At 46.4% G+C, this 60,948-nt stretch overlaps 1 protein-coding gene and 1 long non-coding RNA gene across 2 annotated transcripts; one reads left to right on the top strand and one right to left on the bottom strand.

Moving 5' to 3' along the window:
- Positions 1–363: 363 nt before the first annotated feature.
- TMEM33 (transmembrane protein 33) lies at positions 364–15,555 on the bottom strand. Its single transcript, XM_028743717.2, has 7 exons — positions 15,238–15,555; positions 10,631–10,725; positions 9,447–9,634; positions 7,414–7,481; positions 6,722–6,855; positions 4,740–4,823; positions 364–3,497 (listed from the first exon to the last, which is right to left on the bottom strand). The coding sequence occupies exons 1-7, from the start codon at positions 15,292–15,294 to the stop codon at positions 3,368–3,370; spliced, it is 756 nt and encodes a 251-aa protein (XP_028599550.1). The 5' UTR covers positions 15,295–15,555; the 3' UTR covers positions 364–3,367.
- An 8,621-nt stretch (positions 15,556–24,176) lies between these two features.
- LOC144328942 (uncharacterized) lies at positions 24,177–47,328 on the top strand. The gene is made up of 2 exons (XR_013394324.1): positions 24,177–24,743; positions 45,015–47,328. It is a non-coding gene; the product is annotated as an uncharacterized LOC144328942 (long non-coding RNA).
- Positions 47,329–60,948: the final 13,620 nt, after the last annotated feature.

The raw sequence follows: 60,948 nt of genomic DNA, 5'->3' as shown, positions 1-60,948 counted from the left end.
ATAGATAGATAGATAGATAGATAGATAGATAGATGATAGATAGATAGATAGATAGATAGATAGATAGATAGATAGATATGCCATACAAACTCTGACTTTGCAAGCGTGATCACTGAGCATTGTGGGTGAGGACTGGCTGCAGCAGCCCATTGGCAAAGCTATGTTTATTGATATTCATAAGAATGCAGATGTACATTCCTGAGTGACCAGTTATGTGTGTTTTGTTGCCTGCAGTTGCAGCTGGATTGGGGTGAGGACTCTTGTTGTGTTTCTTTTCCTCTAATGGAATTATACTCCAAGACTTGGGATTCAACATACAACTACAAATAACGTTAAAATAGGTTCAGACATTTCATTCCAGGCTACCACCACAACAGTCACTTTATTGCTGTAGAAATTTTTATAAAATCCTCAAAGCAAGAGAGCCTAGATGGAAAAACGCATGAAGCATTCCTGCACACTAGTGTGCGCCTTCCCTATAAGTAGATGTTTATGAGCCAAAAAGCTAAAAGGAGTGCCATCAACCAGCCATTTTTAAAGCTGCATTTGTCCATACCCGGAAGTTTAGCAAGCAATGCACAGGGTGGGCTATCGACAAGCTAATGAATGAGTTCAATCTAAATGACATTCACATTTAATCAAAAAGAAATAAGGTAGTTACAAGGAAACATAGTTTTAAAAACAGCAGCAACGTTCCAAATTATTTCAATGTATCATTCGGTTCATGCAGTTGTTAAGACACTAAATCATGAAGTGGCTTAGAAGAATCAATGAGTAAGTATAGTGCCTGGGCAAATTCCTCAATTCTAAAATGCAGGCACTCAATGGGGAAAAAATAACTTAATCTTCATAAATAGCAACAAGCTGACAGCCCAGTGCCTTCCATTTAAGGAGAAGATGCACACACACAAACACACAAGTTTACATATCTTCCCAGCGCAAGTTCCCCATCAGATATCATAGAAGACTATGGCTGTAACGTACATACTTCCTGGCCCTTTTTAGGATGCCTAGATGTTACTATCCCTGGCTCAAGGAGGGCTGAACACATTTAAGAGTAAGCCTTAGTGGAGATTTATCTCAAGGAAATACCCAGACTGGGTTGCCCGTTTAGGACATGTTTTCGCTAAACCATCAGCTATCATTATGCAAAACCTCTCCCGAGTATTTCTCAGAAACAGGTTGTATTCTGAGTGGTCCAAGTAATATTACGTGATTCGAACCAAGTATACACAAACAGCTCGTCTGGGAAATATCACACAACTGAATACTCCTGCATAGTTAGGAACTGGGAGAGTGGGGGCAGGAGAGCAATGAAAAACAGCAACCTGCCTACACCAACCCCCAACCTCAAGTCCAGGAAGAATTTTAATAAACACCAAGGTGTTTGGTTAGGCACAGATGCCTAAATTGATTGCCCTCCGCCCCCAAACCCCAACTTTTTCTGGCTCCCCAAAACACACCCACACTCATATTTTTTCTGGGGGGTGACATAAAAAATGAAAAGAAAAAAAAAAGTAGTCACAGCACTTAAATTTCTCTGCCCAGACTCTTGGTGGATATGCAAATAACCCTTCCCCAGTTACCATTTCAGAAGCAGAGAGGGGCTAACAGCCTTTTTCTCAGCAGATCTGCAAGGATCAACTGAAAAGGGATGGGCTATGTACCTGTGCATATACGAGTGTGTGCAGCTCCAGGTGGGTTGACTACAGGAATGTAACCCTCAGACCAAAAATTTTAAAAAGTTGGTCAGCTCTGCTTCAAGAAGAAGAAGGCAAGTTATGTACGTGTGAAGCACCTCGGTTTAAAATGCTCTTCAGTCCTCAGGACATTCAATAACCGGCTTATCATGGGAATCAAAACTATTAGGTTGCTGAATCTGTTAAGTGAACCAGTTTGTGCAGTTTTTTCCCTTCTTGGTATGCTGAAATAGCAAATGACCAGACTTCCAATTACCTCTGCTTTGTAAGACAACAGCCCCACTTCTACTGAAATAAGGCTACAATTACTGGAAGAGCGCTTCTTCTCCAGGGAAGAAGTACTGCAATATTATTTTATTCCTGTGGTGGGAAACTTGCGACCCTCCAGGTCTTAGACTAGCAATCCCATCATCCCTGACCCCTGGCCATGCTGGCTGAGGAAGATGTGAGTTGGAGAGCAACATCATCTGGAGGGCCAGAGTTTCCACACCTCTGCTTTATAAAATAATTCCTCTAGTTTGAGCAGAATGGACAGGATGCTTCCCTGTGCAGGCGCAGCACTCACAGAGACAGAAGTCCTATGAGGTCGCAACAGAGCTGTGTTCCCACAATCCTCTCAGTTTCCTGTACATGAGAAAGTGCTGGGGCAGGAGACACATGCCCACGCCACATTATGGTCCAACACATCTGCAGTTGTGCCCATGCATATAAACTGAAGGTGGAGGAAGAGAGAAGATCCATGCTCATAACTTGAAAGGCAGACCTATGTCATAATGTAATTTACAGCTACTGCCATGTTTAGCATTGCACCATGAGTATGCAATGGTGTTTGGAACTAGCCTAACTGCAAGAACTTTAAAAATTACCTCACAAGGGCAACACTTCCAATGTATATTGAAAATTAATGTAACATCCATCTTTATTATTCAGACGTTTCAAAGACTGGCATTTTAAGAAGCCTGCTTTTTGGAAGATAGGGGAAAAAATAGGGCAGTCAGATGATCTAGAGAAATATTTACTTTACAAAGAAATAAAGTGCTTAGGGAAGGGTGGAGAGCTTTCCATTTCAAAAGCATTAAATAAATCAGAACAATGAAATTTGATGCTTCGTTCTACTGTTCACATTCGAAGTAGATGCCAATTGATTTGTATTGACCACAATGATTTACTCAATTGACTAAACTTGTCTCATTTACTGAATGGAAGGAATACTGACTCAAATGTACCGCATGGGTAGAGATTTCAATAGGTACCCCTAAGAGGCTACTAGTTATGTTGCAGCCACAGCTTGCACCTTGTTAGACACAATCCAGCTAGTATTGCCTGGACATTATTATTATTTTTTGAATAAGTATTTTCATTCAGTATCGAAGAGGACATACATGACAACACAAAAGCCATATTGTACAAGGCAGGGTTGTCGCCACTGTTTTGCATTGGAAAGTATTCTGTCTAAGATGGCAAGCGTTCATCTTCCACAAAGCACGGAAACATCTTGAAAAACAAGACTTTTTAAACATATAGGATACAATTCACAGAACAGGCTCTTGGAAGAAAACATGTTTCCATACAACCTTGACTGAGATCCAGAATTTATAAATCACCAGCAGAAATACCAGCTGCTTAGAAAGTTCATCAGACAAACATACGCATGTTTCCAGTGTTGACTATGCAACTGTTGGTGCCAGTCTGCTTATAAAAGAAATGCTGCTGACACAGAGCCTTCGTACAAATGCCGGGCACGACGGTTTCATGATGACATGCTCAACGACAATCCGAAGTTCTGTGAAGAGGGTTCTGAAAATAACATGACACTTTTTACAGAAATATCTTTGCAACAGTAGCTCCTACATCTCACTCAAACCTAAACCTTCATCAAAATCAATAATAACGAGGAGGAGGAAGAGAATAATAATAATTATAATACAGTAGTAGTAGTAATAATAATAATAATAATAATAATAATAATAATAATAATAATAATTATTTATACCCCGCCCATCTGGTTGGGTTTCCCCAGCCACTCTGGGCGGCTTCCAAGAAGAGATTAAAAATACATTAAAGCATCAGTCATTAAAAACTTCCCTAAACAGGGCTGCTTTCATTACCAGAGCCATATTACCACAGCCAGAGAGATTCTGAGGTTTGCAGAAGTACAAAAACATTTAAACACACAACATTACGGGACGAAACCATTCCCGTACCAGAGAGGGCATTGTGTAATTTGATTACCAATGTTTCTAAAATTAAGACAACTAACGGGCAACAGATGGCATCCCTGTTTTGTTCTATGACTAAACATTTGGGGGGGTAAGCAATCTGAATTATTTATTCTAATTGTTGCCTGCAATCTCTCTCTCTCTCTCTCTCTCTCTCTCTCTCTCTCTATATATATATATATATATATATATATATATGCCTTCGAAAGGTTTTACAAATTTTTGGCCAAAATCACATTTCTTAACTACTTCCATTAGATAATTTGGTTCTAGGCAATCAAATAGTTTAAAAATATCAAGTGAGAGGCTTGTTAAAGGTTATGATTTTTTCTAATGAAATAAAAATGTTCAATAATTTTCTTATTGGATCAGTAACTCTTCACCCTGGAACAAACCCAGATTGGTCTGTCTGTATACAGCTGCCAATAAATGTTTTAAATCTATTGACCAGATTGGCCGTAAAGATTTTATAATCTAGATTTAATAAAGAGTTAATGATATTGGTATGATATTGGTGGAGTCCTTGTGAGGTTTGAGAATAACTATGATTTTTGAATGCTTCCAGGTTGCAGGAAGTAGGTTACTGGCTAAAATATCATTGTATAGCCTGGCCATTTGTGGAAGTGTTTGTTCCTTAAATGTTTTGGAGAAGGATGCTGAGAATCCATCAGAGCCAGGTGACTTTCCCATCTTCATGTTTTTAATTACTTCCTTTAACTCCTCTTCTTAGTCCATAATATGGCAACACAAAGGACCCAACTGTTTAAGCACTGTATTTACAGACAACAACAACAACTTTAAATCATAATTGGTTTCTTACCGGCAATATGGATTTCGGCGGGAGGAATAACGGAGTGTAAGAAATCTGTAGTAAATAAATGGCTGCAGCAAGCTTCCCTGCCCACTGAAAAGAACAGAAGAAAAAAGGTGGGGTGGTGGAGGGGTAGATTTATTTAAAAGGAGACAATGTAGGATTTGCAGTGAGACACCACCTTATGTTTGTCTTCACACATAGTAACTGCTTTGACCTGCAAAAGACCCTTACAACTAAATAAATGTTTTCACACAGTATCTGACTTGCACACCCAGTGATGAATGACAGCCGCGACAGCCGCAGATCATTAAATAAAATGCGTCAAGATGGCTGAAACATTAAAACCTTATAAAGGAACTAGTGTTGCCCCTCCTGCCATGAAATTATGTAACTTTAGTGTATGTTTACTCAGAAGCAAGTCCACTGTGTTCAGTAGACTTTTCTCTTGGGCAAGCATGCACTGGAAGGAGCTGCCTTATGGCAGAATTCTGTGCATATTTACCTGTACTTAGAAATAAATTCCACTGAATTCAATGGGACCTGGAAGTTTGCAGTGGCTCCCCGTCTGTGGAATGCTCTCCCCAGGGAAGTTCGCTGCCTCTTTCATTATACACCTTTAGGTGCCTTTGCTTGATTGACATCCTATGCCCTTTTAAAATGTTTTTTTTTTGGAGGGGTATTGTTTTTATTTTCTTGTTTTATATATTTTGTGGTTTTGTATTTTGATTTTGTTCTGTGAACGCCCCTGAGACCTCTGGGTATAGCGAGGTATATAAATTCAATAAATACACCGTATTTTTCGCTCTATAAGACGCACCTAGTTTTAGAGGAGGAAAACAAGAAAAAAAATATTCTGCATCTGCGCAGCGCCTCTCCAGCAAAGCGGGAGGAGAAACGGAAGGGGTTCCGTTTCTCCTCCCACTTCGCTGAAGGGGCTCTGCGCACCTTTCCCTCTCTGCGCAGCAGCTCTCCAGCGAAGCGAAGTCAGAACAGCAAGAGGGATCGCTGCTTTCGCTGCGCAACAGTTCCTCTTGCTGTTCTGGCTTCAGCAAAAGCAACGCAAAGCCTCTTCAGGGCAGGGGGAGCATTCCTCCCATTGCCCTGAAGAGGCTTCGCGTGGCTATCTCAGAAGTCAGAACAGCAAGAAGGATCGCTGCTTTCGCTGCGCAGCAATCCCTCTTGCTGTTCTGGCTTCAGCGATCGCTGCGCAGCCTGCATTCGCTCCATAAGACGCACACACATTTCCCCTTACTTTTTAGGAGGGGAAAAGTGTGTCTTATAGAGCGAAAAATACAGTAAATAAGAAATTATAATAAATTACCAGTATATGCCATTCTTCCACCAGTGGTCTGCAAGGTGGCTTAGATACAAAGGATGGTATTTAAATAAATAACTGTGCAAGGGGAATGAGTTTCGTTTGCACAACAGGACTTCACCCCTCTCCTCCCCCTGTGCACACCCTGTTCCACCCCCAAACCTGCTCTAGAGAGTTGGGGGAACTCCAGAACAGAATTAGGGGATGCACAGTGGGAGGAGAGGGGCAGAACATTCTGTTGAACAAAGAGAAATTATTTCACTGACAGAACATTTTCCTTAATGCTACTTTGAATACAACCCTAAATTAAAACACAATACCACAAAATAACGGGCACTTAAAATGCAATATTGTCTTTTTGGCATCTGAATCAGTTCTTCATGCACATGAAAGTAAAATTTCTCCAAAGAACAAGAACAGACTATGCTGATCTTTGCCTTAAGGATCAAGAAACCATCCTGTGCATCTTAAAAATAGGGTTCTTAGTGCAGCACAGCCACAGGGTCAGGAGATGCGTGAGGAAAATCACAACCCTACCTTAGTTTTCAGCCTGCAAAGACGGTCCCTTATAGGGACATTGCAATGATAAACAAGAAACAGTCTGATTCTGTATTCCCAAGCAGTTATAGAACACCATCCAAATAAAAATAAAGGTTAATGTTTCATCTCATACCTGAAAAGCATAAATACAGTAGCTGGCATCAAGAAGATCTCATTGCAAGCTATAAATTTCAGGATGTTTTGCTGGTTAGCATTTAACTTGTCCAAGAGATTTCTTAGGAAAAGAAGACTGTTTGAACCTCGTGCCTTGAAAAAAGGGAGTAAAAAAGCAATGTCAGGAAACTTGTGTTAAGTATTCTTGGGAATACTTTCAGCTATGCTATAATTATTTTATAAACCTTGGAAGGCAGTGTAAATATAATAAGCAGGAAAACTGAAGAATTTTGCAAACCTTGCTACAATGTTTATTATGCAGGAAACGGTCAACCTAATATTCAGTTTCAGTTCCCCACTGCCACCATTTAACCCAAACAACCCTGCGCGGGAGGTTAGATTGAATAATGATCAAGGTCACCCATCGAGCATCACAGCTGCATAGGGATTTGAACCCAAGTCTCCTCAGTCCTCATCAAACATTCTGGCTCTCCATGTGTATCCTTTTCTTTTCTACTTGCTAACCCTTTGCTAGAAGCAGCAGCACTGGATAAGCTATAGCTGTCCCTTCAAACTGTGGCAGAAAATAGCCAGATCCCCGTTTTCAGTTTACCCCTTAAAAAATCCACGTCTCATCTGAATCCTGCCCTCCTTACAAAGAGCAATGTGGCATGTAAGGGGCACAAGATCATACACTAACAACATACTTACATCAAGAACCTTCTTTGTGTAGGTGGCAGCGTGAAGCAAAGAAAACAACAGAACTGGGAAAATACTCACTGAAGTGAAAGTTAAGGAGAATTACAACCTCACGCATGTTATTTCACACTATAGTCTGCATATTCAAGCGCATCGTCCACTTGTGTTGGCATGCAAGCCTGCAATCTCTTGCTTTAAATTCACATTCTTTTGTATGAGAAAACGTTTGGACCTTAAGATTCAGGTGGTTTAAGTTAGGCAGCTTTATTAAACACTTAGTAACACAGAACACAGTCCTAATCATGGAATGGAATTTGAAAATGATGGTTAGCGGTATGCACTTATAGAAGTATAGGCATCCAGCAGTTTGTGTGTACTTAACTTAGGTAGGGCCAGAGTTTAAATCAGTAGATCAATGTTTTAGAGTGAAATCCTATACAGGTCTTCTCAGAAGCAGGTATAGGATTGCAACCTTATTAAATAAATTGATGGGGCTAAGAAATATGAGCTCACTTGTTTATTTTGATTCAGATACATTACATCAATAGGTAATAAATAAGAGTTAATAAAGGTGGTGCTTCTGTCTAGGGTGAGACTAGAGTTGATGAGGCCTTAATTTGTGTGACTGTCCTATACATATATAAAGCAGGAAGTGAGCTGGTAATTTCACTAACAACAAAAAGCACACATAAGGCGGGATGGGGGGGGGATAGAGTTCAGCTCCCCTCTCCCCTGAGCTTTACCTCCTTGTAGTTGATTACTCCAGTCAGTGGCGGAGGAAGCTGCTCGGGCGCCTGGGTTGGCGCGCCCAGGGGAGAGGCAAGCCACCCATTGGGGTGGGGCGAGGGCAGGGCACACCGTGGGGACTCCGGAGTCTGCCTGCCTCCTCCCACTCAGCCGCCCTACAGCTGGGGGGGAGGTAGCGGGTGGACCGTTTGGGCAGCGCAGAGCCTGTGTGCGCCCAAGCCACCGCATCTCTCCCAGGACAGACACGTGGCTCGGATGCGCTGCAGGCCCCGTGGTGAGTGCTGCCCGGCATTTTGCCACACACCCCCCAGTGGTGACACCCGGGGCAGCCCACACCCACTGTACCCCCTCCCTCCGCCCCGACTCCAGTCCAGTGGTTCTCTAACCTTTTTCTGTGGGCCACACTTTCAGAATAAAATTTTGCTCCCCCCACACCAACATTTTTATTTATAAGAAGTCCATTGGAAAACAATGTGGGGCTACCTTTGAAGGTGACCCGGAAACTACAACTAATCCAGAATGCGGCAGCTAGACTGGTGACTAGGGGCGGCCGCCGAGACCACATAACACCTGTCTTGAAAGACCTACACTTGCTCCCAGTACATTTCCGAGCACAATTCAAAGTGTTGGTGCTTTCCTTTAAAGCCCTAAATGGCCTTGGCCAAGTATACCTGAAGGAGCGTCTCCATCTCCATCGTTCTGCCCGGACACTGAGGTCCAGCACTGAGGGCCTTCTGGCAGTTCCCTTACTGCAAGAAGTGGAGTTACATGGAACCAGGCAGAGGGCCTTCTTGGTAGTGGCACCCACCCTGTGGAATGCCCTCCCACCAGATGTCAAAGAGAAGAACTACCACCAGACTTTTAGAACACATCTGAGTGCAGCCCTGTTTAGGGAAGCTTTTAATGTTTAATAGGTATTTTAGTGTTTTGTTGGAAGCCGCCCAGAGTGGCTGGGGAAACCCAGCCAGATGGGAGGGGTATAAATAATAAATTATTATTGTTCTTCTTCTTCTTATTATTATTATTATTATTATTAAAAGAAAGAACTCCTAGCGGTGCTTGATTTATAGCAAAGAACACAACTACTTAATATTATGATCATGGGACATCCCGAAAGTATAAAACAACGCAGATACACAAGAACGTGAATCTGGCCCGTCATCACCCTGTAGGCTTTGTGGCTGAGCAAAGGTATGAGCTGGAGTAATCCCTGATTTAAGTCTAGCACTCTATGACAGCAAAAGCACAATCAAGCTATTACAGAATTGGAAGTATTACAAGACTTGTAGAAAGGATACTTGTAACAGGGTAGGAATTGACAAAGATGAGGGAATACAAAAGGTAGTGGCAGCTGTCCTCCAGCAAGGCTTGAGCCAGGAACGCCCTGCTTAGCTGAAAATGTGGTAGCCTTTGGTGAAGTCGAAGGGCGCTGGTGAGAGCATTTGCCAGCAAGGCACGTTGATAAAAGCTAGCTGCTTCATGCAACCTTGAGAATTATCAAAGGAGAGGTTACCATACAAACCAAGTTGCGGCTTCAAGTCTTCCTCCCAAGAGAATTGCATCATCATTTCAGTCTCTGAAGCCCGCCCTGCTAAGCTCTGCCAAGATGTAACTGTTACTCAGTCTGAGAAGCATTCCTGGCGCTTCACTGAACTCTACAGGTGTGCCAAGTTTGGGAGAGTGGGGGGAGGGGAGAATGTCATTTAAAAGTATTTTCAATGCAGTTATCTATTTGACATTTCTTTGGAGAGAAAAATGGCAGATAAACAATAACGTAATAACTGGAATCTAGTTAAATGACAATATCAAAACCTAAACAATAAATGACACTCACTTGAGCTGAAGGTGTATAATGTACAGATTACTGAACAGGTGTAAAGTTGGTTCTTAAACAGAACCAAATATCAAGCACTGATATTTGCAAAATATTGGTCAAAGTCCAACCAAAGTCAGTGACATAGGTTTCCTGGATTTTTTCCTATGCAAATTTAGGCTAATTTGCATTGGAAATCTTTCAGTCAGCATTTAAACATTTTCTGATAGCCTAGAGAGTGATCTAATTTAGCATTCGGTAAGCAAAGCTACAAACTTTGAAATTGCTAAGCTTGCCCAATACTGTAGTTGACATGGGCATCCTTTTGTTGTCACTAATGAACTTAACAAAAGTTGAAACTCCCACATAAAAATAAAGCACTGGAAAATCTTCTGCCCCATATCACTGACTGGTATTTCGCATCTACACACTACACTGATTTCCAATGGACAGCTAAGAATATAGATTGATGTCTCATATTAAAATGGAGGGGAAGTAACAAAAGCTTAACCTTAGCTGGATTAGACCAACTGTATATGCTTATAAAATATGATACAGAGCTTTTAAGCATAATGTATGTTTTCTGTTTCATTCTGTCACTAAAAAAAGCAGTGTCCTTTCTAAGGATATCAGGGGTACTACTGCTTTAAAGAACATTATTATACATACCCTAGAAGAGGCAGGACAAATAAAGCCGAACAGTAAACTGTGAATATGCGGGAAAGCCACATTGCTGTATCCAACTTATTAGTAATCAGAAATTGCTGTAATGAAAGGAAAAATAGTTAGTGAATAAACATTTATTTATTGTTTTTATTTATTAAATTTCTATCCCATCCACCCTCCCAAAGCAGCCCACTGTTTTACCAACTGTTAAAGAACAAATACCTACCAAACTGACCAGATCCAGAACCAACATAGATAACAGGCAATACGAAGAATGCAAAACTTTGGCTTTTTCATAAATGCAAGTGTAAATAACAGATAAAAAAGCAATCTCCACACAGCCGCTCTTAAATTTGGAAGACATAATTATGATACCTATGTTTCGTGATTGCATTTTTGTAACTGTAAATTTTAAAAACTGTTTTTAATGTCACAGCTTAAACTGTTGTAACCCACACGGGGATCATAGGGTGAAGGTCAGGCAATAAATTAAAATAATAATAATAAAGAGGGTTTACTTTGAATATCTGCTCTTTGAGAACCACGAGGATAACTCAGCTGCTCTCTGCTAGCACCCATGGCAGATAGTGGCTAGGAAGCAGTTCTGGTGAACTTCACCACCTTCTGGAATGGAACAGGACATCCCAAAACCAATCCCTACTCGGTCTAGGTTCCAAGGAAGCCCAATATAGCCCTCCATTGCTCACAGAATGAAGATATCTACTTTGCCTCATGGCTAGGACAGGTGGTGACTAACTGAACTAGCAATCCCTCCCATCTCTGAGCAGTCAGGGCAACAGCAGTGGCTGCAGTCACCTATAAGAACTCTCAGGGTATTTTTAGTAGTTCAGGCATTTACAGTGGTGCCTCGCAAGACGAAATTAATCCGTTCTGCGAGTCTCTTCGTCTTGTGGTTTTTTCGTCTTGCGAAGCACGGCTGTTAGCGGCTTAGCGGCTATTAGCGGCTTAGCGGCTATTAACGGCTTAGCGGCTATTAACGGCTTAACGGCTTTAAGAAAAAGGAAACAAACTCGCAAGAACTCGCAAGATGTTTCGTCTTGCGAAGCAAGCCCATAGGGAAATTCGTCTTGCGGAACGACTCAAAAAACGGAAAACCCTTTCGTCTAGCAAGTTTTTCGTCTTGCGAGGCATTCATCTTGCAGGGCACCACTGTACCATATAAAATGCCCTGGGAGTAGTTCTATGTAGAAAATGAAGTCACCACCATATTGTGGGACAGTCATTAAAAACAAACAAAAACAAAGAAAGTTTCTTCTGTTAAACTGCTAGCAGATAAAACTTTTAGGCTGTGTGTTTATGGAAGATAAGGAAGCTATCCGAACTCAGTGTTTCGTGTTTTCCCCAGAAGTCCATCTAGCATCAGGTATGATTCCTATCTAAAGGTCCAATTCAAAAATTTCCTACAAGAGGATAGAAGTAGCTGCTAATAGTTTCACCAATGCAATACAGTGGTACCTCGGGTTACATACGCTTCAGGTTACAGACTCCGCTAACCCAGAAATAGTAACTCGGGTTAATAACTTTGCTTCAGGATGAGAACAGAAATCGTGCTCCAGCACGAGGGGGAGAGGGGGAGGCCCCATTAGCTAAAGTGGTGCTTCGGGTTAAGAACAGTTTCAGGTTACCACTGTACTGCAAAGTGTACTACAACCACATTCTATCAAGGCAAAGCACCTGTTGAAGGGCCACATGTTGTGCAAACCTCTCAAGCCAAATGCAGCCCCATCAGCCAGAAACAACAGCTCATAAAAAGCTTTTGTTGTTGGTTCCTGCTCAGGATTGCAAAAACAAATAGGCTGTCAAGTATTTTGTGGGTCCAAATACACAGCTGGTGGTCTGCATCTGGCTTAATGGATCACAAGTTAAGCAGGCCCAGCATGAACTACCACCGGTAGCATGAAACTGCTTGTGCATTTCACCATGACTAATACGGTGTTGCAAGTTGTTATGTGTATGTGGAAATATCAGCTAGCCTGAACATTTTGCCAGTGGCCCTGCCTGCCTATAAACTAAATGGGGAAAGGTAAATCTGGTTTCCAGGGAGGCAGTCACACCCATCCTACATAGATGAGAAATGAATCAAATTGGCCAGAACTTGACTGTTCCCAGTTCCCTGCCCTTTTCCAAAATATGCTTTTGGTTCGTTGGTTTGCAAATTTCCAAATGCATTCACATTCAGCCCATAAAAGAATTTACTACATGGTTTTGGCATCCTATTGCCACTTCATTCCAACCTTTACACTTTTTTTCTTTTAGATCCAATGTGCATATACACCTGACAATTGAGGAAACAGCTGGTGAACTGGCCTCCAACCCACAATAGCATGTGCTGTAGGTAACATTTTTTAGTCTCTTTACCAGTCAGTGTGGAAAGGGAGGGGAATCATTTTGGCCCAGTGAGTCAGATTTTTACCTCCGCATACACTGCAGACCACTTTTGAAGGTGTGCTGGGCCACCCAGTTGTCAAAGTTTGCCCACGGGAGTGGAGGGAGATAGTGACCCAGCAGGATTTAACTCCCCATGTGTCAGCTGATGCACAGGGTGCTCAAGCCTGTTTTCTGCACCAAAAGCAAGCAGGATTAAACTGATGCACAGGGAGTTTATTCATGATTTCTAAAAGGATCCAACCACATTTCTACTTGCCCCACAGGTAAAGGACTCCTGGACGATTAAGTCCAGTCAAAAGCAACTATGGGGTTGCGGTGCTCATCGCACTTCAGACCTAGGGAGCCGGCGTTTGTCCAAAAACAGCTTTTCAGATCATGTGGCCAACATGACTAAACCGCTTCTGGTGCAATGGAACACCGTGACGGAAACCAGAGAGCACGGAAACGCCATTTACCTTCCCGTGGCAGTGGTAACTATTTATCTACTTGCACTTGGATGCTTTCAAACTGCTAGGTTGGCAGAAGCTGGGACAGAGCAACAGGAGCTCACCCCGTCGCACGGATTCGAACTGCTGACCTTCCGATCAACAAGCCCAAGATGCTCAGTGGTTTAGACCGCATCGCCACCTGTTCCCATATACCCAACATCACATATGGTGTTAGGCATGAGACAGGTGTCTGTGGTTTGGGGGAAATGGCCTGGCAAGCCAACTTTGGCTCACAAGCCAGGGGCTCCCCATCCGTGGTACAGTGGCACCTCGGGTTAAGTACTTAATTCGTTCCGGAGGTCCATTCTTAACCTGAAACTGTTCTTAACCTGAAGCACCACTTTAGCTAATGGGGCCTCCTGCTGCCGCCGCACCACAATTTCTGTTCTCATCCTGAAGCAAAGTTCTTAACCCGAGGTACTATTTCTGGGTTAGCGGAGTCTGTAGCCTGAAGTGTATGTAACCCGAGGGACCACTGTATAGGCAATACAGAACTAAAGAAACCAATAGTCTTAGCATCAAGCAACTTCCTAAATACCTACATACTAGTGCAGTAACCTAAACATCTGTTGCATAGCCCATGTTTCAGAAAACATCCAGTACAACTTGGGACGCTTGACACCTAGTCGGCTCCTTCAGCCTGTTCCACAAACCTTTGCCAAAGGCAGCAGTGGAGAGGAAAAGGCCAAGCCTGGAAGCTTTGGATTAAAAAAGTTAAGAGGAACTGAAACTTCTCAAGGGCAATTAAGAGGCAAGAGAGGGCAACTTCTAATGGAGATGTGAAACAGGGGACACTGTCACGGTGACAAAACTGCCACTGCAGACATCCAAATTCCCTCCTCTACACAACTATCAGAGATTCAGAAGAAACCCTCAATGGAGGTGAGGGGGGAGGCGTGTGGTTGTGTCGATCTGCTCCCACATGTGCCCATTGATCCATGAACAGTTAAAGCATTGGGACTATGACCTGGGAGGCCACAGTTTGAATCGCCACTCAGCCATGAAGCTCACTGGGTGACCTTGGGCCAGCCACCATCTCTCAGCCTAACCTGCCTCACAGGGTTGTTGTGAAGGATGAAAATATGGAGGACAACCACGTACGCCACCTTAAGCCACTTGGAAGATAAAGGCGGTGTATAACTTAATCAATTACTGCCTCATTCGCAGCCCTGAAAACTGGGCTTAGGGGTTGAGCTACGACACCCCCAATCTCAGAATTTGAGCAGATTTGCCCTGCTACAAGAAGGGGGTACAATACTGGAGACAACCCACAGATTTGAAACGACCTGAAATCAGAGCTCTCCCTATGAAGAAAACCGCATACGGCTCTCCAAGGGAGCGCATTTATAGGCTCACAGGACAGAATTGTTATTATTAATTGAATTTATATCCTATACCAGGGGGTCTCAGGGCAGTTCACAGAGTTGGAAGGTTTCCCTTTTTTTAAGGGAAATCCCCTTATTCCGAATAGGATTCCTCGCGAGAAAAGGGCAAAGTTGACAGCTCTGCCTTTTGCGTGTGGAACTCGAACCCACGACCCTGAGTCCCCGGCTCTACCGACTGCGCTACCCCGGGGGCTTAAGAGGCGTGAGGCGGGTTTCGAATAAAATAAAATAAAACCCTCTCAGGCGGAGCGTCGGGATGCCGCCCCGCCGCGGGTCGAAGCAGGGCCGCGAAGGCCGCGCTAGGCCGCCCCCGCCGGACGCAACTCACCACGGCTCCGCCGCCCGCGCCTCCCTGCATGGGCCCGTTCTGCGCCGTGTCCGCCATGGCCGCGCCGCCCACCGGCTCCGCTCGGGGCGCGAGGAGGAGGAGGAGGAGGAAGGAGGAAAGGAGAAGCTCGGCGACGAGAGGGTTAAGCGGAGAGCGGGGCCTGCTCGTGCCGCGCGCGAGGGCCGTATCTGGCAGGCCGGAAGCGGGGAAGGAAGAGGCGGCGGTTGGCGGCGGCGGCGGCAGCAGGTGCGCGGAAGGAGGCCAGCGAACGAGGAACACTCCTCAAGGCAGCCCCGCCGCTGAGCAGCCCGCGTCGCGCAGGCGCAGAGGGGCGGCTTCCGGGTCGCCCGGGTAGGGGGGCGGTCATCCGGTGGAGCATGCTGGGTAATGTAGTCTTCGAGGCTCAGCCGCCTGATTTCGGGACAAGGTCGCTTTGGTATTTAGTTTTGGAACCGGGCAGGGTGCTTTTCATGCATTTATTCCCCCCCCCCTCTCTCTATATATGTTTGTGTGTGTGTGTGTGTGTATATGTATATGTATATGTATATATGTATATATCTGTGTGTGTGTAATTAAATTTTGTTTTACAATTTAAATATTCATTTAAACAACCTTAAAATGTCAGTGACTTCCCTTCTCTTTCCGTGGTTCATTTTACATATCATAAATCCCTGCATATTTTACATAAACTATACCACTCAGTATTCCATTTTTACATCTATCAAACTTGTTTTCACTGCTGAATTTATCTTAATACTGCCAGCGTATTCAAGTGTACACAATTTTCCTCCATATATTCAATAAACATTTTCCAACCTTCTTGAAACGTATATTCTTGTTCTCTTATTCTATATGTTAAGTCTGCAAGCTGTGCTATTTATTTATTTATTTGTTTATTTATTTCTTCCTTCCTTCCTTCCTTCCTTCCTTCCTCGCCCATCTGGGTATTCTGATGTTCCACCAGTTTAAGTTTCCATTTTAAGGTAACAGCGGGTATACAATTTAAATAAACAACTCAGCGCCAGCAGCAGAAAAGCCTGTGGCGCTCTGACGGGCTCTACTCTGCTCGACAGCCGGCTGGCCTGGCTCTTCAATCCCTGGACTCCAAATCTCAGCCCCGGATTCTCGGTCTGGCGGCCCTGAGAACTGGTGCCCCGGTGCCCCGCACCCCTAGTGCCTCTGGGTAAGCTGGCCCTGAGGAGATGAGTCTGGCTCTGAGGAGATGAGATGAGTCTGACATGAGAAGTCACTTTGACATACAAGTGGCCAAAGTGCATTAGTTTTAAAACAGATGTGAGTTAAAATCCAAGAATCTGTGGAGCAGTTGATCACAGTCAACCAACATTGATTTTGCATAAACACATACAAAGATGTGGGTGAGGGAGAATGACATTCAACTTAGTTCAATCATAGTGCACAGTGGTGCCGTCAGGCATTTTCAGATCCTCCAAGTGTCCCTATTTTCCAGGGACGTCCCTGATTTAGAGAAGCCGTCCTGGTTTCTGATTTGATCCCGAAATGTCCCACTTTTCCCTAGGACGTCCCTATTTTCATAGCAGAAATGTTGGAAGGTATGGAGTTATTCAACTCCCAAGCTGTCTGAAGGCAACCCTGTATAGGGAAGGTTTTTTAAAATGTTCTGTTATGTTTTTATATATTTTGGAAGTTGCCCAGAGTGCTGGGGCAACCCCATAAAATGTGTGGGGTATAAATAGTAAAGTTATTATTATGGAATGGGATCGTCCCTATTTTCATCGGAGAAATGTTGGAGGCTATGCATTTTTTTTTTTTAAAAAAGGACTTAATGGTCTTAACACAAACATTCAGACACACAGAGAGAGACTTTAGATGCTAATCAGTGGCTTGTGGGCAGTGGGCTAGGGGGACTAGGTTAGTCTCTTAAATGTTCCTGGTAAATTAGAGTACAGTGGTACCTCTGGATGCAAATGGGATCCGTTCCGGAGCCCCATTCGCATCCTGAGTAGAATGCAACCTGTGCATGCGCAGGTCGCGATTTCCCACTTCTGCGCATGCGCGTGACGCCATTTTGAGCGTCTGCGCGTGCGCGAGCGGCGAAACCCGGAAGTAACACATTCCGTTACTTCTGGGTCACCGCGGAGCGCAACCTGAAAATGCTCAGCCTGAAGCATATTTAACCCGAGCAATGACAAACCTAGACAGCATTTTAAAAAGCAGAGACATCACCTTGCCAACAAAGGTCCGTATAGTTAAAGCTATGGTTTTCCCAGTAGTGATGTATGGAAGTGAGAGCTGGACCGTAAAGAAGGCTGATCGCCAAATAATTGATGCTTTTGAATGAGGGTGCTGGAGGAGACTCTTGAGAGTCCCATGGACTGCAAGAAGATCAAACCTATCCATTCTGAAGGAAATCAGCCCTGAGTGCTCACTGGAAGGACAGATCCTGAAGCTGAGGCTCTAATACTTTGGCCACCTCATGAGAAGAGAAGACTCCCTGGAAAAGACCCTGATGTTGGGAAAGATGGAGGGCACAAGGAGAAGGGGACGACAGAGGACGAGATGGTTGGGTAGTGTTCTCGAAGCTACCGGCATGAGTTTGACCAAACTGTGGGAGGCAGTGGAAGACAGGAGTGCCTGGCGTTGCTCTGGTCCATGGGGTCATGAAGAGTCAGACATAACTAAATGACTAAACAACAACAACATCCATCCCAAAGCCTGGGAAGCTTCTGCCCTGCTTAGGGAGGGAGATGAGATGTTCATGCCCTGTGTCAGGACGTCACAATGTTGCCCCCCACCCCATCGCCCTCTCAAGCTAGCACCTAACTGTTCCCCTACCAAAAAAATTAACGCCTCTGATTTTATGTGTGTTATTTTACCTCCCTCAAAACACAGTGTGCCAGTCCAGCTGTGTTTGGGGGCTCTGCTACTTATTCTGCTGAGCTGAGCCCTGGACACCAGTCCCAAAGTTTTGCCTGATGGGACAACTGGACACAACAGAAAAGGGAGCTCCTGGACCGTTTTCATTCATAGTTGTGTTGAAGAATGAATTTTGGCCTGTGCAACTTGTTGTGCAGCAGGGTAAGAAAAGCTGCACCTGGTGAAATTTGCACCTGCACCGCCACTCAAATTAACAGGCCGCTGTTTTCCATGGCATCTGGTCTCCGTATTTATTCCCCTTGTTCCACCACGCCGGGTCAGGAACTTACATTTCTGCACTGCCGGCCTGCTCCGCAAATATTCCGATGTGGCTGTTTGAGGTTGCAAGGGAGACAAAAGGGATGGGGAAGCAACTTTAAGAAAACGTTCAGATGTTAGTGTCAAACCCCTGACAGAAAAAGGCCAAGAAGACAAGCGAGGGGGGAAGTGTGAAGAAACGGACAAAGCTGCCTGTCAATTAGACTAGGTGAAGCTGAAGCTGATGTCTCCTCTGCCAGAAGAGATGAAACGCCGAAAGAAAAGGGCCAGGAACAAGCAGCACAAAGGGGGTGGACGTTGATTTGTGCAGCTAAAGCTCTGGGCGCACGCGGCCCTCCCTTGATCGCAAACAGAGCCCATACGAAAAGCGGCCATTGCTATCCACCCTTGTGACGATGCAGCCATATCACACCTTTTCTCCAAGTATCTCCAGGAGGCGAACATGGCTCTCCTCCCTCTCCATTTTATCCTTTCAAGAACCCTGTGAGGTAGGTTAGCCTGAGAGTGAGGGACTGGCTCCAGCATGCTTCATGGCTGAGTGGGGATTTGAACCCTGGTCTCCTAGGTCCTACGCGGGTGGCACTGTGGGTTAAACCACAGAGCCTAGGACTTGCCGATCAGAAGGTCGGTGGTGCAAATCCCCGCGACGGGGTGAGCTCCCGTGGCTCGGTCCCTGCTCCTGCCAACCTAGCAGTTTGAAAGCACGTCAAAGTGCAAGTAGATAAATAGGTACCACTCCGGCGGGAAGGTAAACAACGTTTCCGTGAGTTGCTCTGGTTCACCAGAAGCAGCTTAGTCATGCTGGCCACATGACCCAGAAGATGTACGCCGGCTCCCTCAGCCAATAAAGCGAGATGAGCGTCACAACCCCAGAGTCAGTCACGACTGGACCTAATGGTCAGGGGTCCCTTTACCTTTACCTCCTAGGTCCTAGTCCAGGGGTCATCAACCTGCGGCCCATGGGACACAAGCAGTCCACAGGGGTCGTTTAAATGGCCCACAAGCTGCCCCAAACTGAGCCACCCGCTCGGCCAGTCTCCGCGCGCTGTGCTAAAATGGCACAGAGCAGAGTGTGGACTTGCTTTCGCAGCGCCGGAAATTGCATCTGTGCAGACGTGCTCCGGCCCAGGGAGCAATCTCCGCAGGAGTGAACTGGCCCAGGCGTGGTAAACCTTGCCAACCCCTGTCCTAGTCCAACACTCAAAACACTGCACTACACGGGCACCTCCCTTGCTTCTCTGCAACCTGGTGTAAGTCAGCTTCCAAGGTCGAGGGAGCAGCTCCCGGTTCCCTAGGCACATGCCGCTTCCCTTGGCAGTTGTAGATTTTCACCCTTCGTTGAAGGAAGGAAATGATTGATTAGATAAAGAATCCAGGATGGCTTTGCAGAGATATGAGCCCTAGAAGATAATTATAGCCTTGGGGTGAAATTACATTAGACGCAACCACCAGCATACCCTGTTCTCTCCCTCCCTCCCATTTAAAGATATGATTAATTAACAACAGGCGCTCCTGAAAATGGGTTCCCAGTTCATGTTGTTTAGCAAAATAATGTCCTCATCTTAAAATACACTTTACAATTGCAGTCAAAAACATAAGCCATTAAGACACTTCCCCCACCCTGACCCCCCACCTTAGTTTTAACTGCATTATTATTATTATTATTATTATTATTATTATTATTATTATTATTATTGAAAGTGATGAAGCTACATTGCTATGTACCCTTCCTCAGAAAGAAGTCCCATGGAGATGATTCAGATTCACTTTCAAGAAATGATGGTTTGGCGCATGGAAGAGAATGCCACAGAAATACAGTGGTACCTTGGGATGTGAACGGGATCCGTTCCGGAGCCCTATTCACATCCTGACTAGAACGTAACATGCGATGGCACGTTTGCGTGTGTGCGGGTCGCGTTTTGCTGCTTCCGCGCATGCACGTGACGTCATTTTGAGTCTCTGCGCATGCGCGAGTGGCGAAACCCAGAAGTAACACACTCCGTTACTTCCGGGTTGCCGTGGAGCACAACCCGAAAGCGCTCAACCTGAAGCACAGTCAACCCGAGGTATAACTATATGACTCTCCAAGGGACAGTGGGAGAGTCAGGACTCAGGAGAAGATATTCCTGGTCAAAATAATTGTTCTGTGTGCAGATTAGACGCGACGGAGGGCAGCTCAGGAGCAGAGCTCTCATGAGGATGTTGTCCCATCACCACTTGAGAGGAGCAGGTAGAAGATGAAGGCACGAGGCCTCTCTGCTTGAGGTCTTGGAGAGACCCTGCCAGGTCGAGAAGACAGGGAAGCTCTTGTGTGCCTGAGGGTCATCCTGCTTATGCTGATGAGGAATAGCCCCAAACTCTGTCCGGATGGTGCCCCTGATGACAATATTGAGCATGATGGACCATTGACATATACACAAGGGTGGTCCTCCAGATGTTATGGACTGCAACCTCAGACCCTCCAGATATTATTGGACTGCCACAGCCACCAACGGGTGTATGGGGTGTTAGGAGGGGGCTGTCCTGCTCCTTCTGGGGTGGCTTCTCCACCTTTGGTCCCCACCCTGCACTCAGCTCTCACCTGTGGCTCCTAGAAGCTGTCAGCATGTGACAGGGGCCACACCCCAGGAAACAGCTTCGACTGGTTGTCTAAATCTGGAGAGGGTAGGGTCTCAAGCCCTCAATGAGTTAGGGACTCTTGCAAGCAAAAAGTCCGAAGGGTTGAGAAGATGAGACCAATAGCGGGTCCAACGGTTTGGAAGGCGGTTTCTGCACGAGCTGTAGAGGGGGCAGAAAATGGGGCTCATCAACCTTGGAAGGTAGCCCATCTAGGAGAAGGGAAACTCTGACCCTAAACCTCTGCTGCCTTGTGGGATACATTTGGGAGAAGAAAAGGCTAAGGAGTGCAGTGGTACCTCGGGTTAAGTACTTAATTCGTTCCGGAGGTCCGTTCTCAACCTGAAACTGTTCTTAACCTGAAGCACCACTTTAGCTAATGGGGCCTTCTGCTGCTGAGGCATCGCCGCCACACGATTTCTGTTCTCATCCTGAAGCAAAGTTCTTAACCTGAGGAACTATTTCTGGGCTAGCGGAGTCTGTAACCTGAAGCGTATGTAACCTGATGCATATGTAACCTGAGGTACCACTGTACATCCTACACAAATCTGGAATGAAGTCCCTAAGATGGTTGGACAATACTTTGTAGGCCTCCTTCCAGCAACTCCTGCACCCAGGTAAGGTAAAGGTACCCCTGCCCATACGGGCCAGTCTTGCCAGACTCTAGGGTTGTGCGCTCATCTGACTCTATAGGCCGGGAGCCAGCGCTGTCCGCAGACACTTCCGGGTCACGTGGCCAGCGTGACAAGCTACATCTGGCGAGCCAGCGCAGCACACGGAACGCCGTTTACTTTCCCGCTGGTAAGTGGTCCCTATTTATCTACTTGCACCCGGGAGTGCTTTCAAACTGCTAGGTTGGCAGGCGCTGGGACCGAGCAGTGGAAGCGCACCCCGCCGCAGGGATTCGAACCGCCGACCTTTCGATCGGCAAGTCCTAGGCGCTGAGGCTTTTACCCACAGCGCCACCTGCGTCCTGCACCCAAGTTGGTGCCAAACGTATGATTCTGCTTTCCTTTGGACCACATCGGCAAGGCTGAGAGGGGACTCTTGTCATCTGGGCATGTCAGGACCTCCATACGCACTGCCCAGGTTTGCACCCCAAGGGAGGTCACCTTAGTGCTGCTAATGTAGCGGTTTGACTTCACCATCAGAAGCGCACTCCATTGTTTCTCGAGACACACGGATCTGGAGAGCCACAGGCTCCCAATTTCTGCTCCAGGGGTGTGGTTTGAATCCCAACTCAGCTCACTGGGTGGGCTTCAACCAGTCATTGTCTCCCAGCCTAATCTACCCCACTGGGAAGATAATATGGAGAGGGAAGAGAACCATGTTTGCCACCTTGAGCTGCCTGGAAGAAATGTGACTTATAAATGTTAGGTAAAGGTAAAGGGACCCCTGACCATTAGGTCCAGTTGTGGCCGACTCTGGGGTTGCGGCGCTCATCTCGCTTTATTGGCCGAGGGAGCCGGCATACAGCTTCCATGTCATGTGGCCAGCATGACTAAGCCGCTTCTGGCGAACCAGAGCAGTGCACGGAAACACCGTTTACCTTCCCACCAGAGTGGTACCTATTTATCTACTTGCACTTTGACATGCTTTCGAACTGCTAGGTTGGCAGGAGCTGGGACCGAACAACAGGAGCTCACCCCGTCGCGGGGATTCGAACCGCCGACCTTCTGATCGGCAAGTCCTAGGCTCCGTGGTTTAACCCACAGCACCACCCGTGTCCCATTCATAAATTTTACAATAATAATAAAAAGCAAACACAAGGCAGCTGGATTCCACCACTGGTATATGCTTTATTTGTGCTTCCATTGCAGTTCTTTAGTTGATCACTTTTTGGCAGAGAAAATAAAAATGTGGACCTAATGCCTATTGAGCGTAGCCAGTGGTCCTCCATTTCTTGAAGAGGCATTTCCCAGTTTGGGAAATAAATGGCTGCTTAGTTACCCTTGCTTCTTGCTACAATCGCCATCGACAGAACAGAATAAATCTGGGGCTCAGCGCTGATTATAAATCGAATTTAAAACGCGCGCCTTTTGAATCTGCATCGCATCAAGGGAGGCTCCCGCGCTGATTAATCGATCCATTCCTTCATCCCACATAAACAGGGAGATGTGTTGTTGGGGATAGCGACTTCTTAAGGAGATCCGGGTCAGATCTCAAAGGAACAGCCAAAGACTTGAAGAGGATCAATGCGCAATTGGGACGAATGTCAGTAGGATTTGGTGTTTATACCAAAGCAGACCTCCGCCTTTTCTGAGAGGTGATATTGATCTACTCGCATGCCCGATGATTAAAGGAAATGATAAAGCCCTATATCCTAATTTTCATCTCTTTCCATTTTCTCTGCAGATCGGAGAAATTATACCGTCACTTTGTGTATAGAGCAAAATCGCGAGCAAATCAAAAGGTCGTATGTGATTGCAATCCTATACGCGCTGATGTGGGAATAAGAAGTCCCTTAGAAATCAACTGGGTTTACTTCGGAGGAAACACACAATAGATTGGGCAGCAACCTTACGAATGTTGTGTTTATTCAGAAGAAAATCCCTCAGCGGTCAATGAGACCTTATTTTCAGCTCAGGTTTACATCATATACAGTATACCTGAACTTAAATTTCCATGATTTCAATAGCTTCAACGGGCTTAAAAGTGGAGAGGGATAGAGAATAATCACCGAAGAGGAAAAAATGGCAATTTTATTAGTGGTTTCAAAGACGTTCGGTTGCTCTGGTTTTCTCCAGTATTTACATTTAGGCTGCATTTTTGCACAAAGTTCCCTGAGAGTAAATCCCGGTGAGCTCAGTGGGACTTACTTCTGAGTAGACCTTCAGAGGGTCGCCTTATTAAATGCCATTTCTCCCAGATTTTCCTATAACTACCCACCCACCCGCTTGTGTGGGGCTTCCTTTCCCTTCCTATGAACCTCAAAGATCCTCTCTCGACAACAATTGCCCATTTATTTAGTGCTCCGTGCGGCGCCCCTGCAACAAATCAAAATGGAGGTGGTATCTAACCACTGGGACCAGAGCCTCGCACTCTTATGGTATATTTCTATATTTATAGCGCATCTCGATTTTGAGTAACAGTCAGGTCGTCCGAGTTTCCGATCGCTTTCCAACTCCTGTCCGCCGATAATCAGACTCACGTCCATTTTACATGTTATTTGCTTATGAACATTTTGCAGAACGGATCCTGCTCCTGCAGGTTGCTGCATGTCTCCGCTCAGCCGCTAGAGGGCGCCGCTCGCCTCTCTTCCGGGCTGTGACTTGATCAAGGCAGAAGCCCCAGATAATTAGTTTTAGGTATAAAATATTCGATCATGGAAATATTCTTTGCCTTATCCTAGGATAGGGAGCCTGTAATATATGTTAAAACGGTTAATTTTTTTATTATCTCTCCGAATTGTTTTACCAGCCCTGGCCCCCCAAATTATTGTAGCATCCACTGAAAATGCAGGCAATGTAAGCAAATGTTAAATCTAATTTTTTCCTGTGCAAAACCTAATTAGCCATTAAAAAAAAAAAAAGAGGAGAAGGTTAACGCCAGCGCCTGAGACGGTTTTTGTTTAATAATCCTATTACTGACGGCTCATCATGTATAAAATGGTGCTGTAGGATGCAAAATTTTCCACTTGTTTGTGGGGAGAAATGTATAAGCGCAAGGAGGCAGGCCGGGGCGCGATGGAAGGCAGGCAGGCACACGCCTCAAATGTAAGTAGTCCTCCTCTGCTCTTATCGCAGTCAAAATAGAAATGTTGTCTCTGCTCCGGGAGAAGTTGTCTCCAAATAGCCTGCCAGGAACCGCTGTTGGGTCTTTGGGTCGTTGTTGCTGTTTCCCTGCAGAGAGAAAAAGGCGATACCTTGGAGAATTAAAGCGGTTTCTCTTCGAGGTTGTTTTTCCCCCTGGAAAGGGGACTAAATGATGCGCAACTCCATCTCTCTGCCCTGCACCCCACCCAGCGCCGAGACTAGAATTCATTGCCCTCTCCTCTGATCGGCGCAAAGCTGCAGCGATCCAGAGTTTTTAAGACTGCGATCCTTTAGTTTCACGGGAGTCGGCGAGGCTTGCTAAAGAGTAAGCTGTCATGCTTTGGGGAATTTAGCTTTTCAGTTCCCAGCGACTGGAAACAGCGAGCTTTCTTTTTTTAAAATAACAATATTTATTAAATATTTTCTTGGGTTACCAAAGTAGGTGCGTGGTCTGTCTTTTCAGATCGTAGAGTCTTCTCTACAGATCAGTTACATTCGATGTGAGACAGGGAGCTTTTTAAAAACAAAAAAACACCCTGTATCTTTTCAAGCCGCTTCAAGTCTATCCAACCTGATGAGTTCAGTACTTTAGGAAGGGGTCTCCCCCCCAAAAAAAAATTAGATCTCTTTTAAAATTCCATAACCAAGATCCCGAGCAACAGAAAAGAGATTGGTTCCCCTAAAAAGCCCAGTAACGGAAAGGCAGCCCACTTGATATTTTGTAAAAAAATAATCTGGGTGTGTGGGGGAGAATAGAAGGGGACCTGGATAGTTAGTTAGTTAGTTAGTTAGTTAGTATCTAAAGAAGTGTGCATGCACACGAAAGCTCATACCAAGAACTAACTTAGTTGGTCTTTAAGGTGCTACTGGAAGGAATTTTTTGTTTTAGTTAGTTAGTTAGTTAGTTTTGAAAGAGGGGTTTGCAAGGATAATTGAAGCAGGAGTTAGATGCAGGTTTCGTTTTCCAGGGAATTGTCCGGAGATCCATTGTACCTCCACCACTTTTTGCCCCGCGGAATGCGAGGTAGCGAAGGATCACAAAAGCGCGTTAGCGGCGGCCAGACTCCCGCCTCCCCCGCAGACAAAAGACAAAGGACATTCCATCCGATTGTTACGTCCGCAAACAAACGCGGCTTGATCATTAGGGAGGGAAATTCCTGACAGATCGCCCTGTGTTCCTCTCCCTCCCCCCCCCCCTGAAGTTGACCCGGCTCCGCGTTTGAGAAAATGGTTTTGGGGTTTTTTTTTAACAATGCAGACCGGCCGAGATTTTATTTTATTTTATTTTATTTTATTTTATTTTCGCCTTTCTGCGGCCCGATCCTAAACGCATTATAGCGAAGCGCGCGCGCGGTTTTATTCGTTTATTTTAAGCTCCCTGAAAAATCCCTTCGGCTGAACTTCTCTTCTTCGCGTTCTCTCCTCACCTCCGACATATGGAAGAATTGGGCTTCGCTCTTTTAAAAACCTCTTTCCCCATGAGAGGAAAGAGATCTGCATTTTCCACTCAAACTAGAGCAACTGCTTAGGGAACGCGGATCCCCGCGGATCCTACTTTCGCTTTCTCGCTTCCGGCCCCTTCGGAAACCGATCCGTCAGCGGGGACCCGGCATCTGAAGGAGAATTTTTATTTTCACCACTTTTCTTTCTCTAAGGGAGTGTGAAAGGGAAACAAAAGGCTGCCATTCACACGAGAAGTGAAAGGCGCTAAAGGAAGAATCCGGGTTCAAAAAGGGGCGGGCGTGTGGGGCGTGCGCATGAAATACATAACAGAACCTGATTTATTTTCGTCTTTAAAAAAAAAAGATGAAAACTCCTAAAACAAACAAGTCGAAGAAAGAACAAGGGTTTTTTGTGTGCGCGTGTGGTGGTGAGAAAGGTGAATATAAAAGAAAAAGGAGAAAGAAGCTGTTTTAAAGGAGACGAACTGCAAGGCAATAGGACCCGCAGCTTCCCGGGTCTTTTATAAAATCATAGAATTAGAGAGTTGGAAGGGACTAGAGAGTAATCTAGTCTAACCTTTCTGGCAACGTGGGTTTCTCTTGAGAAGCTAGAACAGAACCCCTTGACGCAGTGGTTTGCCGATTTTTAATAATAATAATAATAATAATAATAATAATAATAATAATAATAATAATAATAATAATATAATAATAATTAATTTTTTAAATATATTAACTGGCCCGCATTTTAAAGTGGATCTGAGTACGTTTACATCCGTTTCATGGGCGGGGGAGTCCATTGATGATCAGGGATTAAAACGTGCAAGGCTCGGCTTTTATTCAAAATATAATAAATTAAATCCATTGGGGCGCTGGTCTTTTGGTATTCACTATAGCGGGTCTGCGAGAAGCAGACAAATAAACCAAAAATTAACCCCACTTTGGAGAAGCGTGTGCAGGTCACACACACTGTTAAAAAAAAAAAAGCGATTAAAGTTTCCTGTAGATTCGAGGCAGCGTGCAAACGCTTTTTAAAGCGTTGTGACTCCGACGCTGCACTCCTCTTCGGCACCGTTACTTGAACTTGCTTCCGAGTAATTGTAATAATAATTTTATTATTTCTATGCCGTCCGTCTGTCTCATTGAAATATCCTCCGTTGCAAAGGTCCCGTTTTAAAAAATCTCTTTCGGATTGTGCAAATGCATTGTTGGATCGGGGCCGGCGCATTTCCCGGCCGACGGGCAACTCTGGCAACTTTCTTTTGGGGTGAACATAAGTTTTTCCCCTTCCTCCCAAGGAAGGAAGGCTGTTCTGTGACTGGAATGGACTGCAATATATTCCTTCCACCAGGCCTACCGCCGCCTTTGAGTAGCAGAAAGCGTCCCCGCGGATCTTGCGCGCGTCCTGGCTTCACACGTTCATTTCAACACGGGAGAGGGGACCTGACCGAAACAATCGCTCGAAATGCCACGTCGACAGCTTTTAGGAGGCCGGGTTTCCACCAGGCGCTTGGCGATCTTCGTTTCGGCCCGTTGCGCGAGTTCTCTGTTTACGCGGAAATAACTAGGATTCTAAGCAGCTAGTCCCGTGTGAGGTTTAAAGCCAAGCGCAGCGCTGCAGCGGAACCTTCTAGTTGAGGATCGGGCTGATTGTTGGTACTGGCGCCGGAAGAGAGGTTTCTGAATCCAGCCTCTTCGGAAAACTGGATTTATTTTTTCCGTTCAAACAGTGGAAAACCTCCTGGATCGCATTCCCTTGCCAGCCATCGCGGTCACTAAACAGACTGCGGCTTCTCTTCAGTTCCCTAAACTTACATGCAAAAGAAATGTGTCGTGCAAAAACTAATTTCTGGCCAGCGCATTGGTTGGCATTTTATTTTATTTCTGTCGTTTCCTTTTTGGGTATTGTCTGGGTTGATTCCGCTCAAACCGGGCAGGCGGAATCGTTGCATTTTAAGCCCACCCAGCCTAGATCGAGGAACGAATCTGCGCGGATGGACGCGATCCCGGAGTCAAAGGAGCAAAAATGCCCATCAAATAAATCCTGCAGTAAAAATAAAGGTAGCTGGCCTCGAAGAAAAAAGGAAACGGGGCAAAACAAAAACAAAATCGATCTCAGAGCAATACCTTTTATTAAGACGACGAAAAGCTGGGGCATATTTTTAAGGACCATGAAATCGCTATTTTATTATTTTATTTTATTTTATTTTATTTTATTTTATTTTAGTAAGGGGAGAGGTGATGACTGGATTTTGAATGGGGTTAGCGGGATCGGGCGCTTCCTGGATCCGAGAAGGCCTCTGGGCACCTTTTCGGGTTGCGCTGCAGTTTCTGGGAACGAGTCCGCTCCTTCTCTCCCTCCTCCCGGTTTTCCCTCCGCCGCCCCTTGGCCGGATCAAGCCCCCTCGGCAAGGGAGGGGAAGGCCGTTTTCCAGGGCAGAGGCTCCTCTTTGCTCTCAGTGTGTGTTCTGTAAAGTTGTGACAGATTATTAGTCAAGGGAGGGGATTCACAGTTTGATGGAGATCTAACACACTCTGGACCATCCATCCTGCGGCCTCCTTCATTCATCGCGAGGAGGAAAGACAGAAGCAAAAAAACCAAGCCAGCCGCGGGGAAACGCCTTTCCTCCAAAGCGATTCATCACCGCAGGCTGAATTGAGGGAGTTTTTTTTCCTGTGCTTTCAGCCAAATTCCGCTTTCCTAGCCACCTCTCCGCGTGCTTAGCTCAGAAAAGAGCCATCATCACTCTGGGGTCCGATTTGAATGCCACCCTGTTAAAGTGAAATAAAGATCACGTGTGGGTAACTGATTTCACACGTGACGTTTTCCTGACACCCGTGTACACCATCACATGTGAAGGACGCTCGGGAGGCTGCTTTTGTACGAAGCGGTCAGAAAGGTTACATCTTTCATCATTCTAAGGAATGTCACACCCGCGGTAGAATATAGATAACCAGGACGCATCTCTTTCTGTGTGTGGACACGTGTTCCCCGACTAATATCTCCAGTGAAGGGAAAATTGAACTGCATGCCGTAAACACTCAATGCCATCTAAAGCTCGCTGTAGAAAAGTGCTCAGGCTGCGGAGAACCATAGCATCACAGAATACAGAGTTGAAAAGGACACTCAGGGTCATCTAGTCCAACCACTGCAATAAAGGAATCTCCACTAAAGCATCCATGACAGATGGCCATCCAACATCGTGATGTATGGAAGTGAGAGCTGGACCCTAAAGAAGGCTGGTCACCAAAGAATTGATGCTTTTGAATTATGGTGCTGGAGGAGACTCTTGAGAGTCCCATGGACTGCAAGAAGATCAAACCTATCCATTCTTAAGGAAATCAGCCCTGAGTGCTCACTGGAAGGACAGATCGTGAAGCTGAGGCTCCAATACTTTAGCCACCTCATGAGAAGAGAAGACTCCCTGGAAAAGACCCTGATGTTGGGAAAGATGGAGGGCACAAGGAGAAGGGGACGACAGAGGACGAGATGGTTGGACAGTGTTCTCGAAGCTACCAGCATGAGTTTGACCAAACTGCGGGAGGCAGTGGAAGACAGGAGTGCCTGGTGTGCTCTGGTCCATGGGGTCATGAAGAGTCGGACACGACTAAACGACTAAACAACAACAACATATATATATATAATTAAATTTGTATACCGCCCTATACCCAAAGGTCTCAGGGCGGTTACAACATAAAATCGCCATATAAAAAACAAAACAAAATACGTAATAAAAACAAAAACAAGCGCTGTAAATTGCAAGTCTCAGTAGCCCTGACCATCATCTCCCTTGCTTATTCTCGGTCGTTTCCCCCCCCCCCCGTGCTGTTCCTCGATTCTTAGCCTGGAAACCCCATAGAAATCGGCCTGGGGGGTGTTGCTCACTTCCAAGAAGAAACATGGAGGGGAAACCTCGGGGGAGCTTGCGTGAAACACGCAGGCCAGGAACGTTTATGCGGGTGGCTTGTCGAAGCTCCGGTCGCAGGGTAGTTAAAACGGTATTAACTTGTGTATGTACTCTACCTTTCATGCGTATTTGTTCGCTCTGCGGCAGTTTCGCCCTTTGCAATTCTCAGCAACGCTTCGAAAACGGCAGTTCCCCGAATTCTTTGAATGTGTTTTGAATGTGCTGCCGACTTCAAAGTTATAGGATTGCGCGCAGGCCTGCTAAAGAGGATTTTTGCTTTGCGCATGGGAGAGCACGACAAAGGAACGCGTTTCTTCTGGGTTGATTCATTTATCCATAACTTTAGGATGCGCCCCTGCACTCCTTTACCTGGGCGTAAGCCCTGTCGAGCTCCCTACTTCTCGATCCGTGCAGGATTGCGCTGTGAATTCGAATTAATGACTCGAGAATAATAAACACGAGCGAGGTCACTTCGGATTCTCTAGACTAGAGAGAGGTAATCGTTCGCAGGCATTCTTCTTCCAAACATTTCGCATCTCCCCAAGATTCATCTCTTAATTTCTTTGTTTCGCGGAGAGATCTCACTGCGCACCTCGGAGGCATTGACTATTTTTGGATTTTGAAGCAAAAATGGTTTAGACACAAACAGTACAGTGACCCCTAACCGGAAAATAAATAAATCCGAACCCCCCCCCCCAGCTCTTAAGAAACGCTTTGTTTTAGGGAGAGATCACCACCAATTTCAAGACACGGCTCATCTGAAAATTAGGTTGGTCGATTAAGGAAAACTGTGGGGGATCATCAATCTGCGAAGGGATTTTATTGCTGGGAGAAAGAGAGCTATGGGCACATTTCTTCATTTTCTGAAGCTCGTTTCCTTCGGAGATGCTATTGTAAAGGAAGGCAAAATGGTAATGACGGTCTTCTCCAGCAGCGTTTGTTCCTGGTTAAATCGTCGCGTCTCAGACAGCCTCTCCCCGCTGAGCAAACTTCCAAAAATCGCCTATACTATAGTGAAATTTTGGTAACTCTAGAATTGTTACAATGAAATCGTTAATCCAAGTGGGGTTAACGGACGAGGGTTTTTACCAGACATAGAGGGCAGACCCACACCATACATGGAAAAAAGCACACCCTATGTAAATTAAAAGCACAAAAACGTCCCCTCAAAGACGTAGTTTAACCCATGGACCTACAATTCCAAGCACCCTGAGAAAACTGCAGTTCCCAAAATCGGGAGCCATGTGCTTAGAGAAAGGTTTCTCTACAGGGCAGAGCAGCGTCGCCTGATCTTGTTGAGACTGAAATTGCAAACCTGTCACCTGGCTGGAACATACCTCGGCGTCGGTATCCACAGATTTGCGCCTTAGGGTTATAACTTTGCAGCTTGGGATCCTAAGCAAGCGGTCCTTTGAAAGTCAGTACACCGAGAATTGTGTTGCGACACGCCCCCCCCCCCCATTTCTAAAACCGTGTTAGGTGGAGGCAGTGCTTTTTTAAAAAAATATTTAGGGGTACAGTACTCTCATTTTCCTACTCATATTGAAATACTGCCCCCCAATGAGGCCAAACTTAAATTCACAAAATGTTTAAGGGTACGCGTCACCCTGCCTCCCGTCAGAAAAAAAATAAATCACTGGGTGGAGGTAAATATGCAATAGATTTTCTGTTGTTTAGGATGGGGGAGCGATCCTCCAGGTCGTTAATCCGGCTTAGTCCACTTGGCTCGAAGTGGAAACCCTCCGGGAAACATGGTCTGTAGTGACTTCACTGTCGTGCGCGAGAGTCGAATTGGCACCCCGCCTAACACAGCTAAACTGGTTTAAATCGGGTACATTGCGGCTGCGCCTTTAAGGCTTGGCCCTACACTTGCGATGCTGTTGCTAATGGCTGCTGAAGAGCAAGGCATCCCTTAAAAAAGAAAATCGAATGTATACACTTTCTAATCAATGCTGGCTTGAAGTATTCGAAATGATTACAAAGAAGGGGAATGACACCTACACTCGCGGAAAAAACAAACGGTTTGAACATCACTAGTGAAAAAGGAATCCGGACTCCAAAGCAGGGAGGGAGAGACTATTGCTGGACCCCCAAACTGACCTCACCCCCCCAGGTAGTACGTCCAATGGCCAGGAATGACGGGACCCCGTAGTCCAGGGGGGTTCTCCACCAATTTAAATTAATTTTTAATATTCTATAGCCTTTTAAATGTGTCTGTGGGAAGAGAGCATTCTTGTTTTGCTGTTTTGTTTTATTTATTTTCATGTTTCCCCCCTGCATTTTATTCTATGAACCACCCTGAGATCTTAGGATGAAGGGTGGTATAATAATAATAATAATAATAATAATAATAATAATAATAATAATAATAATAATACAGCCAAAACCTGGGGGAGGATCGCTCTGAAGCCTGAAAGCCATAGCCATCCAAACAATCTGGAGACACCATAGATTCAAAGCACACTACTTCTCCCGAGAATCCTGGGAAATGTGGTTTGTTAAGGGTGCTGGGGGAAAGTAAGGGGTAAACTACAGTTTCCAAGATTCTTGGGGGGGTGTCATGTGGTTTAAATGTGCGGTGCGTAGGCAGTCCTATTTAGGAAGGGGAAGAGCGCCAGAGCTTTGGCCATCTTGGCTGCAAGCTTCTCGGGGCAGGGACCTCTCTTTGCAATGATGGCGGTGCTGATGGTAGTTTGGGCATAAGGATATAAAATGTGATATAGTCCTCTTGTCTTCCTCGGGGTCCTGGTGGGTGCTGTTTGCCAGCGAGGGCGAAAGAGGGAAATTAATTGCAAGCAATTAATAATTAATCCCTTTTTAAACAGCTTTATTATCTTCTCCTCCCTCCTCCTCCCCTCCTCCTCCTCTCTCCCCCCACCCTGCACGAACCAGAGGGAATTTCGCCTGATAACCCCCCAAAGACCAAATGTCAAGTTTAACCAAATAGTTATTGCTTTATCAAGCCGAGCCTGCAAATAAATTAATCAAAAGCAAATATGTCCTGGGCGAGCCTCATTTGCCCATAATGGATGGAGAGGATGCTCCGCCGATATTATTGTCTGTCATTCAATCTAACAAAGTGAACATTTATTGCATATATATTAAAAATTATCCCTTAATCGAGCGGGGGAAACGGGGGGGGGGGCAGTTAGGCAGTTATTGGAGTCTTCCCAGAGGTGAGGTCTCCCTTGGATAGAATTTGGGAGGAAGTGGCATTGGGGGGGGTGCTTTCTCCTATCGCCACCCCCCCCCAAAGAAATAAATGTGAAAGACTTGAAAATGCATTGGATCTGCAGTGACACTGAGCTGCTTTGCTAAGCGACCCCAGGAAAATGATCAAGTTGAAAAAGGAGGGTCTGAGAAGCACCGTGGGCTTAAGGAGGTGTACGAAGGGGGGGGATTATTTCCCCCCAGGAAGGGGTGGCTGGGCAGCCTAGCCAGCCAGGGAGAAATACCAGGTTTTCTTTGTCTCCCTTTGTGGGATGCATCATTTTCTAATTAGGCATAAAATTGCCTTCATACACTGGGATCGCCGGCTTCATAAACATAACCATTATGGTTCATAAAGGAGTCCATTGTGGCCGCCTCTTCTCAAAATAGAAAAGAAATTTGGAGAGGTTCAAGAAAGGACCTTCTCTCCTCTCTCTCCCCCTCCTCATGCCCGCTTTGTTTCCCTTTTAGGGAAGATGGATGGCCAGTGTCTCCCCAGATGATGACTTTGGCCCAGTACATTGTCCAAAAGGAAGAATATATCTCATAATCATCACAATAATAATAACATGGAGAATTATAGAGTTTTCTTCCAGAGGAGACAGATCGGTTCCCGGGGCTGGGGCAGGGGGGGGCGGGCAAGGGGACAGTGTGGAGACAAACAGGAGGGCGGAGAGAGGGGCAAGTCGAAGAGGATTAATGAGGATGTCTAAGGGAGGAGACGCGGTATGGGACACGGGTGGCGCTGTGGGTTAAACCACAGAGCCTAGGACTTGCCGATCAGAAGGACGACGGTTCGAATCCCCGCGGCGGGGTGAGCTCCTGTTGCTCAGTCCCTGCTCCTGCCAACCTAGCCGTTCGAAAGCACATCAGAGTGCAAGTAGATAAATAGGGACCGCTTTGGCAGGAAGGTAAACAGCGTTCAAAGTGCAAGTAGATAAATAGGTACCGCTTCAGCGGGAAGGTAAACGGCGTTTCCGTGCGCTGCTCTGGTTCGCCAGAAGCAGCTTAGTCATGCTGGCCACATGACCCAGAAGCTGTACGCCGGCTCCCTCGGCCAATAAAACGAGATGAGCGCCACAACCCCAGAGTCGGTCACGACTGCACCTAATGGTCAGGGGTCCCTTTACCTTTAAGGGAGGAGAAGACTGGGGAAACTGGAATGAGCTAGCCAGAGAGTCTGAACTGGGAGAGGCGGCGACTGGGAATAGCTGTGCAGGCTGGAAGGAGCTTCAGGCCTGGTGGCTGATGAACAGGCGTCAGGATTAGTGGAAAGACGAATGGAAAAAAGTTTGGGAGAAGAAGTAGCTTATGGAAATTGTGAACACTGCTCTGTCGGATGGTTAGAGCCTGGTACTGATAACGCCAAGGTTGCAGGTTCGATCCCAGCTCAGCTGCAGATCCCTGCATTGAAGGAGGTTGGACTAGAATCAGCAGTTCTCAACCTGTGGGTCCCCAGATGTTGTTGGACTACAACTCCTATCATCCCTGAGCTCTGGCCTTGCTAGCTAGGGGTGATGGGAGTTGTAGTTCAACAACATCTGGGGACCCACAGGTTGAGAAAGGCTGATCCTTAGGGTCCCTTCCGAGTGGACAATTGTAAGATCATGGCCACGCAGCTCAGTATTGAGACCCCCTCCAAGTGGGGGTTTATTCAGTGTGTGCTCTGCAACGCAATGTGGCAGATTTATTCTGCTTTGTTAGTGGTTCTGTGCTGTTTCCGCAATGCTGCTACCGTCACATGTTGCCTGTCTGGAAGCACATCTGTGGCACGAGAGAGTTAGCTTAATATCAGCAGGAAACTTCAGAGCATCTCACTGGTTGGAACCGAAAGCAGTGCGGCTGTGGCAAAACGTTTACAGGTGCAAACGGTATTAAAAGTGTGATAATTTAAGAACTGGGACACGGGTGGCGCTGTGGGTTAAACCACAGAGCCTAGGACTTGCCAATCAGAAGGTTGGTGGTTCGAATTCCCGTGACGGGGTGAGTTCCCATTGCTCGGTCCCGGCTCCTGCCAACCTAGCAGTTCGAAAGCATGTCAAAGTGCAAGTAGATAAATAGGTACCACTTCGGCGGGAAGGTAAACGGCGTTTTCGTGCGCTGCTCTGGTTCGCCAGAAGCGGCTTAGTCATGCTGGCCACATGACCTGGAAGCTTTATGCCGGCTCCCTCGGCCAATAAAGCGAGATGAGCGCCGCAACCCCAGAGTCGGTCACGACTGGACCTAATGGTCAGGGGTCTCTTTACCTTTTAATGTAAGAACCACCTTGATACCATCTTAAGCACAAATCGTCAATAAGAAGGATGCCTGGAGAAGCCCCAAATCTATACTTGACTGGCAGGGTTTCAGTAGCTATATACAACTGATGTGTACACACACACACACACACACACACACACACACACACACGACAGTTGAATCCCATTGACTGTCCGTCCTGCTATATACTGACTGTCACCTTTTGAATTCACATTGAATTCAATGGGAAGGAGCTGAATACACATGTCACTCAGAAGTAAGCTCTACTAAATCCAGTGGGGCCGGAGGCTGCAATTCTGAGTAGGTTCGTATAGGCATGCACTACTCAATGTGCTGCACTTCATTTGGTTCATGTCCAGAAATTTAAAAGGCAAGCTTAATCTTTGGGGATTGTAGATGGTCAGGTACTCAACAGAAGCTCAACACATTGACTTAAAAGTGTATCTGTGTGATAGTTTGTGTACTCCGGGATAAAGTCTATACATAAAAACAGAAACCAGAGCTATTAAAAGAACTCACTGCTCTGTCCTTTGCTGCTTACTCTGTTATAATGTCCGACTGCATTTCAAAATACAGTGGTACCTCAAGTTGCATACACTTCAGGTTACATACACTTCAGGTTACAGACTCTGCTAACCCAGAAATATTACCTCGGGTTAAGAACTTTGCTTCAGGATGAGAACAGAAATCGTGCTCCGGCGGCGTGGCGGCAGCAGGAGGCCCCATTAGCTAAAGTGGCACCTCAGGTTAAGAACAGTTTCATTTTAAGAATGGACCTCCAGAACAAATTAAGTTCTTTACCTGAGGTACCACTGCATTTGACATTTTTTTGAAACTCTTCCTCCACCCCGATGATTACAGAGGTTGGGAATGGATAACTGAGGAGATGCTATGAATTCCTAAAGACAGGGAGCTGTCCCCCTCCCCATGTAACTTTGTAAAATACCTTTTTAAAGACCTTAATTTCTCTTTCTACATTTGTCACATCTGTATCCTGTTTTTCCTAGAAGGAGCTCAAGGTGGTTATATGGTTCAGCCTCCCCCCCCCTCTTATTTTTACAACAGTCCTGCAAGGTAGGCTAGGTTGAGAAGTAACAAATGGCCCAAGGTCACTCAGTGAGCTTTGCAGTGAGTGAGGAGCTGAGCTAACATCTCCTCAGTCCCACACAATCCGACAATCAGATCACTAAAAAATATGGGAAAGAGAGAAGTCAGGGCTTCTGTCTATCAGGAAAGACTAAGCTCTGATCTGCAAAGCATCCCAGGAGCCCAAGGATTTGTTGCGCTTACAGATTGTGAAGGATTATTGTTTTGCGATGAATAATTGCCCTTTCATAGAATTGCAGAATTGCAGAGTTGGAAGGGGTCCTGACGGTCATCTAGTCCAACCCCCTGCAATGCAGGAATCTTTTGCCCAATGTGGGGTTCAACCCCATAACCCTGAGATTAAGAGTCTCATGCTCTACCAGGTGTGCCTGTATTTAAAACACATGCAAAGGCTCAGTTCTGGCACAAAGTATTACACTACACTTCTCAAATAGTTCTCTCCCTTTTCTGAGTACAGTGGTACCTCGGGTTACAGACGCTTCAGGTTACAGACGCTTCAGGTTACAGATTCCGCTAACCCAGAAATAATACCTCGGGTTAAGGACTTTGCTTCAGGATAAGAACAGAAATTGTGTGGCAGTGGCGCAGCAACAGCGGGAGGCCCCATTAGCTAAAGTGGTCCCTCAGGTTAAGAACAGTTTCAGGTTAAGAACGGCCCTCCAGAACGAATTAACTTCTTAACCTGAAGTACCCCTGTATTCGGCCCCAAACACAGTCAGAGACTGCACTGTGTTTCACCACTAGACCAAGGAGCCAAATATACTACTATTGCCAGCCCCTCGCTCCTGCACACTTTTCTTCATTTCCTGTGCAAAGGCAACAGATGAATAAACGGTCAAGGGGTTCCCCCCCCCTCCTCTCCTGCCTAGGCCAGGCCAGGCCGAGCCCTGCTGGGAGCACAAGCACTAAGTGGATGGAGATGGATGGAGCCACTCCAGTCCCGCAACGTGGCGTCAGGCCTGGGACAATTACTGTCTCCTGAATACTGCTGGACAGCCTGGACTGCCACTGACCTCGGCACGCTGGCCCACTGGCAGCCCCGAGGAGCTTCTCCCCTGCAAATTGCCGGCTTGCTCTTACAATAAGGCGATTTGACACAAATAACTCTCATGCTGTGTCTACGCTTGTGTGACCTCCTGAACTGGGGCAGAGACCCTTCTGCCTCTCACGTCCACAGGCACAGAGCTGACTGGAGCTTCTGTCTATCATCTATCTATATCATCTATCATCTATCTATCTATCTATCTATCTATCTATCTATCTATCTATCTATCATCTATCTATCAGCATCAGCATCTATATCTATCTATATCATCTATCATCTATCATCCATCTATCTATCTATCTATCTATCATCTATCTATCTATCTATCTATCTATCTATCTATCATCATCTATCTATCATCTATCTCTATCTATCTATCTATCTATCTATCTATCTATCTATCTATCTACTGTATCATCTATCTATCTATCTATCTATCATCTATCTATCATCTATCTATCATCTATCTATCATCTACCCTATCCTATCCTATCCTATCCTATCCTATCCTATCCTATCCTATCCTATCCTATCCATGTAATTACATCATGTGTAGGCAAACTAAGGCCCGGGAGCCGAATCCGGCCCAATCGCCTTCTAAATCCGGCTCACGGATGATATTGGAATCAGCGTGTTTTTACATGAGCAGAATGTGTGCTTTTATTTTAAATGCATCTCTGGGTTATTTGTGGGGCACAGGAATTCATTCATTTCCCCCCAAAAAATATAGTCTGGCCCCCTACAAGGTCTGAGGCACAGTGGACCGGCCCCCTGCTGAAAAAGTTTGCTGATCTACATACATACACACACACACACACACACACACACACACACAGAGAGAGAGAGAGAGAGAGAGAGAGAGAGAGAGAGCTGCTATTATGTCATAGATCCTTACTGCAACCAAATGCATAAGGAATTAAGGCCAATTGTTGCTACCTTTCTTCACTTTGCACAATAGTGGCAGGATCCTGGAGGTTTCTAAGCAGAGGTTGGGTGGCCATCTTTTCATGGATGCTTAGCTGGGATTCCTGCACTGCAGACGGGTGGACTAGAAAGATGACCCTTGTGGTCCCTTTCCAACTCTTAAGATTCTATATGAAGCCATAGGTTAGCCACGATGAGAACCAGACTTCTGTCACCACCAGACGGGAGCTCCTATCACTGAAATGGCCAGAGAAGCCCATCTTAGAAACCCTGCCTTGCTCCAATGACTCTACAGCCAGCCCCAGGCTTCCACAGGTGATGTGGTCCAAAGAAGACCACACAAATGACTTTCTCTGGCACTCAACCCAGTTTTGGTGGCAGCAGTAAAAGGACTTTCAAAATGGACGTGCCCAGCTTACAGCATGCTGAACATGTCTGCTGTTGTCTCTGTGGACCAGCGGTCCTTTTCATCAAATGATGCTGTCGAAGGCACCTCGGACTGCCTGTCCAGTTGCAGAGGCTGGCAGTGGAGCTTGGCTCCTCTGGGCAGATGGTCACCAGCCTCCACCTGCCTACCTTCTTCCTTACAACCAGTCAGGAAGAGGCTCTGCCTGCCATTGGCTCCACCTGCTGGTGGTCTCCCCAACTTCTGCCGTTCCACTGGGTGCTGTGGTACTTTGAGCCTTTGTCACAGGCATCTCCTGAGCCATGATGAACAGACACATGACAGATGCGATCTTTCGGTTCATTATGGACTACATCATGGATGGGGAGCCTGTGGCCCTCCAGATGTTGGAGTCCATTGTCCATCAGCCCCAACGAGAATGGCCCATGCTCAGAAATGATGGGCTACATGCAGTATGGCATGGTTGATCATTTACACCAGTCAATGTTCCTGCCCAATTCATCTTGTGGAGTCAATACAGTATTGCTTAATACAACCTTCACCTCCCTGGTGCCCTTCCGATATGTTAAAATACAACTTAGATCAGCCCCAGCCAGTCCTCTGAAAGCTGTAGTAATGGAAGGGTCTAGTTGTGTACAAAACCAGTGAGTTAGCCAGAAATAGAGGTGCTTTGGGGGAACAATCACATGCAATCTGAGACATGGCACACCAAAATAATGGCCCCAAGACACAGTACTAATAGCCATAGCACTAGGGAGTAAAGGCAGTTGTTATAAGTAGTTTTCAAGCTCCCAACATCAATGCTGATATCTGTCTCACAAATCATTTAACGTTTTCTTCACAGATATCCTCAAAAGTGGCTAAAAACAAATTAAACAGAAACATTGTCATCAATAACAACCAACAACACACTTTAAAAAAAATAATCAATATGATTATAGCCCAATCCGTTTCATTGCCCCGTTAAACTGAAGAAGGAAGCCTAAAAGTGGTGTGCATTTCAGTATCTGAAGCCTATTTACTCAGAAGTAAGTTCAGTGGGACTTACGAGAGTTGGACGCGGGTGGTTAAACCACAGAGCCTAGGCCTTGCCGATCAGAAGGTTGGCGGTTCGAATCCCCGCAATGGGGTGAGCTCCCATTGCTTGGTCCCTGCTCCTGCCCACCTAGCAGTTTGAAAGCACGTCAAACTGCAAGTAGATAAATAGGTACCACTCCAGCGGGAAGGTAAACAGCGTTTCCATGCGCTGCTCTGGTTCGCCAGAAGCAGCTTAGTCATGCTGGCCACATGACCCAGAAGCTGTCTGTGGACAAATGCCGGCTCCCTCGGCCTATAGAGCAAGATGAGCACCGCAACCCCAGAGTCGTCCGCGACTGGACTTAACGGTCAGGGGTCCCTTTACCTTTACCTTTAAGTTCAGTGGGACTTACAAGAAAGTAAGTGTGTTTAGTATTGCAGCCAGTCCTATGTGAGTTGAATGGGTCTGAACTGGTCAGTTGCCAAACCCTCCAGCTTAATGGGAGCATGGATTGAATCATGGATTCTTTAGATAGGGAAGGTGAATTTCAAGCAATTGGGTTTGACATTGGGATGTTGTACCTCATCTTGAAGGGGCAACATGTACACCACCTCGAGATCGCCCCGAGGAGATCACTTTGGTGCTGCTAATGCAGCAGTTTGACAGACAGACAAATGTGGGATGTGAAACACAAGAGCAGTCAAGTACAACATCCCTAGAGTGGACATAAAAAGGGATGTCTGGACCAGCCAGTAGGAACTTCCTCTTTCTGCTGCCTGGGACAGACTTCCTCTACATGTGACCAGAGGTGGGTGTGGCCTCACCTGCACAGGTAACAAAAGCATAGGACTGGCCACCATCTCTCTCTCTATGACTACTTTTGTCGAAGAAGCAACATCTGCTTAGCCAAAGATGCTCCCTTGGCCTCCAGCCAAGAGAGGACAAAGGGACTGTCTCCTTATGGGATAGTTTCCAGGTGTATGTTACTTTTCTAAGCAAAGTCTGCTTTCTGGGATCCAATTGTGAACAGAATGTGAGTGAGTAAACTCTTTTTATACTTTTATAGAAGACTGTGTCGTGTCTTATCTTTTATGAGGGAATAAGGGGAAAATACCAGGACAGTTATTACAGAGGCTTTAGCGAGCCTGAGCAAACGCATCCGCTGTGAGTTTAAAAAGGGGGGTGTTACTCTGCTAAATTGTGAACTTGTTAACACAAGTTGGAAAGGCTCTAATCAAACAATATAGCCTCTCCTGCATCCCTGAACATTCCCACAACAAAGGCCCGTCAACAACATGACCTGGAAGCAGCCCCGCGCATTCACTTTCTCAGCATGCATGCACCTGACCTCCCATCTACCTTGGAGCCAAAGACTTGCATCTCCCCCTCTGCAAAGCCGGGTTCCTGGATGTAGCCCTCATGCTGGTCATCCTATCACAGCAGCCTCCCTTCTACTGATTCGAAAGCCATTCGGAAATGGCCCTGGCTGAGCGCCACCAGGCCCCATCCGTGCCTCGCTCCCTCCGAGGGGGGTCGCCTTTTCTTCTGCCCTTCCAAGCCGTGCGGCCCGGGGGGCTTCTGCGGCTGACCTCCTTGGGTGTCTATTGCTGGGGGAATGTTGACTTGGACGTTGTCTCCTTGTCTGCCCATTGGGAGCCGGCAGATTTATGGATTTTTGATATTAAATCCTTGCCATCATTAAGCCTGCTCTCCTGTTGACTTTCATTGACCCGCTGCCCTCCGCTCCCCCTTCCCGCCTCCTCCTTTTCTCCCGGCATGGAGGCCCGATCTCGTCTTCTCCCCTCCTTCGCCATTGTGGCCTCCGAGTCGACTGCTGTTCCTAATGGCCTTTGCATGTTTGCTCTGTTCTTGAACTTGGTGGGGGTCACGGAGTCTAGGCCCGGGTTACCCTCTGCCTGCCTGCCTCGCCCCGATCCCTAGCTACCAACTTCCTAATGACTTAAACAAACACCTTCCCCTCCACTAATGATCCCCCAGGCTCCCCTGAGCTCTTTGGGCGGTTTTGTTCAGCTGCGGGCCTGCCTTGGCCTTCGGATGCCTTGGCCTCTCTGACCTGAGTCATCAGCCGCTCTCCCCTTGCCTTGTCCAGTTCCCCCGGGCCAAAGGCCAACGCCGTGGGAGCCTTGCATGCCACCAGCTGCCTGGAGGTGACACCCCAGTCACAAAGGGAGAAAACCCTCTGCTCCCAGGCCAATGAATGTGCCCATTGATCTTCCCTCCCACCAGTGATGCTTGTTTATTTTTTTTCTCCCCTTGCCCCCTTTTAAATCGCTGCATGCAGGAGAATAGGAAGCAATAGCCCCCTATCTCCGGAAAAATTGGCTCTCTCATATGTCTTGGGGGTCTGTTTAATATCACGGCAGTCCATTTTGTCCTCTCTCTCTGCCACCAGAGCTGCTTGATGGTCTTTTCGATTCCGCCCTGCGCTCGCCCGCCTGCCTCCCTGTGCATTGGCGGCCTAGAGGTCCCCTTCCAAATGGATACTAATTGCAGGGGCTGCACACTGCTTGGCTGCTGCAATCGCCCCGGGGCTCCCAGGGCCTGCTCTTCAATGGCTTAATTGACAAGGGCTTGTCTCTAGTTAGGAGCAGCTGGTCCAAAGCATTGGCACATCAGGGCCCGCTTAACACAGCAGCCTTGCTTCGCCTGGAGGAGGAGGAGGAGGAGGAGGGGAGAAAGGGAGGGCTAATCGTGGTTAAAATGAAGAAAGATTTATAGTCGGCCCCTTTGGGGAACATGACAGGAGACAGCTCCCAATATGCCTCCCTGCCCCGCTTTTCCTTAAGAGAGAGATTTCATTCATCAAATACGAAGTCTTGGCTACACATCCAGGAGCCTCATTCTGGCCACTATAAAGAAGAGGAGCGGGCATCTCCAGCCATCAGGCAGGCAAGCATCTTCCACAAGGTTGCCGCAGTCTCGAGCGAGCCTCCCTCCCCAAAGATGGATCTGTTGCTGAACAACTCTGCCCTCACTTCCCTAGTCCATGGTGATACCCTGTTTTCCCGAAAATAAGACAGTGTCTTATATTAATTTTGCTCCCAATGATGCTCTAGGTCTTATTTTTCATGAAGAAGAATATGGTACACATTTATTGTCTAATTGTGAGTCAGCCAGACTCCGTCAGGGCAGAGCGAGCAGCAGGCAGCAGCTTGTTATGGCGGTGGCGGCGGCTCTCTGATTTAAAGAGACCTCGCACTGCCTAAACAGCTCCGGCTGTGCTGCGGCCAATCAGTGAGCTGCATGGCGGCGCCCACCACTACAGTCCAGAGGAGTCAGACACCTTACGGTAGCTTCGGGGTCCTTATATTCCAGGGAGGCCTTATGTTCGGGGGAGGCCTTATTTTCGGGGGATGTCTTATATTACAGCGAGATGCAAAACTGGAAGTAGGTCTTATTTTCAGGGGATGTCTTACTTTTGGGGAAAGACGGTAGCAAACAGGTATTGTTGGGAATGCAGCAGAGCCATAAGATTTCGCAGGCAGCAGCACCACCATAAGTGGTCAGCGGCTTAAGCATTCCCAAAGAAAATCCTGAGCTGTGTTCTCATAATGTCCTCCAGGGAGGTACGAGCAGTTCTCCAAGTGTTCAGATGAGCCCTGCCCAGGCTTTGGCCTCCATTTCTCCTGAAAGACCAGCCCCCAAATTCCAGGTGTTTGTAGGGACAAGCTGCAGTTGCTCAAAGGCACATGGTACATGCTCAGAGGCACTTTTCTTTATGATTTAGGTAAAAGGTAAAGGTAAAGAACCCCTGGACAGTTAAGTCCAGTTAAAGGCAACTATGGGGTTGCGGCGCTCATCTCACTTTCAGGGCAAGGGAGCTGACGCCTGTCCACAGCCTTCCGGGTCATGTGGGCAGCATGGCTAAACAGCTTCTGGTGCAAAGGTGCACCGTGACAGAAACCAGAGCGCACAGAAACACCGTTTACCTTCCTGCTGCAGTGGTACCTATTTATCTACTTGCACTGGTGTGCTTTTGAACTGCTAGGTTGGCAGGAGCTGGGACAGAGCAATGGGACAGAGCAATGGGAATTCACCCAGTCGCACGGATTCAAACCACCGACCTTCTGATCAGCAAGCCCGAGAGGCTCAGTGGTTTAGACCACAGCGCCACCTGCTCTCTTAAGATCTGTTATAGATCTTTATGATCTATTACTTCCTAGTTGCTAGGGGCCTGACCACTGGTGGGAGGGAGTGTTGTTAAATGGCCCCAATGAAGAAACAAGGATCTAGACCTTATTGCTTTCATTGGGGAGTGGAATATTATTTATACAGAAAATTGCCTCTGTGCTTTCATTAAGGCTATAGTTTCATGTGCTAATGGAAAGGAGAATCAGGAAATGAAAGGATATGTGACTCACATAGTAAATTCAATAAGAAATTAGTGACTTAAAACAAACACATAGGCATCACCTAGCTAAGTAAGTTTACTTCTCGGTTTCAGTCAGAGGAAGTTGAGCACATGCTTAATTCTCCCAGTGATTTACTTTCAGGTAAACCAACATAGGATTGGGCTGTACAGCATGTGCTTATGTCTGCCACGGAAATTAATGGGATCTAAGCTTAAATTTGATTGAATCAATCCCAAGGCCCCCTCCCTTCTTTTTGGACCTAGATTTGGTTTCCAACCCTCTGTTTAATATTTGATTTTAACATGAGAGTCACTTCCCTTTCTTTCCTGCGATGGCTATTTAGCTTTTTACAAAGCCAGCATGGTTGAAAAGCTGGGTTTTGTTGTCCCCATGTGTGGGAAATCCCTGGGACGTTCACCCACTTCGCCCCTGTGTGAATAAGGATAATGGTTTTCGGGATCCTCATTGAAATTTGAAGTTTTCTTAAACAGAAATTCCCTAACTTTTGCTCATTTTCTCCACTTTTTTTCCACTCTGCAGGAACAATGCCAACATTGAAGCCCTCGGTTGGAGTCTGCACAGTTGGAGATCTTTGGTGCCATTTTAGACATCTTTGGATTTCATCAATCAAACTGACTGCAATTTTCCATAAAAAACCCTGAATTTGGGTCAGAAAGTGGGCAAAGCAGATAAAGATCATTGGAGCTGTCTTATGAGATGATAAATAGATAGGCTTTCAGGCCAACAATGCAAGAGAATGCATTTTTTCCCCCGTTTTGCTAATTCACCCCCAAATGGGCCTGAATGCAGTGAGTCTAAACAATTTCTCCATGTTTTCCCATGGTTTAGAAGATGTCTTCACAGACTTGTCAATAGTAGCTTGACCTCTTTCCCCCCCTACAGAGCTAACTAAGTTTTTTCCCCCAGAATACAAAAAAGTCTTTCCCCCCTCCCTTCGGGAACAAAAACAAATAATAGAACATTTTTCCTTATCTTAGGAATAAAGAGGTTGTAGGTAGCTGGAATGTAAAACAAAAACAAAAACCCGTTCTAGGTGCCACTGACAGTTTGCATTAATGACTGCCGCCTGAGCTTGCTGTGCTGAGTTTTGAAGCAATGGGAAAGGGCTGGACTTGCTCTTGAACTTGACAAACAGCCTTTTAAATAAGGCAAACCTGAAAGGTAAGCCATAGCTCTACCCACAGCCCAATATGCAGCAACGATTAAAAAGGGCTGGAGCTTTTAGATGCTGAAAAGTGGAGTGCGGATCTTAGGCACATACACTTAGGACTGAAGCTCCCCCTGCCCCCCCCCCCCCCCGCAAACAAAGATATATAGGATTGGGATGTACGCCAGTGTACTTTGGATATATTCCAGGATGGATCCATTTGCAAATCCCAGAATAAATCCTTGTAGTACAGGGTTGCCATCTTCTGAAGTAAAAGGTAAAGGGACCCCTGACCATTAGGTCCAGTCATGACCGACTCTGGGGTTGTGGCGCTCATCTTGCTTTATTGGCCGAGGGAGCCAGCGTACAGCTTCCAGGTCATGTGGCCAGCATGACCAAGCTGCTTCTGGCGAACCAGAGCAGCGCACGGAAATGCCGTTTACCTTCCCGCCGGAGCAGTACCTATTTATCTACTTGCACTTTGACATGCTTTCGAACTGCTATGTTGGCAGGAGCAGGGACCGAGCAATGGGAGCTCACCCCGTCGCAGGGATTCGAACAGCCGATCTTCTGATTGGCAAGTCCTAGGCTCAGTGGTTTAAGCCACATCTCCACCCACGTCCCTATCTTCTGAAGTGGACGCATGTAATTCTGCCTTTCTCTGGAGCTTGCCACACGTGCAGCAGCAGCCAGTAATGCTTAGTTATTCCCATGTTACCTCCTAGTATCGACACATCAAACTGCTACTAAAGAGACAAGAGCTGTGTGCGTTCTGGTCAGTTGGCAATCCCTCACCTCTCCCTGCTTGCCTATTAATAATCCTAACTAAAAGATTTGTGCAGTTGGAATGGAAAAAAAAGAAGCACAGATATTGTTGTTTCCAGAAAAGCAACTGTTCTCTTAATTTAGTAATATCAAACGTGTCACACTGAGAAAATTCACAATCATTCATCTGGACTTCTAAAATGGAAGGGCAAAAAACTTTCAGGAGGGGTACCTGGGTTTTGTTTTTCTCCCCAATTCTCAGGAGCACCCAAATTTCTAGCCAACTCACTGGTTCTGTATGCAGACGAACTATTTGGTATGCAAACTGTTGGGTCCAGTTTCCTTGGCTTTAAAAAGTGACTATTTGACCTGAATTGATAATGTTCTTAAGACTTGAATATTAAAACAACCGTGAACATACACTTAAAATGTGCTGTTTTTGTTTTTTTAAACAATTAAACTTCAAACATATCCAACAGCGAGCTTTAGACAACGGATGGGAAAGCTGTGGTCTCCATGTTACTGAACTCCAACTCCCATCATCATTGGCCAGACGGGAGTTGGAGTCCAACAACATTTGAAGAGCTGCAGGTTCTCCAACCTTACTTTAGACCACGTAGAGAACCATGTCTGCCCCTACCAATATCTCTTTGCCCGTTACACTGAAACCTAAAACACCTTTCATAAGGATGTACTCTAATCGATGTCCTTCAGCTTCCTGTGGTTGAATGCCCGAGATTTGTACAGCATGGTTACCAGACCTACCTATGACTCAGCTGTGTCACTCATCAAGTTAGCACATACGTCTCCTTCAAGGAATTATGGATTGGCATGTATATGACTACTGATGACAATGTGTTCCACTAAGTAACATGTATATATATATGAATGCACTTAATAAAATGTAGGATTGTCAGAATACACTAGCGTAGCATTTTCATTTAGTGTTCTTCTTGGCTTCTTCATGGCTGGAGCTCACTTACCATTGTCACCGTGTGTGTCACAAAAGATGCAGTTCTTTAAGCATGTTTAGATGGAATTAAGCTGTATGGGACTTCCACCCGACATCCTAAGACCTCTCTTGAGGCATTATAAATACCTTACTGTGTCTGAAGCATTCCTGATCTCAGCTGCTGTCCACCTTCTGAGGCTTCAGAAGCTGAAATTGATCCCACAAAATTAGGGCAGACCAGGCATTGCATGCTACCCCGGATCTGTTACAACAACAGTGTTGAGGAGAGCAATTTCACTCCTAGAAAACATGTCACAGCAGGCTTCCAAGGGGTCCAGCACTCCATTCGCCAGGGTAGATGCTAATAAGACTTGCACCAAGTCTTATTAGAGAATGTTAGCGGAGGCAGCAAAACATACTTTATTTTCTGCCACCACTACCGAGCCATAGGCATGGTCAATGTGCTCTAACTTACCTTATAGTGAGGTCTATGCTGTTTGTGCTCCAGCCATGATCTGACCTGTTTCGTTGTCTGCAGCTCTCTGGATTACCAAGGAGCTCTGTGGATTCTGTAGTGCTGGTGAGGGCACTCAGGACTGATGGTGTCAAATACCTGTCACATTTCACCATTCCATGGTGAAACGAAAGGCTTGACAAAAAATCACCCGCTCTGTCAGCCAGAAAATCCCCCAGGGACAGACGATCTTAAGGGTGGGGACAATGGAGTTATCTCAATTATTCCGCCTCACGCCACAACTCAAAGCCATCCCTCCTACATTGAGACAAAGGGTGTGTCCTGCTCAGTGTGTTGTGATGATGACAAACTGAGACAACCCCATAGTTGTCATGGAGGCCATGTCCTGAGCTGGCCCATTTAATGCAGCTTCGGTGCAAATGTCACCCAGGACAACTGCCTTCAGAGTTCTTCAAAACCGGGCTCGAAACATTAGCCAGTTCAGTCAGTCAGGAAGCCCACTGGGTAGCAGGCCAGTCTGTATACCATCAGCCTCCCTAGTTTGTCTCTTTGGCCCAACATCATTTGTAGGCCCTCAAAATCCATTCCAGGGTGAAGAAGTCTTTTGATGAGATGAAAACTTTATGGACCACAGCAATTCCACCAAGTACCCAGACAGCCACAGCTGAGCCAGACCACTTATGCCCAACTAGGTCTAATACATGCCAAGTTGGAGCCATTGTTTATTGTCAAGTTCTGTATGAATGTGATCTTATGAATCCACCTGGCATTAAATAACAGTAGCACTAGGCTAGTGGACTTGGTGACATAACAATCAGAATCTTGAGGGACAGATAGATGGGCAAAGGAGGAGATGGCCTGCAAGCATATATATTCTCCTTTTTGTAGATGACTCATCCTTATTTTCCACTGCCTGTAATCACTGCTATAGAGGTACCACATCCTGACAACTCTCCTTAGATGTCAGGGTCCCAGATCTGCTCTGCATTCTGGAACTCCCTTGTTCATTCCTCTGATGTAAGGTAAAGGTAAAGGGACCCCTGACCATTAGGTCCAGTTGTGACCGACTCTGGGGTTGCGGTGCTCATCTCGCTTTATTGGCCGAGGGAGCCGGCGTACAGCTTCCGGGTCATGTGGCCAGCATGACTAAGCCGCTTCTGGCAAACCAGAGCAGTGCACAGAAATGCTGTTTACCTTCCCACCGGAGCGGTACCTATTTATCTACTTGTACTTTGACGTGCTTTTGAACTGCTAGGTTGGCAGGAGCAGGGACCAAGCAACGGGAGATCACCCTATCACAGGGATTCAAACCGCCGACCCTCTGATCAGCAAGTCCTATTCTCTGTGGTTTAACCCACAGTGCCACCTGCGTCCCTTTCCTCTGATGTAGATGATCCAATTAGCATGGCCAGTAAGGATCTCGGGAGATGGGGGTGGGGTCAAGTGTTTAATAGTCTCCCCTTGTTTCCTTCTCTCTTCTCAGTGCCACTGCTATTAGTTGCTGCCTTAAAGGAGTTCCTCCACTCAACATAAACAGAATCCTGTTAAATCACAGGCACAGAGAGAATCCATTCTGAAAATGCATTTACTTTTCTTGAGATTAATCTCACTTCCAAATAAATGTATGAAAATGTATATATCCCCTTATATAGATGCACAAGGTCAAAACAGATGTGGCCAGAGGTAAAAGGCATCCCCATTATAAGAGTTCCACATGCTATATATACACAAACATTCATTATAGGAGAAGGCTCATCCATGTTTAGAATTAGCATATCAGCAAACAGTGCTCTGGCCAGGTGAGCTCCTGACATGCTAACTCTATAATCAAATACAGTCAAATGGAATCTGTTCTGGAAGTCCGTTCGACTTCCAAAATGTCTGAAAACCAAGGCGCGGCTTCCAATTGGCTGCAGGAAGCTCCTGCAGCCAATCACAAGCCACAGAAGTCACACTGGACGTTCGGGTTCCAAAGAATGTTCGCAAACCGGAACACTCCCGGGGTTGCAGCGTTTGGGAGCCAAAATGTTTGATTCGCAAGACATTCGGGATCCAAGGTATGACTGTAGATTGATTCATGTGGTGGTAATAATAATAATAATAATAATAATAATAATAATAATGTGATGGAAAGTATGTGTATCTCTTACACAAGCAAGTGCTTTACCTATGACAACTATTACATGTTTTGGCTTAAAGCTTGGTTTTACGTAGAAGGGCTTACATTTGAGTAAGCACTCATAGGATTAGACTGCAGAACGATTTCTGTTTCCAGCTAACCTGGATCGAGGCTGGTGTTATGTATCACTCTTGCTTGCTTCTTCTCATGCACACCCACCCACAGAATGCTCATAATGTTTTAAAAAATAAGATGGAGAAGTAAAGGCTGCAGGGACAAAATTACTTACAGACTGACAGGGTAGATGGGTAGACATTTGCTGTTGGCTCCCATTCTGGTTAGTTATGGTGAGATCATATCCTGAACATATCTTGTCGTATTCTAAATACATTTACTTAAAAGCTGGCCCCAACGATTTCAATAAAATGTCCCCTACCATGTAACAAGAAAGACAGAAATGTTCTTCTTCTTTAGCCTGCTATCAGTAATCCAACAATGCTAAGTGCTAAACGCTATCAGTTAATGGATAGTACAGTAACCCATGACCTGCAGAATACAGCTTCCTCTCGCGGATCTAGTGAAAGCTGCTCTTACTAGTAATTGAATTTTGTAACCCGAGCTGAAACAAGTTTCTCCATCTCTGAGAAGTTCTGGAATTAGAAATATCAATTATTCTATTTACTTTTCCCCTTACAACCCCACCCCTCTGGCACAAGGGTAATGACAAGCACAGCGGCGTTGGGCTAGCCAGAAAAGGGTAGGCTTGGCTCCAAAACCATCACACCACAGAATGAAAGACCAGGTTTTATCCACTTTAAGGCTAAAAATGAACAAAAGCAACTTGACGCGCATGAAGCTGGCGCTTTGAGAATCAAGTGATACAAGGTTTGCTGCAGCCGCAGAGAAGCTGCGGGCGACTAAGCGGCAGGTCCTACGGAACTCAGCGAGACTTCCTTCCCAGCGAAGAGCGCGCAGGATTGCGCCACGGCGGAAAGGGTGGGAGAAGGAGACAGCGGGGCCGTCCAGGTGGCTGAGCCCCGGAGGCGGCCTTCCTCGCTTCCCTCCCTCCGGCTACTCCGCGCGCATGCTAATGGCCGCCCCGCCGCCCCGCGCAGCCCTGGCGGGGCACTCGGTGCCACTCAGGCCGGCAGGGGGGCGCTCGGCTCTCCGCGCCGCCGCTCGCCGGCCTCTCAAAGCGCCTTTCAGCCGCGCCGCGGGCTGCTCTCCGGAGGAGTCTGGAGCCACATAAAGGCGCTTTATGCAGGAGAAGAAGGAGCAGCAAGCGGCGGCGGCAGCTTCAGCTGGGCCGCTTGAATTCGGGAAGGCGCAACAGAGAGGCTCTTTATGCGCCGGGCAGCAGCAGCACCTCGCTCGCACCTTGGCGAGGGGGAAGGGAGAGCCGGCTGGAAACAGCGCCGGAGACCTGGCGCGCCCAAGCAGCGCCTCTCTCCAGCAGGGTCCCTGGGTCGGGCTGCCCCACTTCAGACGGCAGGGACGGGAGAGGAGGCGGCGGCGTGCTGCTCGGGCCTTTCTCTCGCGAAACGAGCCCTCCTCACGTGTAAAAAACCCCCCACATATGAGCTGATAAGCGGTGGTACAAGCAGCCTGCACCCAGTTAGAAGGGGAGCAGGTGAAGGCAGCCTGGGCCTTTGGGGGTCTTGGGCGGTAGGAAGGAAAGGAAAGGAAAGCTGGCCAGTGAAGGGTGTCTTTGTAACCTTTCTAAAAAAAGGTAAAGGACCCCTGGATGGTTAAGTCCAGTCAAAGACGACTGTGGTTGTGACGCTCATCTTGCTTCAGGCCGAGGGAGCCGGCGTTTGTCCACAAATAGCTTTCCGGGTCATGTGGCCAGCATGACTAAACTGCTTCTGGCACAACAGAACACCGTGATGGGAACCAAAGTGCATGGAAATGCTGTTTCCCTTCCTGCCACAGTGGTACCTATTTATCTACAGTCATACCTGGGGCTATGAATGCTACGGGTTGCGCGTTTTCAGGTTGTGGACCATGCCAAACCCGGAAGTACTGGAATGGGTTACTTCTGCATGCACAGAAACACAGAATGACATCATGCGCAGAAGTGCTGAATTGCGTCACACACGTGCGCAGATGTGGCGCTTCAGGCTGCGAACGCTGCAGATTGCGAACATGCCTCCCGCACAGATCACGTTCGCAACCAGAGGCACGACTGTACTTGCACTGGTGTGCTTTCGAACTGCTAGGTTGGCAGAAGCTGGGGCAGAGCAATGGGAGCTCACTCCGTTGTGGGGATTCGAACCATCAACCTTCCGATCAGTAAGCCCAAGAGGCTCAGTGGTTTAGACCACAGCGCCACCCGCTGCCCTTGTAACCTTTGTAAGCCTGTTCGGTTTGGCAGGTTGTCTTAGCTTACAGGGTGGTGCAACTTTTCACACCAAGTGGGCTGCTGTAGTACTTTAACACAGAACCTGTGGGTCATGCACTGAATTAAATTGCCATATTAGAGATGTATGTGCTTTCATTAACAATGCATGGCATAATTTTTTTATAAGAAATAATAATATTGCCAGTGGCCACCGAAAAAGGCTTCTCGCAGGTTGGACCACACGGCCCTAGAATCTCAGGGTTAGTAAGCTGCCTCCACTAGGAGGAGAAGCAAGGTTTGCGAGGCAATTCATAATGTGAAGAATCTCAGCTACTGTTTGAGGCAGGCCTTAAGATAGGACTTATTCTGTTCTAGTATGATGTTTGCATGTGAGAGTGAGATCATGAGCTCATGCTTTAATACAGTGGTACCTCGCAAGACGAATGCCTCGCAAGACGAAAAACTCGCAAGACGAAAGGGTTTTTGGTTTTTTGAGTTGCTTCGCAAGACGATTTTCCCTATGGGCTTGCTTCGCAAGACGAAAACGTCTTGCAAGTTTGTTTCCTTTTTCTTAAAACATTTAATACAGTTGCGACTTGACTTCGAGGAGCAACTCATAGAACGCAGTGTGGTAGCCTTTTTTGAGGTTTTTGAAGACTTTGGTGATTTTTGAAGCTTTTCCAAAACTTTTCCGAAACCGAGCTTCGCAAGACGAAATATTCGCAAGACGAAAAAACTCGCAGAACGAATTAATTTCATCTTGTGAGGCACCACTGTATTTAGGTACAGACTGGAGATTGCACTCACAGTGGTGCCTCGCAAGGCGAAATTAATTCATTCTGCGAGTTTTTTCGTCTTGCGAATATTTCGTCTTGCGAAGCTCGGTTTCTGTTCTCATCCTGAAGCAAAGTTCTTAACCCGAGGTACTATTTCTGGGTTAGCAGAGTCTGTAACCTGAAGCGTATGTAACCCGAGGTACCACTGTATGCCAGGAAATAAGCGCTTTGCCCTAGAGCGGAGGTTTTCAACCTTTTTGAGTCCACAGCTCCCTTGACCAACTACATTCTTTTTGCAGCTGAGGAGCCCAGTTTGGTCGACCCTTTCCTGCAGAGCTGGCAGCCCTCACCCTTTCTCGAACACCCTCCCTTGTGGAGTGTTCCCTCAGCCTCCTCTCCCCTCTCCTTGGGAGTCCTTTGGGCAGCCGCTGCTGCCCCCCCCGGCTCTAAGCTGCCCTCCTGCCCCAAAGAGAGGTGCCTCCTCACATTGCCCCACAGGAGCCTGAGACTTGTCTGTCCATTCCCAACAACAAGGGCTGGTGAAGTGGTTGGCTGGCTGGGCTCCCTCGTCCACTTGCTTACTTACTTCAAGGCCACCTCAGCTCCTGGCAACCAGCATCCCATGGCCAATCCAGAGGCCTCATTTGCCTGGGGAGCCTGTAGCCAGGGCTGCTGCAACAAACAGCTGTGCAAGCCTTTGGGAGGCAGAGATGCAAGAGGATATAAGAAGGGGGGGGAGGGAAGAGGAACAGAGGCCAGTGTTGCCTGTGACACCTTTTACCCTCATTCAAGGAGCATCTCCACCCCCATCGTTCTACCCAGACACTGAGGTCCAGTGCCGAGAGCCTTCTGGCGGGTCCCTCGCTGCAAGAAGCCAAGTTACAGGGAACCAGGCAGAGGGCCTTCTCAGTAGTGGCGCCCGCCCTGTGGAACGCCCTCCCATCAGATGTCAAGGAAATAATCAACTACCTGACTTTTAGAAGACATCTGAAGGCAGCCCTCTTTAGGGAAGCTTTTAATGTTTGATGTATTACAGTATTTTAATATTTTGTTGGAAGCCGCCCAGAGTGGCTGGGGAAGCCCAGCCAGATGGGCGGGTATAAATAAATTATTATTATTATTATTATTATTATTATTATTATTATTATTATTATTGGCGCCCCAGGGTGCCACAGCACACTGGTTGAAAACCACTGCCCTAGAGTCATGGTATGTGCCTGTATGAAATCTTGGTACACATTCAAAACTTCCATAGCTCTCATTACCCCAGCCACAAGCCTTCTTCTATGGAGCCGCCCATTCAGCAACGACTCGGCAAGAGTTAAACTATGGAATTAGTCCACCAAATGACATTATGGTTTTCTTACTTGCTGGCGCCTCAAAAGCCAAAGTTTCAAAATAAAAACACTTCAAACACTGAGCGCAGCATCCAGTCCTAAGGGGCACACAGTCAACAGATCAGAAATACGGTACGTATTTCTGATCAGAAGTACGGTAGGCATATGTGTGAACGAGCCCTTCGTTAATTTGTTGTTGTTTTTTAAATTGCCATTGAACTTCTAAAAACGTAAGCTGGAATTAGCAGCCCAAACCTAATGAAATTGAAGGGCTTGGCGCCTCTTCAATGCCAGGGGATTGGTATTCCCACATCATGAATACATGTAGCTAGTGTTGACTCCTATTGTTTTCAAAATATTTCATTCCTAAGGGTTTATAACTGGGACTCAGAGAAATACGTCAAGTATCTTAGTCTCGACTCTGCAAACAGGAGAATAAAAACAGGCAAAACGCCTGTGCGTTTTGGCATTACAGTGCATTGTCATATTTTAAAACCCCACCCCCCAACCAGAAAGAAAGAAAAGGCTTTGGCAGATATGATATATGGGGGCAGATGAGCTGGGCTGGTATTCAAAATATTACCCATTGTGTTGTTAATCGCCCTTAACTCAGGCCCGCTTTATGACTATAATAAATCCTTTAATATTAATAAACATAGCCTCCATTTTCTGTGCTGGTTGTGCAGGTGTCCTTCTGAGCAACCTGTTCACACTGAGATCTCCTGATGTTTCTTCAGCTCTTGGCTAACTAAGCAGGTGCTGTTTTTTAAAAAAACAAAAACAAAAACGCGCACACAGCCAAATAACAAAAGGCTTGTTTAAATTTGGCTCTCTGAGCAAGAAGAATTGGCTAATTTCTGAAGTGGGGGTGGGGGGTGGGAGGTTGGAAATGGGGGAGGGAAGAGCCCAGGCTTTGCTTGCCTGGATATGACATTTCCTGTGGTGAAGCCTGCATCGGCTGCTAATAGAGATCTAATTGATGGGTGAAGTCCCATTTCCGCACTCTCTCCTTTATTGCTCCATCCAGTCTGTTGCAAAATATAAACCTTAATCTGATTGAGCAATTCCTCCAGGATTCAGTGCAAGCTCACAGCCCAGGAAAAAAATCGTTATTAAAAAAGTTAAAGCACCAGGCTTGAATCCCAGAACCTTTGCATGCTTCAAGGGATGGGGGTAGGGGTGGGGGGGGGGGAGGCCTTTTTGACATTTTAACACTTTCTCTTTTTGCAGTCATTCCCTCTTTATGATTATTAATATTGCAAACTCGGGTGGGGGTGCAGATCAGTGACAATAATACCTGGCCTGCCTCTTTCTTTTCAAATAGGATTGTCAAGTGTTGTTGGTGGTGGGTTTTTTTTACTGAATTGCATCACCTAAAGCTGCTCGCAAGCTGGATTCTTTCCATCACTCCTAAGACTGCCCCCACCCCTCCTCATCAGCGCAGATGCTTCATTCGGTATGATAAACCTCATCACGCTATTCCTTACCATTTCTCCCACTGAGGAACTCATTCTGGCAGCTGTAGGTCAACTTAAACTACCTGGGATGCCAGACAGCTCTTAGTCAATTGCATTCTATTCTATGGGACTGTACATTAACAATAATAATCCTGAATGCATGATAAAAACAACAACCCTTTATTCTAAATATACCGTTTAGATGTGAATTCAGATTGCATTCATGTGAATTCAGATTGCATTCAATGTTACCATGTTTTCCACCTCCATCCTAAAAGCATATACTTGGAAGTAAGTAACCTTGATGGATGCGAGTGGCGCTGTGGGTTAAACCACAGAGCCTAGGACTTGCCAATCAGAAGGTTGGCGGTTCGAATCCCCGCGACGGGGTGAGCTCCCGTTGCTGCTCCTGCCAACCTAGCAGTTCAAAAGCATGTCAAAGTGCAAGTGGATAAATAGGTACCGCTCCAGCGGGAAGGTAAACGGCGTTTCTGTGCGCTGCTCTGGTTTGCCAGAAGTGGCTTAGTCATGCTGGCCACATGACCCGGAAGCTGTACGCCGGCTCCCTCGGCCAATAAAGCGAGATGAGCGCCGCAACCCCAGAGTCGGCCATGACTGGACCTAATGGTCAGGGGTCTCTTTACCTTTTAAGTAACCTTGATAGGATTTACATTGTATTGAGTATAGGAATATTTGAGTAAAAGCTTCAGTGTTCTTCTAAAAAGACTGGGGCTGGGACTGAAGGAAAGAGAGATGCAGGGGCTTAAGTCGGGCTGGAAACCATTAATCGCAGATTCCACATTTCTCATTCCAAATGCGAGATGCACTCTGCACATGCTCATGTATCGCTACTGTGCAGGTTTTGGTTCTGAGTCGTAGCATGGGAACAGGTTCCAGGTTTGAAGCCTTGTCTTAATATGCCCCACTCCCACTGCAGAACACTTTATGATTTTAACAGGACAGTAGTTCACCCTCCTAGGGACGCGGGTGGCGCTGTGGGTAAAACCTCAGGCCTAGGACTTGCTGATCGTAAGGTCGGCGGTTCAAATCCCTGCGGCGGGGTGAGCTCCCGTCGTTCGCTCCCAGCTCCTGCCCACCTAGCAGTTCGAAAGCACCCCTAAGTGCAAGTAGATAAATAGGTACCGCTTTATAGCGGGAAGGTAAACGGCGTTTCCGTGTGCGGCGCTGGTGCTGGCTCGCCAGATGCCGCTTAGTCACGCTGGCCACATGACCAGGAAGTGTCTTCGGACGGCACCGGCTCCCGGCCTCTTAAGTGAGATGAGCGCACAACCCTAGAGTTGGTCACAACTGGCCCGTACGGGCAGGGGTACCTTTACCTTCTAGTTCACCCTCCTATGCTGACTGGTTTATTTACAAGAATGCCATGTTCACACATGAATTGCATGATGAGGCCCTGAGCCCTACCCCATTTGTTAGATAATGAAACACACGGACACCCATATTTTGGGTTAATGGGATATATAAGGCCACAACTTTATTTGTTACAGATGTGAGCGGTATTGGCTTAGGCACTGGAACTGAACTGTCAATATTTGACATCTGCCCATCATGCAAGTAGTCTCATAAGGGTCATCTACCAGTAGAGCGAGCCCTGTTGATGTATATCAGGCATGTCCAGCAGGTAGCTTGTGATCTACCGGTAGATCACTGGATGCGGAGATCACTGGTAGATCACTGGCTCCCTCCAAAGAAGCTGAACAACTGTGGCTCCCCTAAAAAAAAGCTCAACATTTTACCTCCTCCCTGAAAATACTCAACAACTTTGATCTGAATCCCCCCAAAGGGGGTAGATCACTGCCGGTTTTTAACTCTGTGAGTAGATCGCAGTCTCTTGGGAGTTGGCCACCCCTGATGTACAGCAACTGTGAGCTCCCCCAGGGTCACCGATGGGGTCATGGCACAGCCCTAGCCCATACTCGGGCTTCGGATAGGATCCACACCCCCAGATCCCTTTAATGGAATACCTTTAAAGAGGAGGGGCAGGTGAAGGCCACAGCCTCCCCTCCCATCAACCAGGTTTACCAATGCCAAACTGCCTAACCTTACAAAGTTGTGACGATTGCTACAAGGCAGGTGAACACCACATGGCTGGTGCCAATTTGGCAAGTGGGAAAATTCCTACATGGTCCCCTCAACAGGCGACCAATCGTAGTTCATAGCAAGGCCAAGATGGCGAACGCATGAAAACAGGGCAGGAGATCTGATGCAGGAGGAGAAAAGGAGACTGAGCCCCCAGGGATGTTTAGATCAGGGAAGCCACACCCCCGGTCAACCAGATTGGTTGCCCACGAGGCGCGATGCGGCTGGGACTCCCAAGGATGTGGGCGTGGCTTACCTGATTTTGTGACCAGCCTGCAACTCCACCCCCTGGGAAGGTGAGCGGTTTAACTTGATTGCTCAACACTCTAGAATGTGTGACCTGGTTCCATTGGCAAGCACTGCCTAGGGAAAGGTGATGTTTTTTCTGCTGTTGTGTTTGATGAACATGTGTGTAAACCCGATTCTTTTCAGGTTCTCTTGGAACTGCACTATATTGTGTTTAGAATCCAGATCACAGTATTTAATCTGTTTTGATTAAGGGGTGTCACATGGGGATTTATTGACTAATGAAGCTACGCCAAAAGAAATTCAGTCTACTGTGTCAAGTGCATAACATTTTTCATTTTTTAAATCAGCCAGGTAAATCCAGTCTAATCCTTCAAAAGCTGCATTGTTACAAGGCTTATTGAAATGAAATGAGTGTACTGCTGCCAGAGCACAATTTCTGTTCTCATCCTGAAGCAAAGTTCTTAACCCGAGGTACTATTTCTGGGTTAGAGGAGTCTGTAACCTGGAGCATCTGTAACCTGAAGTATATGTAACCCGAGGTACAGGGGCAGAGCAGTTTCAGAGCTACATTTTTCTTGGTATTTCTTGTATACTTGCCTGTGAGTATACCTCTAAAATGGTACACTCCCACTCCCCATACAGCTTTGGGTGCTACGGGGAATGTAAAGAAATATAAAGCCATTCTTGACACTAATATCCAATATAATCTGACATGCATTTTATTGAAATCAGATTTTCTAAAATACCCATGCCTGAAATAGCTTGCCGGTGTACTGGTGCCTTTCAGTGAAAAAATATCCACTGATATGAACTGACCCAAATGTTTGTCAATTAACCATTTGACTTTTAATCAGTTTGCTAATATGTTTGAGGTAAATGTTGAGGTGGCTACAGTGATCTGCCTGAATTACACGCACACACAGAGACTGCCTGCAAGCCCTGCAGCAATGATGAGATGTGATTAAAATCCAGTTTAAAACTCCCAATCCAAATTCACGATTAATGACACTCCTGGAAAGATTAATGTTTTCAGCCCCTATTGATGTTTCTTTGCAGTCGTTCAAGAATAAGCCTTTAGTTCAGGACCCCCCCCCCCAAAAAAAAACCTATTATTAGTGTGACGAGGTTTAAAAAGATAATAAACCAAGGAAATGCCTACAGGAAATGCTGTGATTGTGTGTCACGACTGGAGAGGTAACCTAGAATCTTTTGTAGTGTCACTGAACATGTTGGGACCCAAATCTCTGGATCTCAGGGAGTCACAACCCAGCACCAGGCTTGTGGAGTAGGGCGGATGTGATTACTTCTCAGGCTGGTTATCCGGAGTGACCATTACTGTTACAAACAATTGGACTGCGCAATCCACGATCGGCAATATGTTTGATTGCATCGAATGGAGCAGCTTACTGCTATGTGAATGTGTTTAGGGTTTGTATCCTGAACAGGCCTATCTATGTGAGGGTACAAAGACTTTTTTAAAGGAGGGGGTGCAGAGTTTGTTTGGCATCTTTGATAACATTATGAGATCACACACAAAAAAGCCACAACTTAAAAACCCATTGGGTGTTTTGAGTGTTTTTTTGCAATGTAATCTACCACAGTTCTGAAGAACTCAAATCAAAATTTCTCATTATTTGGTGACATTTGTTTGGCCATTAAAAAAAAGTACTGTGTGATGGCGTTTTCCAAATACAGTGGTACCTCGGGTTACAGACGCTTCAGGTTACAGATGCCTCAAGTTACAGACTACGCTAACCCAGAAATAGTACCTCGGGTTAAGAACTTTGCTTCAGGATGAGAACAGAAATCGTGCGGCATTAGCTAAAGTGGTACCTCAGGTTAAGAACAGTTTCAGGTTAAGAACAGACCTCCAGAACAAATTAAGTTCTTAAGGTACCACTGTATATCCTCAAAGCAGGCCTTTACACTTTAAACTGGAGAATGCTCACCTCAAACCAGCACCCAAAATTTCCTCCATCCTCTCCAGCTTTGCAGCGTTCTCTGTGGCTTTACAAGGGACATCTCTGTGATTTTCTGCCACGTCAATGCCCTTCTTAAAAGTTCCACCATTGGATGATTAATTCTCTGCATGTCCCTTCCTTCTCTTTTCACTCCTCCAAGAGCTTTGTAGTCTTCTACACCAGTGTTCCCCAACCTTGGGTCTCCAGCTGTTTTCGGACTACAATTCCCACCATCCTTGACCACTGGTCTTGCTAGCGAGGGATGATGGGAGTTGTAGTCCAAAAACAGCTGGAGACCCAAGGTTGGGGAACACTGTTCTACACATCCACATTTGCACCCTGAATCCCTCGCTGCTTGCCACCATGAGCAAGTCTTTGTCATGGCTTGATTCCTTTAAAGGTCCGATTAAAACTGAAGCTCACTGGATGACCTTGGGACAGTCTTTGCCTCTCGGCCTAACCTACCTCCCAGGTAGGACAACTGGAGGGAGAGAACCATACAGGCCACCTTGAACTGAGATAAATACATAAACCCCATGTACAGAAGCTAGCCAGAGGGGTAGCTGATTCTCCAGCTTTAACACGGATTCCCACCATATCTGAGGACGAGAGGCTAGCTTAGGGCACAAGGGCAAGGCTGTGCACAACACTCCAACACCATGCGACTGCCACTCGGAATCTGCCGCCTGAGGCAGCTGCCTAACGGTAGGGCCGGGCCCACCTGAATGTTTGGGTCTATAATAGACTCTGAGAAAAGTCTGCTCCTTCCTTTGT

This window comes from Podarcis muralis, chromosome 9 (genome assembly GCF_964188315.1).
Source record: "Podarcis muralis chromosome 9, rPodMur119.hap1.1, whole genome shotgun sequence".
Classification (NCBI taxonomy): Eukaryota; Metazoa; Chordata; class Lepidosauria; order Squamata; family Lacertidae; genus Podarcis; species Podarcis muralis.
The sequence above is the reverse complement of the archived record's forward strand: the minus strand, read 5'-3'. Positions and strand labels throughout refer to the sequence as shown.

Excerpts from the sequence above, each read along its gene's own strand:
- TMEM33 (XM_028743717.2), bottom strand. The coding sequence starts at position 15,294 with ATGGCGGACACGGCGCAGAACGGGCCCATGCAGGGAGGCGCGGGCGGC. Across the intron at positions 7,482-9,446 it reads CAATTCCTACCCTGTTACAA|TGAGTATTTTCCCAGTTCTG; the intron begins GTATCCTTTCTA and ends CTTTCACTTCAG. Across the intron at positions 6,856-7,413 it reads ACACAAAGAAGGTTCTTGAT|GCACGAGGTTCAAACAGTCT; the intron begins GTAAGTATGTTG and ends CCTTTTTTCAAG.